This window comes from Oncorhynchus gorbuscha, linkage group LG18 (genome assembly GCF_021184085.1).
Source record: "Oncorhynchus gorbuscha isolate QuinsamMale2020 ecotype Even-year linkage group LG18, OgorEven_v1.0, whole genome shotgun sequence".
In the NCBI taxonomy this organism is placed as follows: Eukaryota; Metazoa; Chordata; class Actinopteri; order Salmoniformes; family Salmonidae; genus Oncorhynchus; species Oncorhynchus gorbuscha.
In genome coordinates this window covers 71,698,126-71,769,577 of record NC_060190.1, presented here as the reverse complement: position 1 = coordinate 71,769,577, position 71,452 = coordinate 71,698,126, and the positions used below count along the sequence as shown (strand labels likewise).

At 43.2% G+C, this 71,452-nt stretch overlaps 5 protein-coding genes across 6 annotated transcripts; 1 reads left to right on the top strand and 4 right to left on the bottom strand.

The window, feature by feature from the left end:
- The first annotated feature begins 15,727 nt into the window (after positions 1-15,727).
- Positions 15,728-21,285, top strand: slc32a1 (solute carrier family 32 member 1). Of its 2 annotated transcripts, XR_006833163.1 has the most exons (3): positions 15,728-16,629; positions 18,052-19,618; positions 19,660-21,285. XR_006833163.1 is itself a non-coding variant. In XM_046310774.1 (2 exons), the coding sequence occupies exons 1-2, from the start codon at positions 16,210-16,212 to the stop codon at positions 19,237-19,239; spliced, it is 1,608 nt and encodes a 535-aa protein (XP_046166730.1). In that variant the 5' UTR covers positions 15,728-16,209; the 3' UTR covers positions 19,240-21,285. The 2 variants fall into 2 exon arrangements, 1 of the variants encoding a protein (XP_046166730.1); XM_046310774.1 differs by having other exon boundaries at positions 18,052-21,285.
- Positions 21,286-24,093: 2,808 nt separating this feature from the next.
- aurka (aurora kinase A) lies at positions 24,094-31,490 on the bottom strand. Its single transcript, XM_046310780.1, has 9 exons — positions 31,176-31,490; positions 30,949-31,017; positions 27,254-27,674; positions 27,131-27,170; positions 26,777-26,968; positions 26,357-26,495; positions 25,492-25,640; positions 25,108-25,282; positions 24,094-24,643 (listed from the first exon to the last, which is right to left on the bottom strand). The coding sequence occupies exons 2-9, from the start codon at positions 31,012-31,014 to the stop codon at positions 24,464-24,466; spliced, it is 1,362 nt and encodes a 453-aa protein (XP_046166736.1). The 5' UTR covers positions 31,015-31,017; positions 31,176-31,490; the 3' UTR covers positions 24,094-24,463.
- Positions 31,491-34,242: 2,752 nt separating this feature from the next.
- LOC124002937 (PRELI domain containing protein 3B-like) lies at positions 34,243-45,884 on the bottom strand. The gene is made up of 6 exons (XM_046310789.1): positions 43,894-45,884; positions 42,899-43,067; positions 39,479-39,568; positions 36,713-36,783; positions 36,429-36,531; positions 34,243-36,148 (listed from the first exon to the last, which is right to left on the bottom strand). The coding sequence occupies exons 1-6, from the start codon at positions 43,923-43,925 to the stop codon at positions 36,029-36,031; spliced, it is 585 nt and encodes a 194-aa protein (XP_046166745.1). The 5' UTR covers positions 43,926-45,884; the 3' UTR covers positions 34,243-36,028.
- Positions 45,885-46,026: 142 nt separating this feature from the next.
- LOC124002930 (tubulin beta-6 chain-like) lies at positions 46,027-50,092 on the bottom strand. The gene is made up of 4 exons (XM_046310778.1): positions 49,895-50,092; positions 48,618-48,726; positions 48,387-48,497; positions 46,027-47,890 (listed from the first exon to the last, which is right to left on the bottom strand). The coding sequence occupies exons 1-4, from the start codon at positions 49,949-49,951 to the stop codon at positions 46,737-46,739; spliced, it is 1,431 nt and encodes a 476-aa protein (XP_046166734.1). The 5' UTR covers positions 49,952-50,092; the 3' UTR covers positions 46,027-46,736.
- Positions 50,093-53,564: 3,472 nt separating this feature from the next.
- Positions 53,565-63,303, bottom strand: LOC124002928 (ATP-dependent RNA helicase DDX19A-like). Its single transcript, XM_046310775.1, has 12 exons — positions 63,047-63,303; positions 62,405-62,444; positions 62,065-62,202; positions 59,727-59,862; positions 59,203-59,295; positions 58,720-58,822; positions 58,094-58,208; positions 57,734-57,911; positions 57,389-57,626; positions 56,920-57,082; positions 56,392-56,583; positions 53,565-56,131 (listed from the first exon to the last, which is right to left on the bottom strand). The coding sequence occupies exons 1-12, from the start codon at positions 63,101-63,103 to the stop codon at positions 56,070-56,072; spliced, it is 1,515 nt and encodes a 504-aa protein (XP_046166731.1). The 5' UTR covers positions 63,104-63,303; the 3' UTR covers positions 53,565-56,069.
- Between the last annotated feature and the right edge of the window lie 8,149 nt (positions 63,304-71,452).

Here is a 71,452-nt window from a genome sequence, read left to right as displayed (position 1 = left end):
GGGGCTGTACTTGTGTTCCATTGCCCCGCCACATGAGAGACCATGCTGTTTAAACAGAACAGGAGTGAGATCAGAAAGCAATCAGTGGTGAGCTACGGTGACACAGGGAGGCCCCGGGGTGAGCAGGGAGAGATGGAGGGAGGGGGCATCTGGTATTTATGAAGAAACGGTAGTAGTAGTCCTGAATTGAGGATTTCTGTCAAATACGAATAGCTTCATAATTATAATTAACCAAGCTAATTCAGTGTTTTGTTGTACGTTGTCCTCTGTAGGTCAGAGGAGAGCATGGTGCTTGCAACGGCAGTATAGTGGGTTCGATTCCCGGGACCACCCATAAGTATAATGTATGACGCGTGAATGTAAGTTGCTTTGGATAAAAGCGTCTGCTAAATGACATACATTGGTAGGCTTCATACAGTAGGATTGGTAGGCTTCATACAGTAGGATCGGTAGGCTTCTTATAGTAGGATTGGTAGGCTTCATACAGTAGGATTGGTAGGCTTCATACAGTAGGATCGGTAGGCTTCATATAGTAGGATTGGTAGGCTTCATACAGTAGGATCGGTAGGATTCATATAGTAGGAATTGTTAGGCTTCATACAGTAGAATTGGTAGGCTTCATACAGTAGGATTAGTATGCTTGATACAGTAGGATTGGTATGCTTCATACAGAAGGATTGGTAGGCTTCATACAGTAGGATTGGTAGGCTTCATACAGTAGGATTGGTAGGCTTCATACAGTAGGATTGGTAGGCTTCATACAGTAGGATTGGTAGGCTTCATACAGTAGGATTGGTAGGCTTCATACAGAAGGATAGGTAGGCTTCATACAGTAGGATTGGTAGGCTTCATACAGTAGGATCGGTAGGCTTCATACAGTAGGATTGGTAGGCTTCATACAGTAGGATCGGTAGGCTTCATACATTAGGATTGGTAGGCTTCATACAGTAGGATTGGTAGGCTTCATACAGTAGGATTGGTAGGCTTCATACAGTAGGATTGGTAGGCTTCATACAGTAGGATTGGTAGGCTTCATACAGTAGGATTGGTAGGCTTCATACAGTAGGATATGTCCAAAGACAAGCAGGAAAGGTGCAGATATTGTTACTGCCACATGACATCATATGTTGTTCCTGGAGAGACAAACCAATCCTTGAATATGTGAGTGAGTGTGTGTGTGTGTGTGTGTGTCTGACACATCAGTCCAGGAATCAATAGTTGTGTCTGTTCTACTGGGGATGTGTGACTGTGGCTATTACAGTGTGTCTGGTGTCTGATGATAAGAGCTTGAGTTTTACTGAGTGTGATTGTGAAGCCCACAATAGACGTTAATGACATCCAGGAGTGGCTGTGGCTGTGGCTAGCTAGCTGGGGGATGGGGGATGACACACTGGCACACCGACAGAGAGAGAGAGACATACACTGGCACACCGACAGAGAGAGAGAGACATACACTGGCACACCGACAGAGAGAGAGAGAGAGAGACACACACTGGCACACCGACAGAGAGAGAGAGAGACACACACTGGCACACCGACAGAGAGAGAGAGACAGGTACACCGACAGAGAGACATACACTGGCACACCGACAGAGAGAGAGAGACATACACTGGCACACCGACAGAGAGAGAGAGAGACACACACTCGCACACCGACAGAGAGAGAGAGAGACACACACTGGTACACCGACAGAGAGAGAGAGACACACACTGGCACACCGACAGAGAGAGAGAGACACACACTGGCACACCGACAGAGAGAGAGAGACACACACTGGCACACCGACAGAGAGAGAGACACACACTGGCACACCGACAGAGAGAGAGAGACACACACTGGCACACCGACAGAGAGAGAGAGAGACACACACTGGCACACCGACAGAGAGAGAGAGACACACACTGGCACACCGACAGAGAGAGAGAGACACACACTGGCACACCGACAGAGAGAGAGAGACACACACTGGCACACCGACAGAGAGAGAGAGAGACACACACTGGCACACCGACAGAGAGAGAGAGAGACACACACTGGCACACCGACAGAGAGAGAGAGAGACACACACTGGCACACCGACAGAGAGAGAGAGACACACACTGGCACACCGACAGAGAGAGAGAGACACACACTGGCACACCGACAGAGAGAGAGAGAGACACACACTGGCACACCGACAGAGAGAGAGAGAGACACACTCGCACACCGACAGAGAGAGAGAGAGAGACACACACTGGCACACCGACAGAGAGAGAGAGACACACACTGGCACACCGACAGAGAGAGAGAGAGAGACACACTGGCACACCGACAGAGAGAGAGAGACACACACTGGCACACCGACAGAGAGAGAGAGACACACACTGGCACACCGACAGAGAGAGAGAGACACACACTCGCACACCGACAGAGAGAGAGAGACACACACTCGCACACCGACAGAGAGAGAGAGACACACACTGGCACACCGACAGAGAGAGAGAGACACACACTGGCACACCGACAGAGAGAGAGAGAGAGACACACTGGCACACCGACAGAGAGAGAGAGACACACACTGGCACACCGACAGAGAGAGAGAGAGACACACACTGGCACACCGACAGAGAGAGAGAGACACACTCTCGCACACCGACAGAGAGAGAGAGACACACTCTCGCACACCGACAGAGAGAGAGAGACACACACTGGCACACCGACAGAGAGAGAGAGACACACACTGGCACACCGACAGAGAGAGAGAGACACACACTGGCACACCGACAGAGAGAGAGAGACACACACTCGCACACCGACAGAGAGAGAGAGAGAGACACTCTCGCACACCGACAGAGAGAGAGAGAGACACACACTGGCACACCGACAGAGAGAGAGAGACACACACTGGCACACATATATACTCGTTCGCTCGCACAAACACACCGTACATAACACACATACACACAGCACACACACACCATACATAACACACATACACACAGCACACACACACCATACATAACACACACACAGCACACACACACACCATACATAACACACATACACACACCATACATAACACACACAGCACACACACACACACCATACATAGCACACACACCATACATGACACACACACGAACAACATACATAACACACACACACACAGCAAACACACACACACCACACATGACACACACACACAGCAAACACACACACACCATACATAACACACACACTGCACACACACACACCATACATAACACACATACACACAGCAAACACACACACACCATACATGACACACACACACAAAATCAAACGTTTTCAAAGTCAAACAGCGTTTTTTACTCATTCAACCTGATCGACTCTTTACTAAGGTAGGCTAAGCTTCAAGCACTCTCCAGTCCAGAGCGTCGCTAGCTTCAATTAAATCGAAGGGTTTCCTGCCTGTATCCATCCAGAGAACATCACAAAGACTGAGCACCGAACAAAAACCTTTTCAGAGTTTCTGAATGTAGTCAATTTGGAGACAAGATGGTGCATTTCAATGAATCATTCATAGTGAGGGTGTCCTAAATGGTATCTATACCCTATATAATGCAGCACTACATATGACCAGAGCCCAATGGGTCCTGGTCTAATGTAGTGCACTATATAGGGAATAGGGTGCTACTTGGAATTGCAGCCAGTGATGAGAGGAAGGTGAGTGTTATGCTAATAAAAACAGAGCTCATGCTAGGTAGATGTAATGCTGATGTAGCGGCTAATATTTGGCACTAAAATAAGGTATTTAATGGGGGGGGGGGCAACACTGTTAGGCTAAAAGGTTTGAGTGAAATAATTGCTAAGTGGTTACAGACAGCAATAGCCTGCGATGGGAAACCATACATGTAACATGTCCTCATCAACTTACTGCATTATTTCACGTCTGTCCTATGTCAGATTTGGACTTTGACAGAAACGTTGAATCACGACTTGGAGCGACTTGCCTCTTCAGAATCATTACAGTCATTTTTCTATTTTTTAAATGTTTTTATTCCACCTTTATATAACCAGGTAGGCTAGTTGAGAACACCTTTATTTAACCAGGTAGGCTAGTTGAGAACACCTTTATTGAACCAGGTAGGCCAGTTGAGAACACCTTTATTTAACCAGGTAGGCTAGTTGAGAACACCTTTATTTAACCAGGTAGGCTAGTTGAGAACACCTTTATTGAACCAGGTAGGCTAGTTGAGAACACCTTTATTTAACCAGGTAGGCTAGTTGAGAACACCTTTATTTAACCAGGTAGGCTAGTTGAGAACACCTTTATTTAACCAGGTAGGCTAGTTGAGAACACCTTTATTTAACCAGGTAGGCTAGTTGAGAACACCTTTATTGAACCAGGTAGGCTAGTTGAGAACACCTTTATTGAACCAGGTAGGCTAGTTGAGAACACCTTTATTTAACCAGGTAGGCTAGTTGAGAACACCTTTATTTAACCAGGTAGGCTAGTTGAGAACACCTTTATTTAACCAGGTAGGCTAGTTGAGAACACATTTATTTAACCAGGTAGGCTAGTTGAGAACACCTTTATTTAACCAGGTAGGCTAGTTGAGAACACCTTTATTTAACCAGGTAGGCTAGTTGAGAACAAGTTCTCATTTACAACTGCGACCTGGCCAAGATAAAGCAAAGCAGTTCGACACATACAACAACACAGAGTTACACATGGAATAAACAAAACATACAGTCAATAATACAGTAGAACAAAAGAAAACAACAAAGTCTATATACAGTGAAATAGATTTAAATATATTGGGTGTGAGCCAGCAGGCAGCTTACACCTCTCCTAGTTATACACACTGGGGCTGTGTTCAGTAGGGCTTACCATAGCATAAATCTGTGTTCTTAGTGGTCAAGTTTCAGGATATACCTCCCCGTTTCACTCTGTTTCAAAACGTTTTCTCTCTACTGAATATGACCCAAGGCAGAAGTGTTTGATATGGCGGCGCTTCTCACACACACATTCAAGTTTAATGAGAACAAAACGGTTGTACATGATCTGCTGTGTCTGTGACTCGCTGCTGTACTCACTACAGGGAGACATTAGCCATGAGTCACACACACACACACACACACACACACACACACACACACACACACACACACACACACACACACACACACACACACACACACACACACACACACACACACACACACACACACACACCAGACACCAGACACACACACCAGACACACACACTAGACACATAAACACCAGACACACACACACTAGACACATAAACACCAGACACACACACACTAGACACATAAACACCAGACACACACACACCAGACACACACACACCAGACACACACACCAGACACACACACCAGACACACACACACACACACACACCAGACACACACACACCAGACACACACACACTAGACACATAAACACCAGACACACACACACTAGACACATAAACACCAGACACACACACACAGACACACACACACACACACACACCAGACACACACACCAGACACACACACACACAGACACACACACACACACACACACACACACACACACACAGACACACACACACCAGACACACACACCAGACACACACACACAGACACACACACACACATACACACACAGACACACACACCAGACACACACACACACACACACACAGACACACACACACCAGACACACACACACACACACACACACACCAGACACACACACACCAGACACACACACCAGACACACACACACCAGACACACACACACACAGACACACACACACCAGACACACACACCAGACACACACACACACACACAGACACACACACACCAGACACACACACCAGACACACACACACCAGACACATAAACACCAGACACACACACACCAGACACACACACACCAGACACACACACACCAGACACACACACACCAGACACACACACACCAGACACACACACCAGACACACACACACCAGACAGATACACACCAGACAGATACACCCCAGACACACACACCAGACACACCCCAGGCTCTAGAGCTCCTAGATGAAGTGATATCCATTGATTATGTCCCATTGCCACTAGCATGACGATCAATTGTTTCATGATCAGTTCACAGACTGACTTTTAGTTCAAGTAATCATTGGAGAAGTCCATACTTCCATACAGGTATAACTATGTTGTGTATTTCAATGATTTGCAGGTTAATTCCTATTATTTACCATTGTAAATGCAAACGATTCAATTCAGAATATGTCTGAACAGTCTATGAAACAGTTTGTGTTGGAGTCAGTCTAGTAGGGCTTCCCAGTTTACCCTCAGTGTTTCCAGTAGCGCCTCAGTAACGGTCACTGTCCACTGCTCTGTGGTGCTGACGTTCAGTTGCCAAACATTGCTGAAGGTTTTTTTAATTTTTTATTTAAAAAAAACATTTTTAACCTTTATTTTACTAGGCAAGTCAGTTAAGAACAAATTATTATTTTCAATGACGACCTAGGAACAGTGGGTTAACTGCCTGTTCAGGGGCATAACGACAGATTTGTACCTTGTCAGCTCGGGGATTTGAACTTGCAACCTTTCGGTTTCTAGTCCAACACTCTAACCACTAGGCTACCCTGCCTTTGTCAAATGTTCGAGATAGAAACGCCACAAATAGAGCCGACATCATTCATTGGTCTACATGTCGGAGAGGCGTGTTTGTTCTACATTACGTATTTATATCTGAACGATTTCAAAACGGAGTGTCCTTCTGAACATGCCCCAGAACTGCGATAAATATCTGCTGTCCGTGGTGCTGAATTGACCATCTCCGCTATTTGGTTCTTTGTTTACAAGACATAAACGGTTACAAGACATAAACGGTTACGGTACCGAGTCAATGTGGAGGCTATATACAGGGTGTTACGGTACAGAGTCAATGTGGAGGCTATATACAGGGTGTTACGGTACAGAGTCAATGTGGAGGCTATATACAGGGTGTTACAGTACAGAGTCAATGTGGAGGCTATATACAGGGTGTTACGGTACAGAGTCAATGTGGAGACTATATACAGGGGGTACTGGTACAGAGTCAATGTGGAGGCTATATACAGGGGGTACTGGTACAGAGTCAATGTGGAGGCTATATACAAGGGGTACCGGTACAGAGTCAATGTGGAGGCTATATACAGGGTGTTACGGTACAGAGTCAATGTGGAGGCTATATACAGGGTGTTACGGTACAGAGTCAATGTGGAGGCTATATACAGGGTGTTACGGTACAGAGTCAATGTGGAGACTATATACAGGGGGTACTGGTACAGAGTCAATGTGGAGGCTATATACAGGGGGTACTGGTACAGAGTCAATGTGGAGGCTATATACAGGGGGTACCGGTACAGAGTCAATGTGGAGACTATATACAGGGTGTACTGGTATAGAGTCAATGTGGAGGCTATATACAGGGTGTTACGGTACAGAGTCAATGTGGAGGCTATATACAGGGTGTTACGGTACAGAGTCAATGTGGAGGCTATATACAGGGTGTTACGGTACCGAGTCAATGTGGAGGCTATATACAGAGTGTTACGGTACCGAGTCAATGTGGAGGCTATATACAGGGTGTTACGGTACCAAGTCAATGTGGAGGCTATATACAGGGTGTTACGGTACCGAGTCAATGTGGAGGCTATATACAGGGGGTACCGGTACAGAGTCAATGTGGAGGCTATATACAGGGTGTTACGGTACCGAGTCAATGTGGAGGCTATATACAGGGTGTTACGGTACCCAGTCAATGTGGAGGCTATATACAGGGTGTTACGGTACCGAGTCAATGTGGAGGCTATATACAGGGTGTTACGGTACCGAGTCAATGTGGAGGCTATATACAGGGTGTTACGGTACCGAGTCAATGTGGAGGCTATATACAGGGTGTTTTACGGTACCGAGTCAATGTGGAGGCTATATACAGGGTGTTACGGTACCGAGTCAATGTGGAGGCTATATACAGGGTGTTACGGTACCGAGTCAATGTGGAGGCTATTTACAGAGTGTTACGGTACCGAGTCAATGTGGAGGCTATATACAGGGGGTACCGGTACAGAGTCAATGTGGAGGCTATATACAGGGTGTTACGGTACCGAGTCAATGTGGAGGCTATATACAGGGTGTTACGGTACCCAGTCAATGTGGAGGCTATATACAGGGTGTTACGGTACCGAGTCAATGTGGAGGCTATATACAGGGTGTTACGGTACCGAGTCAATGTGGAGGCTATTTACAGAGTGTTACGGTACCGAGTCAATGTGGAGGCTATATAGGGGGGGTATCGGTACTGAGTCAATGTGTGGGGGTACAGGTTACTCGAGGTCATTTGAAAAGTGACAATAAACAGCAAGTAGCAGCAGTGTAAAACAAAGGGGGGGGGGGCAATGTAAATAGGCCAGGTAGTCATTTGATTAGTTGTTCAGCAGTCTTATGGCTTGGGGGTAGAAGCTGTTGAGGATCCTTTTGGCCCTAGACTTGGCATTCAGGTACTGCTCACCGTGTGGTAGAAAAGAGACCAGTCTATGACTTGGGTGACTGTTCTCTTTGACAATTTTTTGGGCCTTCCACTGACATGCCTAGTATATAGGTCCTGGATGGCAGGAAGCTTGGCCACAGTGATGTACTGGGCCGTACGCACTACCCTTTGTAGGGCCTTCCACTGACATGCCTAGTATATAGGTCCTGGATGGCAGGAAGCTTGGCCACAGTGATGTACTGGGCCGTACGCACTACCCTCTGTAGGGCCTTCCTCTGACACCACCTGGTATATAGGTCCTGGATGGCAGGAAGCTTGGCCACAGTGATGTACTGGGCCGTACGCACTACCCTTTGTAGGGCCTTCCTCTGACACCGCCTGGTATATAGGTCCTGGATGGCAGGAAGCTTGGCCACAGTGATGTACTGGGCCGTACGCACTACCCTTTGTAGGGCCTTCCTCTGACACCGCCTGGTATATAGGTCCTGGATGGCAGGAAGCTTGGCCACAGTGATGTACTGGGCCGTACGCACTACCCTTTGTAGGGCCTTCCTCTGACACCGCCTGGTATATAGGTCCTGGATGGCAGGAAGCTTGGCCCCATTGATGTACTGGGCCATACGCATTACCTTCTGTCGCGCCTTGTGGTCAGATGCTGAGCAGTTGCCATACCAGGCGGTGAAGCAACCGGTCAGGATGCTCTCGATGGTGCAACTGTTTAACTTTTTGAGGATCTGGGTATCCATGCCAGATCTTTTCAGTCTCCTGAGGGGGAATAGGCGTTGTCGTGCCCTCTTCACGACTGTTTTGGGTGTGTTTGGACCATGATAGTTTGTTGGTGATGTGGACACCAAGGAACTTGAAACTCTTGCACTTCAGTCCTGTCGATGCCACTTCAGTCCAGTCAATGTTAATGGGAGCCTGTTCCACCCTCATTTTTGTATAGTCCACCACTGAAGGTTGCCTTATGATGGTGGTCCTTTCTCGGCAGCTAGTGTGATAAATCAATGGCATAGCTCATTGTGCCAGCCCCGGGCCATAGCAGCTAGTCCCAACGGACCGGCTGAGTTTATTGTGTTCAAAGCGAGGGCTAAAAGGCAATTACAATGTTAATGTGTCACAGCGGGGAGGTGAAAACCTGGCTAGAGTGAAAAGACGAACGTCAAAGGTGATGGAGTGAGCGGAGTCACTCCAGTTTAACAACAAATGGCGCCTAGGGAGCAGGCGGAACCCCAGGAACAACAAAGCCACTTAACCGGGAGGGACAACAACTGGCAAAACGAGACAAGAGACACCACTGACCACACAAGCGCTGACGATGAGAAAATACTGGATGAAAAATGAACAAATTAATAGGCTTAAAATAATATAAATTATGATAATGAAAATGCATTTACAATGATTTACATTGGATTTTTCGAAAATGTTATTTGGTTAAAAACACAGTAGGCTAATTTATCCAAAAAATGTTTTATTTTATTTCACCAGAAATGTTATTCCTCGAGTGGCAAAGAGCACAGCCGCCCAGCAGGGCGAATATAAACCACCTCGCCCGGTAGCCCTCTCAGGGCCTCATAATAAGCCACTAAACAGGCGCACTAAGACCATAATGAAAAGGCTCTTAGCGATTATCACCGCGCCACCTGGATGCATCTCTGGGGAAGGAGGAGGAATAAGAGGCTATGGTTGGTTTTCCTTACAGAGACACATAGCAACATGGAGAAAAGTACACTTTTTTCCTTAAAACATTTGTCCTATTTTTCAATCAGTAGCCTTGTCCTTTTTTTCAGTCTGGTATTCATTTAATCAAGATTATATAGCTAACATGTTATATTATTGCATGGAAATCACAAAACGTTCCAGGATGGTCCGAAAATGGCAGCCATTATGTTCAGGGAGAAATCCAAGCAAATGTAATTGGAAGGAATGGCAGTAGTGACATAGTGGATGCCATTCCTGCTTTTACTTATGCAGAAAAATAAAAGGCATGTGATAAATCATCATTTGTGTAGGCCTAACATAATTATTGTCAACCTAAAATATTGTCATATAATTATAAACACAGTTTACACGGGTTTTATTCAAGGGTTCTGTACAAATAGCCTCAAAACATGTAAACAGACCATAAGTGTATACATTTTAGTTGTCTAGGAAAGCTGTGAATGTTATTATATGATATACTATCAGTACATACTTTAATTTACATCTTGTCAGTTCTATCATCGATTGATTTCATCCAGTATATGGCTGTGGATTGACTGCATTGTTTGAATGGAATATTGGCATATTGGCAGTTAATTAAGAAATATTTATGAATGAATTCCTTTAAAACTGTCTGGCTAGCTAGCTAACACACAAAGCAGATCATCTTTAAATTGAAACAATATCGTATCCCAGTTCTGCCTGACCATGGTCGACCAACTCCCTGACCAAAATAGCTGACCTTTATCCCGTCATAAGAACGTTCATTTACATTCCAGTATTCTAATTCCGAATTCTATGGTTCTAGGAGGAGGTATATGCATTTAATTGAAGTTGGCAATATAATTTGGCTAAATATTGGCTAATCAGGGCGATAATGCAGTGATTGTGATGCTAATGTTAATGGATTCCGGAAAGAGAAAAGCTCTCTGGATAGGCTAATTCTCCTGCTCTGTGCGGGGTCTCTAGAGAGACGGAGTGTCTTTTCAGGTTTCCTTATTAATTGAAGTGTGTTATGTGTTATTTTCTGCCTCACTGAGCAGTCTGTGACGTGACCACGTCAGTCAGTCAGCCAGCCAAGGGTTAAATGAAAGGGGATTGGGCTAAGGTAATGCATTTTCTTTCACAGGCTCTGGTCTAGTGGACTATGTGCGACGTTTTTCTTACAGGATATGAAAATAGGCCTAGCTTTCAATTAAATAACTGGATCATATTTCTACATCTTACTGTTAAACCTAAATTGTGTTATTGTTATGGATGTCAGATCATACAAACGTGATGAGACAGGGATAACCTACATATGTAACATGGGCACAGCTGACATCAAACACAGCCATAGACCTACTGTAACAGTAGCCTATGTTATTAAGTTCGTGTGATTTCTTACATCTGTCACCAATATCAAGTCCCCTGTTCCCTTTAACCAATTGTTTTAGGCAAAGCATGAGCGAGCGCATGTTCCAGACTGTACTGCGCATGATCGAAAAAGTCAGAGTTTGTGTGCTATGACTTTCAGCCTCCCTCAAGCGTACAGCACAGTGCAGTGTTCTGAGTGATCTCTCCCCCCATTACCATCATCACGGCTACAGTGACAGTGAGTGTTCTCAATTCTCTCTCTCTTTAAGACTTCTCCCTACTACACTGAGTAACGTACCCGCGCGCACAGACGCGGGAGGTTCACTTCACACACTCGTTCTTGTAGAATCTCTCTCTCTTTCACTCACACTCTTTCTTTCTCTCTCGCTCTCTCTTTCTCACACACATACACTTGAAATATGTTGTTTATGGGCATTATACGATTGTTATTTTATTTTCACTAAATGATTTGTGGCATTGCTTGCTATCATAGTCTACATGTTTTGGTCTGGTTGAGTAGAATTTCAACCACATCTCAGAATATTTGACAAACATATTTTATCTTCAGTGGCTCATATTGTGCTAATTAATCATTTTGTGGTTGGGGGAGGAGGAGGGGACATGTGCCAGCTCAGCCAAGTGTGTAATAGGGAAAATGACAGCGCAGACTGCTTCAGAGCCGGAGGTGGGAGGGGTCTAGAGGCCCACGGGTGAATTGATGTGAGGAGAGGAGTGGAGAGAAGAGACGGGTGAGTTTTCGATTGACTCCACATCATAGTAAAAAACACACGGCCGGTGAATAAATGTTTCCTCTGCCCCTGTAAGGCCTATCCAATACATGGGTGCCTCAAAAACAATACAGCCACAAACCGGATTGGCTACATGCGATATAAAACAAGCGTTTATTGGCTATCTTCCCTTAATCTGTATTCTCAAGGTGACAAATATTCGTTGAGAATCCTCCTGGGACCCGACATCTTGACCCCTTGTTGCCTTCAATGATAGGTGATAAAGTGAGCATTGACTAGATAAAATCACTATTACCCCCATGCAATTCAATCGCACACAGACCATGAATTTGTTCACTATAGGCTACAACTCTGGTATTCGAATCAAACATAAAATGGTGAGCCAACCACACACACAGACACACACACGGAATCACATTGATTTGCTGATTATATTTATCAAGACGAAACTAGAATGTATGTACTTGAGAGGTTGTTATAGCTGTAAAATAACAGACCATGGCCATATCTAAAGACTGGACGGTAGTGAGGACCATCTATCTGACAGATTATATGCACAGTGGAACGAGTCGAACGACGCCTCTATCAGACTCGCTGAGAATTCCATCAATGTTTTTTTTTAAAGGTTTTGCACCTGCATACGACCTGTCATCACACAACGTCAATAGCACGTTATTAACGTGTTCGTGGAACACAATATCACGCGCACTCGACAAAATATGAATCACGTATGGAAAAGGGAGGGGGTTGTTTGAAAAGACTGACAGCCAGTCAAATAAACTTTTTTGTTGTTGTGTATAATCAATATTTTGTGTTTTTCTTTTAGTGCAGATGTAAACATGTGTGTAAACATGTTTTGTTTTGACCATCTAATTTATGTTCTTCATAAGGAATATTTAAAACGAGTGTCTGTCTAATTAAAAGAAGCGTGCCTACCTTTAATAAACAATGCCGATTATTATCTGTAAGCAAGTCTCGCGGTGGGAAACTACCTTAGATTCTGCACTAACCCCTCCTCTGGTGTCATGGCTGTTCTTTTCATTCTACAACACATTCAATGAGACAGTCCTACACATCAGAGGAGGTCTGGACGAGGCTGATAACGCCGCCTGTGATTAACCCCTTCACTCTCTCTGGGGACCGCTTCTATTGTATTTCTGACTCGGTCTTCTCTCTCAGAAAATACCGTTTATGTTTGGTCGTGCAATGTGTAGGCTAAGCCCCATTTTCTCTGTTATTTTAGGGAACATTTTACTTTACATTTCATTGTGGGAATTGAGATATATGCTAAACATTTTAACAGACTAGATATCATTGCCAATCACTGGTGGGATTTTTTAAATGTGTTTTTCCTAGGTATTTTTCCAGCTAATTCCTGGTGATGTTTTAGTGTCCCCTAATGTTTTAGGAACCTGGCAGATACACGTGCGTGGTGACTGTAGACTAAAATGCAAATCACCTATTTGAAATGTGAACATATGATGCTAAGCTGCTGCATGAAGCCTCCGGTGGTTGGTATTAAACGTGATATAGCCTAGTCCAACAGAACGACAGCAAAAATAGGATAAAACCCATGCTTTTCTTCAGCACTCAAACAAGCCAAGCAGCGACGGCAGGTTGTTTTGTCGCTGTTCTTGTGCACGTGGTGCAGAACCTCAATCAGGAAATAAACAAAGGACCAATTAAGATGATCAATTAATCTCTAATTGATTCATGAATTCCCCATGCCCAGAATAACATGAGTTTAGAAACGTCAAAATATCAAGTCACTCGGTTGAAAATAAAACATGTCTAGTGATTAAAAAAGCAGGCGTATAGCCTCATCCTATGTTCCCACCGCAGAACGCAAAAAGAGCTGTCCAAAGAGAACAATAGAATTCTCCTAAATTGTAAGACATTTTTCGAATCAAATTGTACATTTAATTCAGCACCAAATAGGTTGAATGAAGAATAGTATTAGGCTTAGAAATATAGAACTCATCCGAGGCATTAGTGTCGCGCTCTTACATGAAGTCTTTATTTCAGTGACGTGAGGAAGAAGCAGCTGTTGGGGTGACTTGCTGTAGTAAAAAATGTAAACATCTAGCTCACTCCTATTTCCAGGCTTCTGCTGCGTCCTTTGCACACTGCATGGGTTAGCACGGGCAGAATAACTTATCATTTAAAAGTTTACAAATAATAATCTTCGAATAATGATTATTTATTGCACGTTGATAGCTAATTATACGTTGTTATTATTATTAAGACTAATACAAACTAGGCCTTCCTATTGGTATCTATTATAATTAAATAGTTGTGTTAGGCTATTTGAGAATTAAATTGTTTTAGTAAAACAATAAACACGTTTTGGACTCGTGCTGCATGCAAGAGTAAATATGTGTATTTAATATTTATAGTCGAAAGGAAAGTCCATAACCATAACCACGCATAGCAATAAACCTTTTCTGGAGACGATCCCATATGGGCCGGCAATCACGTCACAATCTTTTCTTAAACTCGCAACTCATATCGATCTCCAAAAATAGTTTGCTATTAAAAGCTATAGTTCTCTCAATCAATGGTTGAATTAAAAACACATTAAGGTGAAAGCTTCATCCAAAATATTATCTTGATAAGGTTCGTTGCAAAACACAATAAAACGTGCTATGTATGGCCAATGCATTTAACCTGAAAATACAGCATTTTTATCCTAATTTCGAATTGAATTATTGGCTGCGTTTTAGAAACAAAACCAATGATATATTATTTTTCTATTTAGATATAAGGTCGGGTTATTAAAAAAGGGTGTTCTTCAAACAAATACGATGTTCTGGTTCATAAAATGCAAGCCTTCGAAATAAAGCGGCCTTTAAATCAGCAGCAATAGACGTTTTTATTTCTCTATTGGCTACATGGAATTAACGTTCACCTTACCATCGACAGACTATTTTGATTGACGACACAAGAAAATAAGCATTTTCTTCAAGAATAAACGGAAAAAAACACATTTTAAATTCGATCCATTTAATTCCAGTAGGCACATCCGACTATCTTTGCCACTGAAGACACGCACGTCCTCTTGTCGTTCAAAATGAAACTCAATGGTCATAACAAAAGGTGGTCATTTTCTAGTCTGAAAGTTACATAACTAGGTCCAAAGAGTTGATGGTTTCTCCCTACAGTTCCCGCCTAGCTCCTTTTATAGGCCGCACGTGAAGTTATTTAGTCGAAGCCCCCAGAATGCCATTGGATGTTAGAATTAAGTTTTGTAGAATATGGGGGTAGGGATGGGTCGGGGTACCGTAAGCACCTCCCCTAGAAATGCAGCAAATAGCTCCCGTTTTCTTCTATGGGGTGGCTGCGCCCGCTGGGGGCTGGAGACGTGTTTCACGAAGCAGAGTCCTTGCATTGGCAGGCTGATGATGACACGTGCCTCCTCTTTACCACCCCCAGGCTCAAGCGTACCGCATTGGCATCGGTAACGAACAAGGAAAACCAACTGTGGAAGCGCTGCTGCAACCGTTATTATCAATAAACCAACTAAATATTAGAAATTGCAAAGCGCAATTTAGAGTAATCCTCTGCGTAATAAATAGTTTTCCTTCAGAAAAATCGTGTATCCAGATCGGACGTTTTCGTCGAGCTAAAGAAGAGAGTGCGTTATTAACAAGACGCAGAGACGGAGCGCCGACCTCTGACGGTGACATGAACCTGGGGATGATCAAGAAGTGGAGATGAACAACTGAACAACCATCAGGGCTTTATCAAACCACTGTTTGTACCATAGCCTCGTTTTATTCATGTACAGAAACACATCTGCAAACTAAAGTTGTTGACTATTTATTGTATTTGAATTAGAAGAAAAAAAACCCGTCACCGACTAGATAAACCAGACAGAGGAAGCAACAATGGCACATTTAATTCGAAGCAAGTTTCAAAATAAACTGTCAAATGCGGCAACTTCCATGTCGAATAAATCCACTGCGAAGGTGAGCGGGATGATGGCCAGGATGGGCTTCCAGGCCGCCACAGACGAGGAGGGACTGGGCTTCGCCGCATGCGATGATTTGGATTACGACCACCGGCAAGGACTGCAGATGGACATCATGAAATCGGATGAAATGGGTGGTGGAGACGCTGGAGAAGGGAGTGGAGAGGGTGGCATGGCTGGAGGAGAAGACGGAATGGCGACTGGGGACAGCCACTACCAGAGAGATGGCACCGGACCCCCGCCCTCCGGTTCTAAAGCCTCAGGTCTGGGCGAAGAAGAAAAATCACCAAAAATCACCGCTTGGGAAGCGGGCTGGAACGTCACCAATGCAATCCAGGTAAACACGCATTCAGATAACCAGATGAAACTTCATGGGTTTTGCTTGTGTCCTCTTCCCCTCATTCACTCCTGCATTCATTTTGTCGTGTTACCTGCCACAGCCAAAAGTGAAGAAATATACATAGCTTTTCCTTCAAACTGATTGCAACCACGAAATTAATTCTTGAAAACGGCACATGGAGATGGGTTACCGCAGTCGATATAGACAACCAATTAGACTACCAATGGTTCCGTGTGAAAAATAAAGAAGAAGAACGAGCGCATCTGACAGGATATTTCGTTTTGATCTAGGATTTAGAGATGAATTGGGCTATTTGAACACATCGATCATTTATGTGATTTGGATAGGTTCATAATGAGCGGGGGAAACGGAATGGCGTGCATGCTGTTAGAATAAGAAGATAACCGCTGGGCGTGAAACGTAATGTTTTGTTGTATTTCATTATATGAAGCCATACACATAGCCTAGAGAATAATGATCAAATATACTGAAATAGTCTAATTCCATGGAGGAGACCCATAGACTTTCATTTGACAAAAGAAAATGACGTACTGACCCATTGATGCAGTTTTACGCACGAGCCCTGGCTCTGTCGATCCGGCGCGCATTCAAGTAGCAGCTCTACTTTTGAAAGGATCTCCCCTTCAGATAACCATCTCATCAAGGTCATTAAGATATAGCCTAATCTATGCGGCTCTGTGCTTTTCTCGATAACCTTTCCGATACGTTATAGCCATTTTATAACGCACTTCACCATTACATTACGCGTGTCCATCACCTACAACCATGTAATATATGGTGACCGTTTAAATGTTAACATTTACTCGACAGTGTATTTCGTAATGATGTGTTGCTTTGTTCCTGTTTGGACCCCATAAAGAGCTTACGGTTGATCCTAATAAATACTTCAATGAGGCAAAAAAGTCCCCAAACCAAGCGCCGTCCCATCATACGTTATTCAGGCCATAGTCATCATCATGGCAGTCACCGTTACGTCTCCTTTAGAACGCCTTAATGACTTTAACACAATTAGCTGGAATGGGCACGCTCACAGCGAAATGGAATCCCCACCAGAACACATTGTATCCCCCATTGAATCATGTTACACATAGGATATATTATAATGCTTATAATACATGACTTTATGATCAACAAATACTACAAAAATATATATTCTAATCTGGAATTGGCCAACCCATGTTGTGTTTATTATGTCCATACCCATACTACAAACCCGTAGCTTTAAGCTATACTTTCATGTATATATAGCATATGTTTAGGCTTTATTAAAACGCATTAGTTATTACCAAGCAAAACCCACATTTTATATAGCCTATTGTATTGAATTTCCTGTGGACTGGTTATGCGTTGTTCCCATAGGCCAATCCATCTCCATGTTGTGTATTTTTGTGTTTTCAGGGGATGTTCGTTCTGGGTTTACCATACGCCATTCTCCACGGGGGCTACCTCGGACTGTTTCTCATTATTTTCGCCGCAGTGGTATGTTGCTACACGGGGAAAATCCTCATCGCCTGCCTGTACGAGGAGGACGAAGACGGTCAACTGGTGCGTGTGAGGGACACATACGTGGACATAGCCAACGCGTGTTGTCAGCCGAGGTTTCCATCTTTAGGTGGTCATATCGTGAATGTAGCCCAGATCATTGAGCTGGTAATGACGTGTATCCTGTACGTTGTTGTGAGCGGTAACCTGATGTACAACAGCTTTCCCACGCTTCCTATCTCTCAGAAGTCCTGGGCCATAGTGGCCACCGCCGCCCTGCTACCCTGCGCCTTCCTCAAGAACCTCAAGTCCGTCTCAAAATTCAGCTTGCTGTGCACTATCGCGCACTTCGTCATCAACATCCTGGTCATTGCCTACTGCCTCTCCAGAGCGCGAGACTGGGCCTGGGACAAAGTCAAATTCTACATCGATGTAAAGAAGTTTCCGATTTCTATTGGAATCATTGTGTTCAGTTACACCTCTCAGATTTTCCTTCCGTCGCTCGAGGGGAACATGCAGAAGCCCAGCGAGTTCCATTGCATGATGAACTGGACCCACATCGCCGCGTGTGTCCTCAAAGGCCTGTTCGCCCTCGTGGCCTACCTGACTTGGGCGGATGCCACCAAGGAGGTCATCACAGACAACCTGCCCTCAACCATCAGGGCTGTCGTAAACCTCTTCTTAGTGTCCAAAGCCTTACTGTCATACCCATTACCATTCTTCGCTGCAGTCGAGGTTTTGGAGAAATCCTTTTTTAATGAACAAGAACGCACGTGGTTCCCAAATTGCTACGGGGGCGATGGACGCCTGAAAGCGTGGGGCCTCACTCTCAGATGCAGCCTTGTGGTGTTCACGTTGCTCATGGCCATTTATGTACCGCATTTTGCCCTTCTCATGGGTCTAACCGGTAGCATGACGGGCGCGGGGCTGTGCTTTCTGCTCCCCAGCCTCTTCCACCTCAAGCTGCTATGGAGAAAGCTGCTATGGCACCACGTATTCTTTGATGTCGCTATATTTGTAATAGGAGGCATATGCGCTATCTCCGGTTTCATCCACTCAATGGAGGGACTCATAGAAGCTTATAAATATGGCATAGAAGATTAGCCAAGCAACAGTCTGCTGGATATAGATGTTACTGCACATCCATCTTAAAGTGAATAACTGAAATCACCACTGAGCGCAGTCAGCCCATGCTTACACAATTCATGCGAAATAAATGCGCGCACAGAATGCAGTGCACGCACACATTTTCGCGTGCTCATTACACCCTTGCATTGACACACACGCGTGCGCGCGCGGAGAGTGAGAGACACAAAAGTCACAAAACATGACACACGATATGGACAATTCAACTTGTAATGTATAGCCTAAATATGACTAAATGAATATCCATATGTTTCAGTGGAGTGAAGGTTTACAATAGTTCAATCGACCTAAACAAAATTGCTAAATGAGCAATGCGTCATTTCATCTCTCTATGGAGGTCTCGTGCCACCTGGAGAGCCATTTCATCTCTCTATGGAGGTCTCGTGCCACCTGGAGAGCCATTTCATCTCTCTATGGAGGTCTCGTGCCACCTGGAGAGCCATTTCATCTCTCTATGGAGGTCTCGTGCCACCTGGAGAGCCATTTCATCTCTCTATGGAGGTCTCGTGCCACCTGGAGAGCCATTTCATTTGACATTCACGTTTACATTCTTAGAAAAAAAAGCTTCTGGAGAGAACCAAAAAGGGTTCTATGCTTGCTTCATGTATGGCACAACTTAAGGTTCTATATAGAACCAACGTTGGTCTAGAACCCTATATGGAACCCAAGGGTTCTATGTTGAAAAACGTTTGGTTCCGTGGAGAAGAACCCCTGGGGGTTCTGATCAAAGAACCCTACAAAATGGTGCTATATAGAACCTTTCGGGGTGCTAAGCAATAAACCCCTTGTTGGTTCTTTCCAGAAGCGTTTATTATAGGGGTGCGTGTGGTTGTGGACTTTGACAATTCGACGGCATAATGTGACTAAATGGCACAAACGAAGCTGTACGTTTTGATATGTTGCCATTGTCTTCTTCTAAATTATTTGCAATATTTGAAATATTGTAATGTGGACCTATCATGATGACAACTAATATAATGGCAATAAAGTATATCACCAAGACAGAATAAATAGAATACTTTTGTTTGATTTATTTAACCTTTATTTAACAAGCAAGTAGGTTAAGAACAAACTATGATTTACAATGACGGCCTACACCTATACATATCATGGATTATGCCCATATAACGTGTTACTGAATATCTCAAATATCTTTACTGAGAAGTCATTATTCTCTCCAAGCGCTATAATGGAAACAGTATGATTATTATGGTGGTCTAATTACATGCACAGCTACTTTAACTATGCATTGAATGTATGATATTGAGACAGATAAGAAAATCATTCTGGAGTTGGAAGTTGGAAAAGAAAACGGTGATAACCAGAGTAAGGAAAGACGTGTTTTTGGATATTTGAATGAATAACCATTAGCCTACAACATATCGTTAGGCTTACACTTACCTGTCGCACATGACATTGTGAGGGGAAAAAACGGCAAATCCCCTTGAAGTCAAAAGCCAAATCGTTAGCGTTCGGAGAACGGCGTTTTAGGACCACAAGTTCCAAAGTTATTTGACCCATATTCGCCCTAGACAGAGGAAAATACTGTCGCGTCAGTAAGAACACCCAACCCACGTGGAATTCTGTCACTCTCAATTCGAAATTATCCCCTGTTTCACATTATGCATTTTAATTGTAAACTATTCATGCGATATTAATGTGAATAATTCGAGGTCCGGAATCAAGTGTCTGAATAACACACATATGAAGACATCATACAAAGAAGAACATGTCCATAAAGACATTTTTCATTCTGTGCAATCCAACGGGTCACGTGGAAATGTTATAAAACCGTATGTGTAGTGTTATTGTGGTTTCAAAAAGATGGAATGTAGCCTATATCTCATAAATCGTTATCATATACCGTGAAAATGAATATTAAAGAATAAAGAAATACGTGAAATTATATTGTATACATGTGTGTGGTTTTATGTGATGAAAACGAACACCGTGAGAAACATGTATTTTTTTTCTCTATAAATAGAATAAAATGTTTTAAAAATGTTGAAGAATACTTAGATTTTTTTTGCATATATACGATTAATAATAAAAAATACATGCATGGTTTTGTTTAATGATTCACGTTTGATGAGTGTTATTCCTGTGTAATAGCCACTCTGAATTACAGGAATTATGCAATTACATTCAAGACCAAAAAGGTAATGTTTCAGTTAATTAAATATGTGTTGTTTTGAAGCGCGCGCGAGTGAGAGCGGGAGAGAGAGGTTCACGTGAGCACTGCCAACAGTGAATGCAGGTGCACAAGTCACGTGTCGTAATTGTTACGGTTTGCTTCGATTAATGGTACATTTTAGCCAGTAATTGTCTATATTGACAGTAGCTTTTGCTATTGCTTGGAATAGCCTAGCCCTATATATCTAAAACGCTATATAGAATAAAGAAAATGGTAGCCTAAAGGATAATAGTTTAAGGTTATGTGCAGCTTGTAGGTCTAGTGCACTTTGGTTCCTCATGCTTGTATAAATTTAGTGGAATGAAGTTATAACAGACGGTATGCTGTTTGCCAGATTTTTTGCTGTGGGGCACAAGCAGATTAGGCCTGCCTGTTCATCGAACATGTGGGTTGCGTGTTTAAATAAAAAAAAGTTGCATCTGGACCGCAGGCCTATTTGGGAGGACCTGCACATCGTGCACAGTCCATCTCCATAAGGTTAACAATCTGTTGATGTAAATGCATATATGGGCATTGACAGAGGTCTACAGTAGCTCTTGACTACCTCAACCCAATCTGCACACTCTACAGCTGAAAGTAGGCTACTAAAAAATGATGAGATTAGAAAAGGGAGATGAGGTGTTGTTGTCTGACTACACTACAACACCAAAAGTATGTGGACACCTGCTCATCGAACGTCTCATTCTAATATCATGGGCATTAATATGGAGTTGGTCCCCCCTTTGCTGCTATAACAGCCTCCACTCTTCTGGGAAGGCTTTCCACTAGATGTTAGAACATTGCTGCTATAACAGCCTCCACTCTTCTGGGAAGGCTTTCCACTAGATGTTAGAACATTGCTGCTGTAACAGCCTTCCGCTCTTCTGGGAAGGCTTTCCACTAGATGTTGGAACATTGCTGTGGGGACTTCCATTCAGCCACAAGAGCATTAGTGAGGTCGGGCCCTGATGTTGGGCGATTAGGCCTGGCTTGCAGTCGGCGTCCCAATTCATCCCAAAGGCGTTAGATGGGGTTCAGGTCAGGGCTCTCTGCAGGCCAGTCAAGTTCTTCACACACCAATCTCGACTAACCATTTATGTATGGACCTCACTTAGTGCTTGGGGACATTGGCACGCAGAAACAGGGAAAGGACCTTCCCCAAACTGTTGCCACAACATTGGAAGCACAAAATTGTCTAGTGTCTCATTGTATGCTGTAGCCTTAAGATTTCCCTTCACTGGAACGAAGGGACCTGAACCACAGCCCTAGACCATTATTCCTCGTCCACCAAACTTAACAGTTGGCACTATGCTTTTGGGCAGGTAGCGTTCTCCTGGCATCAGTCAAACCAAGATTCGTCCATCAAACTGCCAGATGGTGAAGTGTAATGTATCACTCAGAGCGTGTTTCCAGCACTCCAGAGTCCAATGGCAGCGAGCTTTACACAACTCCAGCTGACACTTGGCATTGTGATCTTAGGCGTGTGTGCAAATCCTCAGCCACTTTAACAGCACTGACCAGGGCAGCTCTAGCAGGGCAGAAATCTGACCAATTGACTTGAAAAGGTGGCTTCACATGATGCCATGTTGATAGTTACTGAGCTCTTCAGCAAGGCCATTCTACTGCCAATGTCTATGGAGATTGCAATGGCTGTGTGCACAACTTCTGTGCGGCAGGTAGCCTTGTGGTTAGAGCTTTGGACTAATAACCGAAAAGGTTGCAAGATTGAATCCCCAACCTGACAAGGTAAACATGTCGTTCTGTCACTGAAGGCAGTTAACCCACTGTTCCTAGGCCATCATTGAAAGACTTAAACTTGCCTAGTTAAAAGGTTAAATATTATTTTTTTTAAATGGTCAGCGATGGGTGTAGCTAAAATAGCTGATTCCACTCATTTGAAGGGGTATACACGAATATATGAAAGTATTTGAGCTGAGAATCGAGATTCACAGAAATGACTAAAGGCAATTTTGCTACATTTATTTAGACTTCGGCTTACTTGCTTTTTCAAATTCACATCAGTGGAGGTATGGTTGATCGTCACTAGGTACAAAAAAATATATAAGGCATAACTGATATGAAATACTGGACAAAGGCCAAACACTAAATTCGTGACTCCAACGCTTAACTGGATTGTGTTAAGCGTTGAATGATCAACCATTTTAACGACACTGACACCTGAACGTAGAGGCGGCACAGGGAACGATTGAGTCTATTGCGTCGCTTACCGTCGAGCTATAAGTGGAACGTATAGCCAACCATGGCATAATTAGCCTGTGATTAAATACAAGTTGTGTTGCATAGTAAATAGTGAATGTAACGTACAGCCCAAATAGTCACATGAAAATGTGAAGTTGAAGCAAATTTATTTCTCCGGATCTATATGGCTGCTTCATTAGAATGAGTGGTACGCCATCTAGTGGCAATCAAGGGCTTTGCCATTACCAGTGAAAAGCGGTCTGGCTACTGTACTTGAATGATTTGAACAAAGTAACCTTAAATGTACTGTAGTTGTCCATATAACCTGTGCATTAGATTAGGCTAACTCAAACTAAAAATAACATTGCATAAATGAGCGATGCGTCACAGCAAGTTTGGCATTGTAACTTCCTATCCCTCATGAACAATACTACAACATGTCAAGCCAAAATATTTATTCAAGTAATGACAGTGAATTCCATAATATTCTCATAATTTTACTAACAAAACAGTAAAATATTTACAAATATAAAATGCCATAGAAGAGGCAGAAGTTACAGAAGGGCATCAAGATGCCAGACGACGACACAGTCAGAGCAGAAAGCCAAGTTATCCATAGCAGTGAGCAGTATAGTCAAGGCATTAAGCAAACGGCGTGTTCATTAGACAGCAAACTAAATAACCACTGAAAGCAGTCCAATAACGATGACTTTTGTTATGTGACCTGAATGAACACGACCGTGGCCACAGTACTGTGTAGGTGCTGGGAAACAGCCAACCAGGATTCATGAAAACACCATGCAACGGTCCTCATTTGTTTTGCTCTGGGCTGTGAGACATGGCGGTGGGCGTCTTGGTAGATTTCTCCACCACCCAGGGATGGGCCAAAACACCCTGGATAGGGAGCCTGTGGAGGGGGTTGTGCTTCAGCAGTTTGTCTATTAGGTCTCTGCTGCCGGCACTAACATGGACTGGATAAGTGAACTCCACCTGCAAGAAGCAGAGAAAGTCAGTTATGTTCTAGGTATATAACATAAACATGGTCAGTTTAAACCTAAACACATTTAGTCTGTACATGATCCATGCAGGAAATAAACACCACCTTGATGTTCCCAGTACCACGGCTTAAACTGGGTGAAAGATTCACATTTTGATAAAACTAGGCCAGTTGAATCAGTGTATGCATTAATGGAAAACTCCTGTCAACCAATAGCAAACAGCTAAATAAGAGACCAATTCACAGCCAGCGCTAATCTCTTACCAACTGAGCACCAGATGAAGTCATCTACACCGGTTGTTAACAAAGCATGTGACAAAAATACAATTTGATCTAAACGTAAACCAATAAGAGCAAAGCAGAATCAACGCGTACAACGGCTGGAAAATGTTATTTTCTCCCTAATTGTAAAGCAACACCAAAAGCTCTACATGAAATAACTTCAGTCGGTTCTGACCCGTGAGATCTTGCGATAGGTGTCCTCGTTGTTCTTCGTCTCAAATGGAGGGCGACCCACAAGGAACTCATAGCAGAGCACCCCCAGGCTCCACAGATCCACCTTCTCGTCATGGGTTCTGCCCTCAATCATCTCTGGAGGCAGGTAGTCCAGAGTTCCACACAAAGTTGACCTCCTGGACAGAGGGTGGAAGAAGAACATCAGGGTCTATTCAGTGAGCTGAAACATCAGGAATGAAGCAGATGGAAAACTAACAACGTCCCTATTCCACGTGACAATGCTTCTGGCCGCAAAAAGCAAACTCACTTCACATCAATGTCCTTACACAATCTCAAGATTGCAACTAAACTGTCAACAAGGGAGACTGACGGATGGAGGAGTTACCTTGAGGAGGGTGTATGCACCGACCAGCCAAAGTCTGCTATCTTCAGCTCCCCGTTGGCCCCCAGCAGCAGGTTCTCAGGCTTGATGTCCCGGTGGATGACTTTCTTAGAGTGGCAGTAGTTCAGTGCATCCGCCAGCTCCATGATGTACTGGAGAAACAGAACGGCTTCGATTTAGAAAGGTGTCCAAACGTCTGAGCCGCACAAAGATTTAGGAACAGCAGCCTCAGCACGTGATTTAAAGACGTTTCATATTTTCTCAGCTAACATGCAACTCATTTGATAATATAATCTGAAAAATACTTTTAGGGCATTTAGGACTACAAAGATCTGGCAAATCCAGCAATATATAAATAATAATAAATGCCATTTAGCTGACGCTTTTATCCAAAGCGACTTACAGTCATGTGTGCATACATTCTACGCATAGGTGGTCCCGGGAATCGAACCCACTACCCTGGCGTTACAAGCGCCATGCTCTACCAACTGAGCTACACAAGGACTCATTTGAATTCAAGTGATTGTAGGCTTTGAAGTGATTGAAAAGTGTCACGGTAGTGGAACGCTCAGGAAAGCAAAGATATTCAAGTTCATCTTGATATTTAGATCGCTGCAACTCAGTCCCCCGAGTGTCCTACAGACAAACAGAACAGCTGTGGTTGCAGACCTTAACGGCAGAATCATTGTGCAGGAATCTGCCCATGTCTAGCCTAAACCGTTAGGTCATAGTTCAGTTATGGTATTACTGGTGCCATGTTCATCATTATGCCCATCGCAGGCCACATTTCAAATAATTCCATAAACTAATAGTCACAGGCCAAACTATTCTCAAAGTAAAAAAAATATAAAATACAAATTCCTCTTACCGTGGCACTCCTTTGTTCATCAAAGCTTCCACATCTTTGCAGCTCACTGTACAGTTCCCCTTTAGGAGCAAACTCCAGGATGAGGTAAACACGAGCCGTGTCGTGGAAGTAACCATAAAGCCGCAGGATATTGGGGTGCCTGAGAGAGAATAGCTGAATTAATATCACGTTTTACAATACAGCTGATGTGTTACTCATCCACAGGACAAGCCTGGTGGCCAGAAAATATTTAATCCTATTACCCAACCACTCAGTGCTTTGTGTCTGTAGGACTGATTACTGTAAAGCTCAATTGTTGAAGAGCTTTATTAATTTTTAATGTTCCTTATGCCCCAACAAAAGTTGCCTAAAGCACTAAACAGAGCTGGCAGTGGCAACCACCAGTCAGTCCATCTGATTGTCAGCATTATCAGCACCCACCTGAGGTGTGACTGGATTTCCACTTCCCGCCGTAGCTGGTGCTCCACCCCGGCCTTCTCCAGCTGCTTCTTGAAGAGCACCTTGAGGGCCAGGATGAACATGGTCTGGCGCTCCCTGGCCAGGTACACGTTGCCAAACTTACCCTTCCCTAAGGGACGACCAATGTCAAAGTTCTCCAGGGCCCAGCGCTTCCTACAACAGGAAGATGAGCCGAGGCAGTTACACCATTGAAACCATCACAGTAACGAGGCAGATGTGTATTGCACCCATTCTACGGCAGTCACATTGGAACAGAGTCATAGCATCTGGTCTGCTGAGGTCAGATTCAACGTTCAGTCAACCACCTGCACTTACTTTGAAGAAGCAGTCGAGGATTCACTCTTGGTAGGTTTATCTGAACAAAGAAAACAATTGTAAGAGTGGACCAAGGAATAAGCTACCAAACCAATCTGACCGTTAGAAAATATTTGTTCTTACTTTGCGACTTCTCCTGCTTGGAATGTTCAGTGGCTCTGGCTGGCTCAGAACTTGGAGTCGAAGCGTTGGCGTGGTTCTTTGGCTGGCTCTGGGTTAGGGTCTGAACCTTTGGCTGGCTGGGGGTCTGGACAGGTTTGGGGGTCTGGGTTTGAGGTTGCCCTTTAACAGATTTGAGGCTCTGTATTTGAGACTGCGGTTTAGGCTGGGGTTGAACAGGATTCACATTCTGATAACCAGCTTGCGGTTGCGTGGTCTTGGTGTGTGGGACTGTGGTCTCCGGCTTCTGGGTCATGGATCGCTGGATACGCTGCGGCCCATTTGACGGCCCTAGAACGCGCTGGGCTGGTGTGGCGTAGGCCACAGGTTTGTGACCACTGGACGACTGGGACACGGGAACACGCTTCGGCCCATCACTGGTAAGCTAAACATATGGGGAGGGAAGGCGAGTACTATTAAGGCAGGACAACAGGAAATGACACTGCTTTATGAAACGCAAAGTAGTTTATTGCATGCTAGATATTGCAGTCAATGGTTTGGGTCAAGCCATGACACGTCCTGTTTAGGATGACGACAGTTTCCTGTTTCTTTGGTTACAGCAGTGCTAATGTAGCCTGGCCAATGAGTCCCACAAGGCCAGCCGCAACACATGTAGCAAGTTCAACTGAGCAGTGAACTACATGTTTTATTTAACTAGGCAAGTCAGTTAAGAACAAATTCTTATTTACAATGACGGCCTAAGAAGAGTGGGTTAACTGGTCTAAGAACAGTGGGTTAACTGGTCTAGGAACAGTGGGTTAACTGGTCTAGGAACAGTGGGTTAACTGGTCTAGGAACAGTGGGTTAACTGGTCTAGGAACAGTGGGTTAACTGGTCTAGGAACAGTGGGTTAACTGGTCTAGGAACAGTGGGTTAACTGGTCTAGGAACAGTGGGTTAACTGGTCTAGGAACAGTGGGTTAACTGGTCTAGGAACAGTGGGTTAACTGGTCTAGGAACAGTGGGTTAACTGGTCTAGGAACAGTGGGTTAACTGGTCTAGGAACAGTGGGTTAACTGGTCTAGGAACAGTGGGTTAACTGGTCTAGGAACAGTGGGTTAACTGGTCTAGGAACAGTGGGTTAACTGGTCTAGGAACAGTGGGTTAACTGGTCTAGGAACAGTGGGTTAACTGGTCTAGGAACAGTGGGTTAACTGGTCTAGGAACAGTGGGTTAACTGGTCTAGGAACAGTGGGTTAACTGGTCTAGGAACAGTGGGTTAACTGGTCTAGGAACAGTGGGTTAACTGGTCTAGGAACAGTGGGTTAACTGGTCTAGGAACAGTGGGTTAACTGGTCTAGGAACAGTGGGTTAACTGCCTTGTTCAGGGGGCAGAATGACAGATTTTTTTTACCTTGTCTGCTCAGTGATTCGATCTTGCAACCTTTCCTTTACTCGTCCAACGCTCTAACCACTAGGCTATCTGCAGCTAACATCATTAGCGTGGTGTTATTTGAACTAACTTCAACTCTAGGTAGAGTTTATAGTAGATAAGGGTATACTTATCCTACAGCCCCCTTCAATCATTCATGTGGTTCAATCCATTGATGTTACACAGTTGTGTATATTCCTACCAGAGGCCAATGTCAAAGATATCTATATAGCAACAGCTACTTCCCAGATATTTTCTGTACATTCCCAGACAAGTGATCATAGGTAACGTAAAATGAAGAGACGAATGTTGATATGCACATGCTATACTACATGGGTATTAATTAGCATCTATTGCCTATTGAGGGGCAGCAGGTAACCCTAGTGGTTAGAGCTTTGGGTCAGTAACAGAGGTTGCTGGATTGAATCCCCAGAAATCTGTTCTGCCCCTGAGCAAAGCAGTTAACCCACTGTTCCCCTGGCTCCAAAGACTTGGATGTCAGTTAAGGCAGCCCCTGTTCAGTTGAAGGTAAGTCAGTTGTACAACTGAAACTGTTCTTCCACATTAAAACAACCCCTCTGAATCAGAGGTGAGGGGGCTGTCTTAAGCAACATCAGCACCCAGGGGACAGTGGGTTAATTGCCCCGCTCAGAGGCATACATATTTTTTTTTACCTTGTTGCTGGATCAAATTCCTGAGCTGACCTTTCAGTTACTAGGCCAACACTAACCACTAGGCTACAAGGTACCCCCCTTTTCCCAGAAGTTTAGCTCACATGTCTTAATACTAAATTGGCATATTGTAGTGTAGTGCATGTTTATAACCCAGCACATTAGTTTCCAAATATTTTGAGTAAATGTCACTTTGTACTTTCCTTCCATAAATCAATTGTTGCCCAGCATGTTCCCATTAAGCACGATTTGCATTGAAACGCATTGGGATCGTGTGTTGACATCCCTAACACGCAGTGAACCTAAGCAGTCATGTATTTTCTTTAGATTTAATCTAGGTAAGATGCTCAAGCTACAGTTATGCCCTTAAGATTACAGTTTAGGGATTTCAAGGATAGAACCCCTACAAGTAGAGGACAAATTGGAATCGAGGGACAAGTTGACTATTGGACTACTCATGTGGTTAGGACATTGTCCTTCATTCGGGTGTTTCCCTTTTTTGGTCCAACTACCTTTGCAATACAACATCAGGCTTAAAACAAGTTTTACTAATTAACAGTACTGCAAATGTGAACCCACTTTCAAAATAATTTGTGCATGGCGTCTTAGACAGAGGGATAGTGAGGGTGCAGGGTTTTGAACCAACCAAGCAGTACCACACCTGATTCAACTAGTCAAGTCTACAGATATAAATTAGACACCCCTGTTATGAGTAATGTCACATAACAAACAGATATTTAATCATTTTAGATGTTAAGCTTAGATAAGAAATGAATCTTCAACATTTGGACATTTACATTGATTTATGGACGTGGGCCCTATTTGGAACACCCACAGGCTTTAACAGTAGTCGGTATCCGTTTAGCCCAGCCCTGAGTAGTCATTTCACCAAACATAAAGAGGTTGTAAGTAACTTCACATGAGATTAAGTTAATTATTTCAAATTCAGGCTGTATAAATTAGTAATGTCTAAACTTTGATTGGCTCCAATTCAGAGAGGTTGGGTTAAATGCAGAAGACCCATTTCAGTCATACAATTGACTGTAACCCCCTTTACCTACACTACTTTGGCATATAGCAGTGTTGCTTACTGTAGCTACACTTCAATGTAAAAAAAAAAATGGTGCAGTAGGCAATAAAACCCTTTATATTTCATCACCAAACCTGCATAATTCTCACTTGAAACATTCAGTTTTATACACCTAATTACACTTAAAAATGTGTGAGTCCAAAGTGACCTGTTCCTTCAATTTGTAGTCTGACATTTCAGATTAGAGTAACAATCTCACGAAGTTTGTTTGGATGTGAACTAGCAATTTATACATTTTAGTCAACTAAACAAGTCAGTTAAACACATTCAAAAAGTAACTTTCGTTAGCTAAGTAACATCGATTTCTTTCAATTGTATATTTAGTGCATCTCACTTCACACTGGAATGAGTTACTTGGTACCTTCTTGGTCAATTGTAGTTGGTTATTTTCAAAGAGTGGTTGACACACTGACCATTATTGGTTAGTTGGAATACGAACAACAGGATTGTCTTCATAACTAAAGTCACATCCTGTAGATGTCCATGACAAAGAGCTGGACCAGTGTTAACTACAATGCAGAACTGACCTTGTGTTCAGACACAGGCCTCTGAAGCTTCGAGTCCTTTGCCATCTTGAGTCTAGCGGCATCCATATTCTGTAGAAATATATATATTTTTTAAATGTGGTTAATACATTTAGCCAAGTTAGCCAAAAGAAAAATTAGCAAGCTAGCTAACATTGATAGCTAATGTTAGCAAGTTAGCTTCAGTAACATCCATATTTCATATTCGGTTTATGGGGTCTAAAACTTACCGAAATCTTAACTACGACGGTTAAAAAAAAACCAGCAGTGACTTCTCTCACGTCGTGTATTGACGAATATTGGACACCAAACCCCAATCTAGCAAACCGACTCAGGTCTGCACACTGATGCACCGGTTAGCCAACTCGTTACCGTTAACTAGCAAGTCAGCCAAACCAGATATTTCGACGCCAAGCGAAAGAAACCTCGTATAGTATTTCGATATTTGCTATCAGACCACGAGTTTATTAGCTATAGTAATAATTCATCTGGATAACTACCGTTTTAACCAAAAAAAAAAAATGCACATTGTACTCTAGTCAATCTCTCGCTAACTGCGTCTTGTTTAATTTCAAACATCCCTCTTTTAAATGCCTTTAAAAACTCTGAGGCCTGTGATTGGTTGACGGGCGACACTCTTCCAAATAACCATTGGCTAACACAGGTTTGGTCATAACGTTGTACTCGAAATGCAATCTGGGAATTTCAGTGGCAATGGTAATAATGAGATGGATTTCCACTTGTTACCACTAGGGGTGCACGACTCCAGGATTTTTGGAGTCGTACAGAGTCGACTCTTGCTCGACTCCCAAAACACGCTGAAACGGATGTGCACCCACATACACACCACCTCATTATTGTGGAGTCCTTTTAGGAAGATTACGACTGCGTTCTAGAGGACCGACATGAGCTTGATGTCTATTTATTCACTTACATTTATTTAACCTTTATTTAACTGGACAAGTCAGTTAAGAACAAATTTTTATTTACGATGACTGCCTACCAAACGCAAAAGACACCCTGTGGGGAAGGAGGCTGGGATTAAATATCGTGTAAATACCGGACAAAATACACATCACGACGAGACAACACAACACTACATAAAGAGAGAACTAATACAACAACATAGCATGGTAGCAACACAACGTGGTACGCAACACAGCCTATAAAATGACTATTTTATTGGAATATAGAAAGTGATGTTTTTATTTTATTTTACCTTTATTTAACCAGGCAAGTCAGTTAAGAACACATTCTTATTTTCAATGACGGCCTGGGAACAGTGGGTTAACGGCCTGTTCAGGGGAAGAATGACAGATTTGTACCTTGTCAACTCGGGGGTTTGAAATCGCAACCTTCCGGTTACCAGTCCAACGCTCTAACCACTAGGCTACCCCATGTTTAGAAAATATAAAATTTAATTGATATTTCTGATGTGCGCAGTCTTCACGGATACCATGGGATGATGCGCCGCACTCTAAACTGATAAACCGGTTATTTGCCATGTTCCGTGGCGATTTTAGCATGTAAATCTTGGTGGGGCAACGAAATTAAATAATATGGGATGCATGCCAGCATAGCCACTACACAACACTAAACAACACATTAATTGCACTATAACGGTTAGAGCCTATATAAAGATGTCCCAACAGCAGAGTCCCAACACCTTACCACTGCTACACCTGGCTATCTATCAGAGGAGCCTTGTCTGGCAGCAACAGTTAATTCAGCCTCATTTACTGCCTTTAAAAAAAATGATATGGCTGACAAATATGGTTTCTACTGACAATTGAGATGTACAAACTATGGCATAAGGGGATGACAAGCGAATAAGAGGCAATCAGTAATGTCAATTAAGACATTAATGAGCGAGCTAGGACAGATGTAGTCAATATAACTATTTCTTCAGCACTTTTGAAATGTACAGCGACAGAATTCAGAACATGGGCTGTTCTTACAGTGTTCTCCCTGTACACCAAGTCAGAACCTTAGGATAAATGAAGGGGGCATATAAAAAGACAATGAAAGCTCTTACAAAATGTGTTTTTTACATTTCTCTAAAACAGGTTACAGGCCACATGTGCACCACCAAGTCAGAACAGTAGGCAAAATTAAGAGGTGAAAATAGACCAAATTATTAGGGTGAGGCACATGGGCTGGTAACAGCTTACTACACAACATACACTTAGTGTTACTTTGTTACCTACAGTATAAATATCTCCCTGGCATATTACATCATTTATGCAGCTGCATACAAGACATTTTTAACTCACCTTGTTGTGCTCACTTGAACAGGAAGGTGGCACGGCGGTCCTTCGTGGGCAAATTTTGTCATAAAACTTTCATCAAAGACTGACATTCTCTGGATTTATGCTGCTTTCAAGACAACTGGGAACTCTGGGAGAGAGAGAAGCTTGAATCATGATGACGTAGCTCATTTTCCCCCAAGTTCCCAGTTGTCTTGAACTCACTAATGTCTGATTTTGCAGTTCCGAGTTAAGTTGTTTTGAGCGCGGCACTAATCATGCTTCACTGACATCAATGTTGAATGTTGATCATTATAAACTAGGAAAAGAGACCCTTAATCAAAGACTTGAGACCACAAAGCCACTCCACTGAATAGCAGGCTAATGATTGTTTTGCAATGCTTGCAGTTAGCCACAGACTCCTTCCAAACCACTTGTAGAATTTGCGATTTCCAACTTGTGTAATGTTAATGTCCAATGGCCGATGAGCACCGATACATTTTATCTATAATTTCTCTTGATATGACAAGGATTAAAAATGATTTTCCAGTAGATTGTCAACTTGATTCATGAGGACTGTTAGCTAAGATTTTGAAAGTATGATGTTGACATGATCAGTCCAATCAAACGTCATTTTATCTGTAGCCATTGACCTTGAGCCTTCTTGGAAGGGCACTTCTAGTGTAACTATGGCAGCACCCAAGGGGCTTGAATTTATTCAAGCTCTACCCTTAGACTTGGCGGTTTGCAGCCTTGGAAAGGAAAAGTACATCAATTAACTCAAGGATAGGATTTGGGCATTGGGTAATCTGATCCTAGAGCTGTGGTAGGGCATCTTCTGCCACCATCTCAACCTCTTTTCCCCCCCTAAAAAAAATGCAGGCATATTGGCTGCTCAAAATACACAGCTCTCAGAAAAGTGCAGACAGCTTTGCCATAAAACCCTATTCCACAAATCTTTGTCAAAGTAGAGAATTAAAATGTATGTAGCTACAATCATAGACATTTAAATTGCTTATCTGAGCTCAAACAACAAAATGTAAAAGCAAACATATTTTAGAGGACTTTTATTTATTTCACGTAAACCAACATGCCTGGTCTTCATTTCTGTTTGACCATTTGGAACTTGAGTTTACAGAAGCATTTTAATCCATTATGACTTCAGCACCAACTGAGTTTTATTGTTGTGCAGGTGTAGAGTTAAAGTTCTTTTATTCTAAATATGGGTAAAAAAATAAATATATTTTTTAAAAACACCCACAAAATTCCTCCTTACATGTTAGAACAAGCAACATGTCCCTTTGTTCTAACATCAGGTCATGTCAGAAGTCATTAACAAACCAGGAATATTTGACATTACCACTTTAAAGCATATTAGAACTGACTCTGGCACCATAACACAATTGTATTGAGAATGCAAACTGGCATGGTTTTTAGAATGCAAACTGGCATGGTTTTTAGAATGCAAACTGGCATGGTTTTTAGAATGCAAACTGGCATGGTTTTTGGAATGCACACATCACACGAAACTGACTGTAGCATCTTTCACCATAGACACAAGACAAAACATTCTGGTCAGGTTTGCACAGATTACACCTAGTCCTGGATTAAAAACACAATATATCAATAGTCCAGTGTTAAGCTTGATCTGCGTACAGGAAACCGTCCCTTAAGAGTTGGTAGCAGAGGCATTTGATCTCCTCAGGGTTATGATCTAGAATATATACTGGACATCCCAGGCTGTAAGTACCATTGTTTACAACCAAATTAAAAACACATTCATCTCTCTATATACATCAAATAAATAATATATTCTCTCCATACGTCAAACATAGCAGACATTTCCATAACAGACTGGAGGCTATAGCAGTACAGAACATTTAACCAAAACACTTATTTTATATTTAAATACTTAGTTTCACTCTTGGGAGAGAATGCAGAATATTACTGGAGGGCCTGGAGCATGACCCCTCTCTTCTGTACAGTATGTGCGCTAAAATGTATTCAGTGTTGGGGTCATAACACTCTAAGAACACAGACATTTTGTACTGGCAGAGGGTCAGACTTCTGAGGCACCGAAGAACAATCCATTAGTAATATTTAGTGAGGAATCGTACATTTCTTATCCGTTTCTTCTTCCCAAAGTCACATTTTACTCCTGCCCTTGTCAGTGATTTCACTCAATAAATATATGTCACTGTGAAGTATGAAAAACTCCAACCACGCCTTACCATGCTTAATTTAGATGCAGCTTTACGCAGGGAAGGTGGTATTAAAATGCAGCATGTTGAAACTGTTCTTGTTCTGTCTGTTATAGGTGATTGCATCCCCAGGATTTATTCAATAACCTCTGATCCGGTCTTAGCCTGGTCCCAGATCGGTTTGTGCTCTCTTGCCAACTCTGGCATCAGGCTAGCACAGTCCAACAAGATCGGTGCAGAACCAAGTTGTTACTCGCTGAACCTTCCTCTATATTTGACACGGTCCCTGAGGCTATAGTACTACTGCATGCTGATAACATGACCTGCTCTAGTCTCAAACTTGGGCACAGAGCAACTGAGAATATTTTAATTCTACTCCAACAGACACGGCGTTTGAGATGCTCCTCGCCTATAAAATGTTTAAAAAAATATATATACTAGGATTACCGTTGTTCCCTTAATTTCAGTTAGTACTTAAATAATAACAATAAATACAGTACTTGAATTGTAATCAAACTTGTAGATGTGATTCCTGTCCAGTTGATGAGAATCAGACCAGTCTAAAGGGAGGTGGAGTCTGTTCTGACGCAGGAGAAGAACAATGTCTCCAGGCTGGTCGCTGGGAACTTAGAGGTATCATTTCTCTGAAGTCATAGCAGCAGCCATGGGAGGCCTTATGGTGCCGCGGGCGGCAGCTGCCAGCTCTTCGATCTCTGCATTTAGCTTCCTGATCACCCACTCCATCGCCTCACGACCCTGATGGAGGAAGAGGAGACAAATTAGAAGTTGCATTTTTTATTTTAAAAGATATAAATGATCTCAGATTTCAAAAGGACATAGCCTGGTCCCGGATCTGGTTGTGTTGTATAGCTCTGATGGAAGTTGTCATGCCAAACACGAGCATAGGTGTAGGCTATACAGCACAAAGAGATCTGAGTCCAAGCTATCATGGACATCATTTTCAAACTACATGAAAATACAAGTGTTCCTCTAACCAGCCATCTGAGTAGGTGAGGTGAAGACAGAGATCACGTACCTTCCCTGCGTTTGCAGAGATGGTGCTAGCCATAACTCCCTCCAGGTAGCTACTCAGACTAACCCCTTTGACTGAGATGAGAGCTTCTTGAGTCAATATCGTCCTGCAGACAAGAGTGGAGAATTTGTCCAAAAAAATAATTATATATTCATGTAATGCATTTATCCTTTATTTAACCAGGGAAGTGACATTGGAGATCGAAATCTCCCATTTTAAGTAGCCCCTGATACACTGTAAGCATGGAACAAAGTTAGTAAAGCCTTCCTTGGTTTGACTGTACTTACTTCTCTGCGTCATCAGGATGTGGTCTGTATGTAAGCTTCTCATCCACTGACACCATGTTAGTGAATGTGATCTGCAGAGAGAATCATAGAGGCAGACAGCATTAGACACAGTCGGGGGTTTAATGGAATATACACATTCACTCTAAATTACTGTGAACTACACTGAACAAAAAATATAAACGCAACATGTAAAGTGTTGGTCACATGTTTCATGAGCTGAAATAAAATATCCCAGAAATGTTCCATATGCACAAAAAGCTTATTTCTCTTATTTTTGTGCACAAATTTGTTTACCTCCTTGTTAGAGAGCATTTCTCATTTGCCAAGACAATCCATCCACTTGACAGATGTGGCATATCAAGAAGCTGATTAAAAAGCATGATCACTACACAGGTGCACCTTGTGCTGGGGACAATAAAAGGCCACTCTGAAATGTGCAGTTTTGTCACAACACAATGCCACAGATGTTTTGAGGGAGCATGCAATTGTCATGCTGACTGTCGGAATGTCCACCAGAGCTGTTGCCAGAGAATTGAATGTTAATTTCTCTACCATAAACCGCCTCCAACGTTGTTTTAGAGAATTTGTCAGTACGTCCAACTGGCCTCAACTGCAGACCACGTGTAACCACGCCAGCCCAGGACCTCCGAATCAGTCTTCTTCACCTGCGGGATCGTCAGAACAGCATTTCTGTCTGTAATAAAGCCCTTTTGTGGGGAGAAACTCCTGATTAGCTGGGCCTGGCACCCCAGTGGGTGGGCCACCCCTGCCCAGTCATGTGAAATCCATAGATTAGTCAATTGAAATAAATTCATTAGGCCCTAATTTCCTTATATGAACTGTAACTCCGTAAAATCATAGAAATTGTTGTATGATGCGCTTATATTTTTGTTCAGTGCAGAACAAGGTAGACCTTCCATAAATATCAAACCATTTGGCTCATTACATTCAGGGTTCCTGAGTTCTCAGACACACCCATCTGCTATTGGAAATGAGACCAGGACAGCTTCCAGAGTTTCAGGTTCTTCAACACAGCATGTTATGTAAATGGTTACAGGTCTGGTCTTGTAACACATTAATGCAACTGCCAGGCTATAGGTCTACAACATGCCATCTAAGAAAGATATACACAGAGTGTACAAAACTTTAAGAACACCTTGGTAATATTGTGTTGCACCCCCACCTGGGAATGAGATTGTGAGAAACAGCTTCTATTGAGGCTAAATAAACAGTCACCACTATCCAGCCTCCACCAAGTAGCTTGCCCTGAACCTTAGACTGCTGCCATATGACGGGCCAATAACAAGAAAAGATTAATATGGGCAAAATAACACAGACACTGGACAGAGGAACTCTGCCTAGGCGGCCAGCATCCCGGAGTTGCCTCTTCATTGTTGACGTTGAGACGGGTGTTTTGTGGGTACTATTTAATTAAGCTGCCAGTTGACGACTTGTGAGGCATCTAGTTTGAGAAACAGACAGTCTAATGTACTTGTCCTCTTGCTCAGTTGTGCACCGGGGCCTCCCACTCTTCTTTCTATTCTGCTTAGAGACAGTTTGAGCTGTTCTGTGACGGGAGTAGTACACAGCGTTGTACGAGATCTTCAGTTCCTTGCCAATTTCTCGCATGGAATAGCCTTCATTTCTCAGAACAAGAATAGACTGATGAGTTTCAGAAGAAAGTTCTTTGTTTGTGGCCATTTTGAGCCTGTAATCGAACCCACAAATGCTGATGCTCCAGATACTCAACTAGTCTAAAGAAGGACAGTTGTAATGCTTCTTTAAATTAGAACAATTTTCAGCTGTGCTAACATAATTGCACAAGGGTTTTCTAATGATCAATTAACATTTTAAAATTATAAACTTGGATTAGCTAACAAAATGTGCATTTGAAACAGAGGAGTGATGTTTGCTGATAGGCATACAGAGGCCCACTAAGTAGATATTCCATTAAAAAAATCAGCCGTTTCCAACTACAATAGTCATTTACAACTTTAACAATGTCTACACTGTATTTCTGATCAATTTGATATTTAAAATGGACAAAATGTTTTGCTTTTCTTTCAAACACAAGGACATTTCTCAGTGACCCAAACTTTTGCAAGGTAGTGCACATGAACACTGGTAACTTTAATAATGTTTACATACTGTTTCCCACTTTATATGTATACTGAGTGTACAAAACATTAAGAACACCTTCCTAATATTGAGTTGCACCCCCCCACCCCCTTTGCCTTCAGAACAGCCTCAATTTGTCAGGGCATGGACTCTATAAGGTGTCGAAAGCTTTCCACAGGCATGCTGGCCCATTGTTGACTCCAATGCTTCCCACAGTTGTGTCAAGTTGGCTGAATGTCCTTTGGGTGGTGGACCATTCTTGATACACACGGGAAACTGTTGAGCGTGAAAAACCCAGCAGCGTTGCAGTTCTTGACACAAACCGGTGCGCCTGGCACCTACTACCATACCCTGTTCAAAGGCACTTCAATATTTCGTCTTGCCCATTCACTCTCTGAATGGCACACACAATCCATGTCTAAATTGTCTGAAGGCTTAAAAATCATTATTTAACCAGTCTCCTCCCCTTCATCTACTCTGAAGTGGATTTAACAGTTGACATCAATAAGGGATCATAGCTTATACCTGGTCAGTCTGTCATGGAAATAGCAGGTGTTCCTAATGTTAACTACACTCAGTGTATGTCTCAATGTCAATAAGTATTATATACAACATTATGCTGAAACCATAAAAAGTTTCAGAACTCACGTTTGAAGATTGAAGCTCGAATGTCTTTTCAATGGGGTCCACTACAGAATGCTCCTGGATGTAAGTGCACGTCTGTGTTCTGCCAATGATCTGGAAGGAGAGAGAGAACAGAACCCACATGATCAAAGCTCCAGACCCCGGCCCTGTTTAGTGTCATTCAAATGTCCTGACGGAGAGTCCATCCTGCACTGATCTCAACGGCCTAGCCAGTAGTAACGCATGTATCAGACGGTTTCCTTTGTGCACTAGCTAGGTATATAGGACATGTCTGTGGACAAGTCAGTGCTGGATCTAATAGATTGGTTCATCTGGTTTCTCAGTAATCTACTGTACACTTGGCCTACACTCAACAGTCCACTCATTTATAATATTGTTCTTTTCTAAAGGTCGGTCATATTTTGTCTCAGAGATTCTCCGACGATGTCAATAACCCGTGAGTGATTTTGACTGGTTTATGTGCTAGACTTTAAAAAATATATATATTTAAAGGAGTTAGCAGTGATATTAATAGCAATTTTGTGACCGCCTGCCCCAATCTACACAATTGCTATTAATATCACTGCTACCCAGACTTTTTGTGACCACGTGCCCCAATCTACACAAAGTCTGGGTAGTAGAGTTAATCTAGGATCACTTTTACCTTTCAGATCATAATAAATTAGATGTCCTGCCTGTTTGTCACTGTCTGGGGGTATCATCGGACGGAGCCACAGTCTCTCCCGACCCCTCTTGTCTCAGCCTCCAGTATTTATGCTGCAATAGTTTATGTCAGGGGGCTAGGGTCTGTCTGTTATATCTGGACTATTTATCCTGTCCCCTGTGTAAATTTAAGTACGCTCTCTCTAATTCTCTCTCTCAGAGGACCTGAGCCCCAGGACCATGCCTTAGGACTACCTGGCCTGATGACTCCTTGCTGTCCCCAGTCCACCTGGTCATACTGCTGCTCCAGTTTCAACTGTTCTGCCTGCGGCTATGGAACCCTGACCTGTTCACTGAAAGTGCTACCTTGTTCCAGACCTGCTGTTATCAACTCTAGAGACAGAAGGTGCGGTAGAGATACTCCGAGTGATCGGCTATGAAAAGCCAACTGACATTTACTCTTTTGAGGTGCTGACCTGTTGCACCCTCGACAACCACTGTGATTATTATTATTTGACCCTGCTGGTCATTTATGAACGTTTGAACATCTTGGCCATGTTCTGTTATAATCTCCACCCGGCACAGCCAGAAAGAAGAGGACTGGCCACCCCTCAGAGCCTGGTTCCTCTCTAGGTTTCTTCCTAGGTTCTGGCCTTTCTAGGGAGTTTTTCCTAGCCACCGTGCTTCTACACCTGCATTGCTTGCTGTTTGGGGTTTTAGGTTGGGTTTCTGTACAGCACTTTGTGACATCAGCTGATGTAAGAAGTGCTTTAGAAATACATTTGATTGATTGATTGATGTATATGGACATGGGGAATCTGATCCTAGATCAGCACTCCTACTATGAGAGGCTTTTTGAATTAAAGCCCAGGAGACAGTGTCCTGTCAATGATTTGGCCGGTGGAGGAGCAAGACTGTCAAAGGACTCTGCCGACCTTCCCTCCCAGGATCCTTATCAAAAGGCAGAGTTGAGTAGGCTCTCGTCACAGCACCAGTTTCTGGGGGCTAAGATTAAAGGACCAGGAAAGGGAGGATCACAGTGGTTAATGCTTCCATAGTACTAGACTATGGGTCAGATCAGAGCTCTGGAGATGACCTCATTTCAAAGGAAAAATAATAGGAATATTTGCCCCCCAAAAAACTGAAGAATAAGATGTGTATGAACAGTCATTTTAAAACTGAAGTTAGTCTACCTGGTCAATAAATGAAGATGAAATTAAATCGCCTAATCTTTTACAAATCCTTTGTAGTCATATAATAGTCGTAACTGTAATCTTGTGGCAATTTGCATATGCAGCAAAGAGTAAACTAATTACGGACAGTGTTTAATAGCTACACCAGAAAAGAACATGGTGATGAGACCGGAAACCATTCAAAGCAGCCCTGAGTAGGCCCCTCCTTCCACCTGTTACAGCAGGCCCCTCCTTCCACCTGTTACAGCAGGCCCCTCCTTCCACCTGTTACAGCAGGCCCCTCCTTCCACCTGTTACAGCAGGCCCCTCCTTCCACCTGTTACAGCAGGCCCCTCCTTCCACCTGTTACAGCAGGCCCCTCCTTCCACCTGTTACAGCAGGCCCCTCCTTCCACCTGTTACAGCAGGCCCCTCCTTCCACCTGTTACAGCAGGCCCCTCCTTCCACCTGTTACAGCAGGCCCCTCCTTCCACCTGTTACAGCAGGCCCCTCCTTCCACCTGTTACAGCAGGCCCCTCCTTCCACCTGTTACAGCAGGCCCCTCCTTCCACCTGTTACAGCAGGCCCCTCCTTCCACCTGTTACAGCAGGCCCCTCCTTCCACCTGTTACAGCAGGCCCCTCCTTCCACCTGTTACAGCAGGCCCCTCCTTCCACCTGTTACAGCAGGCCCCTCCTTCCACCTGTTACAGCAGGCCCCTCCTTCCACCTGTTACTGCAGGTCCCTCCTTCCACCTGTTACAGCAGGCCCCTCCTTCAACCTGTTACAGCAGGCCCCTGGCAGCATAGGTCGAGGTCTGCCTGTTGCATCACTGATAAGAGGGTTGTGTTTTAGAGGGACAGTTCTGTACTGAGCAGACAGGATTGTGTTTTATAGGGGTAGCTCTGTACTGAGCAGACAGGATTGTGTTTTATAGGGGTAGCTCTGTACTGCCAGGACAGGATACTAGGAACAGGAATGGTACCAGCCTGTTCAGGACAGCATGTGCCAGACATAGAGCAATGCAGTCTCGTGCTACGGCTAGCGGTGGGCAGCGAGCCTGCTACTCTTAACACCCCCAACCCCCCTACATCCAGGAATAGCACCCTACGGGCTGGGAGTATTGGGGGCCAAGGTCAACTACTGCATAATGGAAGAGGCATTGCCTGGCCTGACCCAGAGTGTGTGAGAATGTGTAACTGAGATATGGCTGTGAAGCTAGGCTATGAACTCGAGGAACACTGAAGCTGGGGGTACTAGGAGCAGTGTACCAGGTAGGAGTGTCAAACCATGACACCCCACAGTTTTTCCCCCTCACACAGCAGTTGAAAGGTTTTAAACAGCAGGTCAAAAGTCAAAAGATACAGTCTTGCTGTACTTTCATTTTATGAAGCTTGACGTATTTGCGCGATAAACATTTTATATTCTATTTCTAGGAATATTGCAGAGAAAATGCTGAACGAAAAGGCTAGTATGACACCCAGACTGCTTACTATTATGTTGCTAAAGTAGAATCTGCTGTGCTAGATCCTGTCTTTCATTCTGATCTATCTAGAGCCTGTATACCTCTACGTGTTTGAATTTCTATAAAAAAATAACAAAAACACTTACCGACTTGACGATGGAAGGCAGACCCCACTCAGCGCTCAGCAGCCGGTTGCTGTGCAGGCGTCCCCGTGTGTCCACACTACGGTCCAACACATCCACCCCAAACACACTGGGGTTCATGGGGTTGGGGTACTTCTGCATCGCAGCCTTGGTGACTGTGTCCCAAGGATGGCTGTGGAGGGGAGAAAGAGTTGATCAGCATTCAATTTATATTACGCACGGTTTTACTGATATCCACATGGCAGTCAGACACTGAAATGCATGGATAATAAGACACACACACACTTTAACATTTAAGTTGAAATCACAAGTGCAATTCATGACAATATGTATATTTATTTAAACACTTGTGGATGAAACAGGTGCCGTTTAGCGCTATGAACATTCGTCTATTTATGTGCCACAGCCTCTACGAGTTGATTATTATTCAACGATGCAGTGAGCAGGACAGGGGATAACATGCTCTGATAACAGGTAGGAAGGAAGTCTAAAACCTCACTGGTTTAATTCAACTCTGTCTACATAGCAGCGGAGTGTCATCCTTTTTAAACTGGTGCTTTGACTTGTAAAATAGCCTAAATGTATCCACGGATTGATTCTTCCTCGATGAAGAATCTAGGTTGCATTGGAGGAGGCAGAAGCCATGTGTTTGCGGTGTGACGCATCTCGGAGGCGCATCAACGACTAGAGGAAAGGTTGCTACTACAACGAGCTAACTGGTTACGCAATTCCGCTGCAATCTGACACTGACCGCTAGAAGCTGCGGAGTTAAAATATTCAGATGCTGTTTAACTGATACAAACTGCCAGGGTCAGGACTCTCACAATCATTGAAATAACTAGCTAGTTAACTTTTGCTGACTAAACCCAAATCCACATGGGATCCAAGTTACAAATCGTGAAGTTGAATTCTTAAGTCAGTTAATTCAAGACAAAATCGGATACTAAAGCGAAACAACACGAACAAATCAATGAATAGATAGAAATCTGGCTACTCACTTGAAAATATGTTCCGATGTCCAGATCTTCATGGTCGGTGAAATGGGGAGCTTAGGAGTGAATCAGCCGGTGATTGCAGTCACACTGTTGGGAAAACCGCCCACCTTCAGAAAAGACCCAGCGAAACCCCCCCCTCCACCACCTACGACGCGCAGTCATGGGACATATGTTTGTGTGGCGCACTTCCGCCGCATTCCCCTGCGTTGATTGACAGCGGTCGACAACGCACAGGCGAAGTGGAAAACAAAACGCACGCGCCTACTAGACAGGATGTTCTTCTGGCAGGCACAAGTTTTGGCATGTTGGCGTGTGCATGTTCTTTATATCAAACGCAAATGTGAATAACGTCCTATGAGGTAGACTTACTGTTGAATCCATTTTTATTCATTGAATAAATAAACACATTAATAGTAATGTTTTTCAATGATGATTTGCTTTCTCTCCTAAATAGGATCTCTATCCTCTAGCTCAGTGGTGTCAAACTCCTTCCATGGAGGATCTAGTGTCTGCAGGTTTTAGTTTTTTTCCTTTCAATTAAGACAGAGACAACCAGTGAATGGAGTTATTTACTCATTAGTGGCCTTAATTCATTGATCAAGTACAAGGGAGCAGCGTAAACACTGCCAACACTCGGCCCACCTTGGGGTGTGTTTGACACGTCCTCTAGACCATTCCACTTTCCACATAGGATCACAGTATAGTAAAAACAACTGGACAATGTTTACATTTATCCCCTTCAGTGAGGTTACATAACTAATCACTCAATGTGTGTCCAACCTGGATCGTGAGTAAACATGGTCTTGGATGTGGATGTGGAGCTACTGCAGAGCTGACTGAATGCTAGGTCATTATCCTCTGGTATGGATTATATCATTTCCTTCTAAGCTACATTCCTATCACATGAGGTTGGTTTGTGGCACCTTAATTGGGGAGAACGGGCTCGTGGTAATGGCTGGAGCGGAATAGTTGGAATGTTAGCAAATACATCAACACCATGGTGTTCATGGTTTCCATGGTGTTCATGGTTTCCATGGTGTTCATGGTGTCCATGGTTTCCATGGTGTTCATGGTTTCCATGGTGTTCATGGTTTCCATGGTGTTCATGGTTTCCATGGTGTTCATGGTTTCCACGGTTTCCATGGTTTCCATGTGTTTGATGCCATTCCGTTTGCTCCATTCCAGCCATTATTATGATCTGTCCTCCCCTCAGCAGCCTCCACTGAGGCTACATGGCCTTTAGTCCATAGATTAGTCTCTGTCTTCAGCTGTCCTCCCCTCAGCAGCCTCCACTGAGGCTACATGGCCTTTAGTCCATAGATTAGTCTCTGTCTTCAGCTGTCCTCCCCTCAGCAGCCTCCACTGAGGCTACATGGCCTTTAGTCCATAGATTAGTCTCTGTCTTCAGCTGTCCTCCCCTCAGCAGCCTCCACTGAGGCTACATGGCCTTTAGTCCATAGATTAGTCTCTGTCTTCAGCTGTCCTCCCCTCAGCAGCCTCCACTGAGGCTACATGGCCTTTAGTCCATAGATTAGTCTCTGTCTTCAGCTGTCCTCCCCTCAGCAGCCTCCACTGAAGCTACATGGCCTTTAGTCCATAGATTAGTCTCTGTCTTCAGCTGTCCTCCCCTCAGCAGCCTCCACTGAGGCTACATGGCCTTTAGTCCATAGATTAGTCTCTGTCTTCAGCTGTCCTCCCCTCAGCAGCCTCCACTGAGGCTACATGGCCTTTAGTCCATAGATTAGTCTCTGTCTTCAGCTGTCCTCCCCTCAGCAGCCTCCACTGAAGCTACATGGCCTTTAGTCCATAGATTAGTCTCTGTCTTCAGGTGCCACAGTTCATGGGTCTTTCAGCCTGATCTGAGCATATTATCACTGTACAAAAAGGGAAATTCCGCTGCCATGTCAAATGGTCTTATCAAGCTGGACAGAGACAGTCACAAGTAATCTCTCTCTGTCAGATGGGAGGAGTGGGAGGGAATTATGTGCCAACTGTCCTCACTGACGACTGAGTTCTAGCTACTGTATGTTGTTGTAGCGTTTATAGGGCTTTAAAACCAGGCCTAGGACGTTGTTCATTGACAATAATGTTTGAACTTGGAAGAACCCCACACAATAAGCACACAGAGAACTATTGTTATATTGGAGAATTTTAATAATATAATACAAATAGTTCACAATATCACACTGAAAACATTGCTAAAATTGCTGAGGCACAAAATAATTAACAAATAGAACATTATACTCCACTTTTAAATACAGCTTTTAAAAATTTGCATATGATCTCAATCAAGTTTGGGAAATCTGGTAGTCTACATTACAACATTGACATAATTTGTTATCTATATTTGTCAGACAGATTCTTTCCTGATCTATTCAGTTTCCTAAAAAACATCAAATAGGCCTACATCAGTATACCAATGTAGACAATTTACACTGAATTACCACCTCTCTATTACCACACTGTACATTTCATTAAACAGGCAATTATCCTGATATCTCCTTTGGACACTATGACTTCTGTAGCTCAGTTGGTAGAGCATGGCGCTTGTAACGCCAGGGTAGTGGGTTCGATTCCCGGGACCACCCATACGTAGAATGTATGCACACATGACTGTAAGTCGCTTTGGATAAAAGCGTCCGCTAAATGGCATATATTATTATTATTATGACTCAAATACTAGAGTAGGGCCAGAAGTTTTCCCTGACTTGACCTGGAAAAACCCTGGGCCCTTGTTATAAACTATCAGGAAAAACTCTTGTTGAAGCTTCCAGACACAGCCTTGTTGCTCAGAACCGAGAAGACAGTGACAATATGATTATTCCACACAACATATGATGCCACATCTACTCAGCTATAGTCTCAATGGTTTCAATAGTCTCTGTCACAGTCTCCATCGTCGTAACTTCCGTACTCTGAACTCTCGTTGCAGCCGGTGAAGCCGACTCTTCCTCAGCCCCCTCCTCGGGCCCCCAACCCTCCTCGTCAGCCTTGGCATCCTGGTACTGCTGGTACTCGGACACCAGGTCATTCAGATTGTTCTCTGCCTCTGTGAACTCCATCTCGTCCATGCCCTCGCCAGTGTACCAGTGCAGGAAGGCCTTGCGCCTGAACATGAGCGAGAACTGGTCTCCTACGCGACGGAAGATCTCCTGAATGGCCGTGTTGTTGCCAATGAAGGTGGAAGCCATTGTGAGCCCCCGAGGTGGGATGTCACATACGGATACTTTACAGTTGTGAGGGATCCAGTCCACAAAATAGTTGCTGTTCCTCTGTTGCATCATCAGCATCTGCTCGTCCACTTCCTTGGTGGACATCTTGCCACGGAACATCCCAGCCACGGTCAGATAGCGCCCTCTTCGGGGATCGCAGGCGGTCATCATATTACGGGCATCAAACATCTGCTGGGTGAGCTCGGGCACGGAGAGGGTGCGGTACTTCTGGCTGCCGCGAGCTGTGAGAGGTGCAAAGCCCGACATGAAGAAGTGGAGGCGAGGAAAGGGTACCATGTTGACAGCTAACTTCCGCAGATCGGCGTTGAGCTGGCCTGGGAACCTCAGGGAGGTCGTGACTCCGCTCATGGTCATGCACACCAGGTGGTTTAGGTCACCGTAGGTCGGGTTGGTGAGCTTCAACGTACGGAAGCAGATGTCATAGAGAGCCTCGTTGTCGATGCAGAAGGTCTCATCCGTGTTCTCTAGGAGCTGGTGGATGGACAGCGTGGCATTGTAGGGCTCCACCACGACGTCTGACACCTTGGGCGAGGGCAGGACACTGAAACTGGTCATGATGCGATCGGGGTACTCCTCACGGATCTTGTTGATGATGAGGGTGCCCATGCCGGACCCTGTCCCGCCACCTAGGGAGTGGACGAACTGGAAGCCCTGAAGGCAGTCGCATCCCTCGCTCTCCTGACGCACCCTGTCAATCACGGTGTCCACAAGCTCTGCCCCCTCTGTATAGTGGCCCTTGGCCCAGTTGTTCCCAGCACCAGAGTTTCCTATTCCATAGAAACCGGCAGAAACCATCATGTTAGTGCAACTAACTTACATTGTAAATAAGGAAGTTCTCCAGCGATTTCTGAACATTTACTGCGATATCCCAAGAAAAGTGATATATCCCAAATATAAATACAGTAAAATATGCACAACTGCAACCTTCAAGGTGTAGTGCATTCAATGAGTTGGTCTGATAGGAATCTGTGATGTCATCGGCCTCCCCCCTTGAGGAACAATAAAGGAACCTACACTGACCCGGACCACCTATTGAGATGTGCCTTTTGTGAAGTAAATCATGTGTTAAATGAGTCGAAAAGGAGACTGGAGTGCCACTTAAAATGTAAAAAAAGTGAAATATCCCTTTAAGATACAGTATGCATATTACAATAGTGTCAAAAGAGTATCATTATTGAGTTTCCATCATCATCAATAACTTTGATTAGATGTACCGTTTCTGTCATCAATAACTTTGATCAGATTACTCTCAGTTACTCTCACCATGTATAAAGTTATCTGGCCTGAAGAGAGCTCCTATGCGGCTACCCCTGACACTGTCCATGGTCCCTGGTTCTAGGTCAAGGAGCAGGCCCCGGGGAACATATTTACCACCTGGAAGAACAAATTAACATGTCATAAATTATTTGCATTTGGCCCACGATAATATATCTTGATAGTCCTGGGGACTGAAGAACGCTCTTCATTTTTCAATAATGTATCCATTTGTCTTACCATTTGCCTCGTTGAAGTAGACGTTGAGCCTCTCCAGCTGAAGAGGATCATCCCCCTCATACATTCCTGTAGCACTGATTCCATGCTCCTCGCTGATCACCTCCCAAAACTGTAAAGACATGATGGATAGATGTGAAGACATTGATACAAAAGTAAAGCTAAAACACAGAACCAGGGACAACTCAGCAGGTCAAAAGGCCAGGAAAACCTCAGGCTCTAATGATAACTCCCCCCGACCCCAACAGATGCCCCATTACACATATTATGAGGACGTGTGAGCCGTCCATAGTGGTGAACTGTAGCTAAAATCTAACACATCATACAGTTGCTCTTGCTTGTCCTCAGCAGCAGCCATGATAAACATGTCCCACCCTTCAATGTACCAGCCTTCTGCGACTTCCTTCTTATCTCTGAGCAGAGAGCCCTTTGGGGAACTCCCTGTCACTCACACTCAACAACCGCCACAGCAGGCAACGTGCCAGCACCCAATAACTTGCTCAATATACACTATTTCAAACATGAAATATATATATATATATATTATACTAAAGAGAATGCCAATTGGTTTACATGTATAGGTATGTTGTACTTTACTACTCTGAATAGTATATGAAAGGCATCAACATTATCATCAAGTAACATACCCTACTGTACCAGTTTCTAAGTCTCATTGCATGTAAATAAAATATATGTATTGTATTTTCAGTGGAAGTATATATACTGTATTTGCAGTGGAAGTATATATATATATATATATATATATATTGTATTTGCAGTAGAAGTATATATATTTTATTTCTAGTGGAAGTATGTATACTGCATTTGCATTTGAAGTATATATATATATATATATATAGTTTTTGCGGTAGTATAAATACTGTGATTGGAATCAAGATAAGCATAGAGCTAAAGCATTATAGTGTTTAAGAAACACATTTAATCCATCTGAATATAAAACAGTTCATTTTTCAACCTTTCAGTGAGTAAAAAAACAATTTAACCCATTTGAATATACAACATTTAATGTATCAACCCTTCTGTGAATAAAAAATACATTTAACACCTTCTTTGAATATAAAACTGTTAATTTATCAACCCTTCCGTAAATAAATAAAAATACTTTTAACCGCTTTGAATATAAAACTGTTAATTTATCAACCCTTCAGTAAATAAATAAAAATACTTTTAACCCCTTTGAATATAAAACTGTTAATTTATCAACCCTTCAGTGAATAAAAACACATTTAACTCATTTGAATAGTAAACAGTACATTTACCTTAGAGCCTATCTGGTTTCCACACTGTCCAATCTGTAGATGTACAATTTCACGCATGATGAGCGAGCTAGAGACTGCTAACACACAAGGGCATCTGACATGACACTGCCTCCTCACCAGGGTTTTATACTGCAGAGGGCATCTGATGACACTGCCTCCTCACCAGGGTTTTATACTGCAGAGGGCATCTGATGACACTGCCTCCTCACCAGGGTTTTATACTGCAGAGGGCATCTGATGACACTGCCTCCTCACCAGGGTTTTATACTGCAGAGGGCATCTGATGACACTGCCTCCTCACCAGACCACCAGGTCACAGCATGCACCCTGTAGTATCTTTTTGACTTTCATTTCATTTGCATTTAACACAGTTTGATTGAATGTTGATGTGCTGAACAAGTATGATGCTTCATCAAGTATAATATATGCAGCGCATTTGACTCTGGGGAAGCTCTCAAGCCTAAACGGTCCCCTAAATGGATATAACTAGTTTTGTACAATCTCATAAATACTTTATAAAAGTTTTAAACCTCTTATTGTTTGGCTGTAGATTGTGCACAGCGCCTTCGCTCCAATAGTTTGCAAAGGAAGGAGGAATCGGATATATATATATATATACATATATATATATATACACATCGTATATATATGGTACCCCAACCACAGTTGAGTGATCAAGGAGGAATGGGATGGTATATATATATATATATATATACACACACACACACACACACACACACACACACACACACACACACACACACACACACACACACACACACACACACACACACACACACACACACACACACACACACACACACACACACACACACACACACTACCGGTCAAAAGTTTTAGAACACCTACTCATTAAAGTGTTTTTCTTTCATTTTTACTATTTTCTACATTGTAGAATAATATTGATGACATCAGAACTATGAATGACACATATGGAATCATGTAGTAACCAAAAAAGTGTTAAACAAATCAAAATATATGTTATATTTGAGATTCTTTAAATAGCCACCCTTTGCCTTAATGACAACTTTGCACACTCTTGGCATTCTCTCAACCAGCTTCATGAGGTAGTCACCTGGAAAGCATTTAAATTATTAGGTGTGCCGCCTTAAAATTTTATTTGTGGTATTTCTTTCTTTCTCAATGCATTTGAGCTAATTAGTTGTGTTGTGACAAGGTAGGGGTGGTATACAGAAGATAGCCCTATTTGGTAAAAGACCAAGTCCATATTATGGCAAGAACAGCTCAAATAAGCAAAGAGAAACGGCATCATTACTTTAAGACATGAAGGTCAGTCAATACGTAAAATTTCAAGAACTTTGAAAGTTTCTTCAAGTGCAGTCGCAAAAACCATGAAGCGCTATGATGAAACTAGCTCTTATGAGGACCGCCACAGGAATGGAAGACCCAGAGTTACCTCTGCTGCAGAGGGTAAGTTCATTAGAGTTACCAGCCTCAGAAATTGCAGCCCAAATAAATGCTTCACAGAGTTCAAGTAACAGACACATCTCAACATCAGTGGAGACTGCAAGACTGCATGAATCATGCCTTCATGGTCAAATTGCTGCAAAGAAACCACTACTAAAGGACACCAATAAGAAGAAGAGACTTGCTTGGGCCAAGAAATACGAGCAATGGACATTAGACTGGTGGACATTTTACATTTACATTTAAGTCTGTCCTTTGGTCTGGAGTCCAAATTGGAGATTAGAACACTTAACCAGCATGGCTACCACAGCATTCTGCAGCGATACGCCATCCCATCTGGTTTGGGCTTAGTGGGACCATCATTTGTTTTTCAATAGGACAATGACCCAACACACCTCCAGGCTGTGTAAGGGCTATTTGATCAAGAAGGAGAGTGATGGAGTGCTGCATCAAGATGACCTGGCCTCCACAATCACCCGACCTCAACCAAATTGAGATGGTTTGGGATGAGTCGGACCGCCGTGTGAAGGAAAAGCAGCCAACAAGTGCTCAGCATATGTGGGAACTGTCTGGTTTGCTTAATACAAGGAACTTGATGTATAGTATTTACTTTTACTCAAGTATGACAATTTAGTATTTTTTTCTACCAATGTACTTAAGTACATTTAAAACCAGATACGTTTCTACTTTTACTCAAGTAGTATTTTATTGGGTGACTTTCTCTTTCACTTTTAGTCATTTTTCTTAATTTTTTCCCCCTAACCACTCCTTCCCTAATTGGAGTAAACAAATGTCACTCGAGTCATTTTCTATTAAAGGTATCTTAACTTTTACTCAAGTATGACAATTGAGCACTTTCTCCACCACTGCATAGGACGCCAACCACACTTGAGTGATAGAGTAAAGGAATGCATACAGTGTGTTATACAGGGCTTTAGGAAACTATTCAGACCCCTTCAATTTTCCACATTTTGTTACTTTACAGCCTTATTTTAAAATGGATTAAATCATTTTTTCCCTCATCAATCTATACACAATACCCGATGACAAAACAGAAACAGGTTTTTAGAAATGTTTGCAAATTTATAAAATATAAAACACGTTAAAGGACACCAATAAGAACAAGAGGCTTTCTTGGGCCAAGAAACGAGCAAAGGACATTAGATCTGTAGAGATCTGTCCTTTGGTCTGATGAGTCCAAATTTGTCATTTGTTGTTCAACCACTGTGTCTTTGTGAGAAGCAGAGTAGGTGAACAGATGATCTCCGCATGTGTATATTTTCCACCGTGAAGCATGGAGGAGGAGGTGTTATGACGTGGGGGTGCTTTGCTGGTGACACTGTCAGTGATTTATTTAGTACTCAAGGTAAACTTAACCAGCATGGCTACCACAACATTCTGCAGCGATACGCCATCCAATCTGGTTTGGGCTTAGTGGGACAATCATTTGTGTGACCCAACACATCTCCAAGCTGTGTAAGGGCTATTTGACCAAGGAGAGTGATGGTGCTGCATCAGATGACCTGGCCTCCACAATCACCCAACCTCAATCCGATTGAGATGAGTCGGACTGGAGAGTGAAGGAAAAGCAGCCAACAAGTGCTCAGCATATGTGGGAACTCTTTCAAAAGTGGTGGAAAAGCATTCCAGGTGAAGCTGGTTGAGAGAATGCTAAGAGGGTGCAAAGCTGTCAAAGCAATGGGTGGATCCTTTTAAGAATCTCAAACATAAAATATATTTTGATTTGTTTAACACTTTTTGGTTACGCCATGTGTTATGTAATAGTTTTGATATTTCCACTATTCTTCTACAATGATGAACATAGTCCAAATAAAGAAAAACCCTTGAATGTGTGTCCAAACTTTTGACTGGTACTGAACATAATCACTCAACTGTGGTTGGGGTCCAAGGAGGAAGTCAAGTTAAGCTGTGAGGCTGCCCGTCCTGTTCTCTCTGCTGCGTCTCAGATAACACCCACATCGGCTGTACTTCTAGCTTGTTGTGTCTATCTACAACAGTCAGACACTAGTCTGATCTGGGCCCACTACAGTAGGATACATATCATCTCTCTGTATGACCAGAAGGGGAAAGAAAAGCTAACAACGCCTTGACACATTTTGATGCCAGAAATGTTTCTGGAAAGTCTCTTCATTCATCCACCCCCCTCCCATGACACACACACCAAAGTGTAGATGAAGACATACTAACATTCAACCCTAACTTTAAATCTTGATTTAACTTTTTATTAATAATTGGGGAAATTGGTAACTTGTTTTTTTTTTAGACCAAAACAACAGTTTGGTAGGAGTGTTGTGTACAGACTGGTAAATAGTGGGCCAAAGCACTCAGAACACTCATAAGTATACATCCAAATGTCCAAATCTAACTGCATATATACACATTTCCCTGACCAAGAGAATAATAACATGTTATTCAATGTAACATCAGTGATTCTCAAAAATTGGCTGCATTTTCCCCATTCAATAACATACACTCAGATATTCACTGTGACTTGCTAAGAGAAGTCCCACAAACAGTTAGCTAACAGAACTGAACAGTTACATGTTAATTAAACTGTTCTGAACAGTAAACAGAACAATAGAAAGTGAGGTTCTGAACAGTAAAGTGAGGTTCTGTAGAGGATAGACTAAAAACAGAACTCCAGCCTCATTCAAAACAAACAGCTGTGTCATTATATCAAGGACACCTCTAAAAGTTCTCCAAATACAGGTCGTTTTGAAAAGTCACCCGTTAAATGTTAATTCACTATAATGCAGAGAAGCTGTAGGTGTTTAAACATTTCAGTTGGTAAGGAATGCTTTTAGGTGACTATAAATCAATCATTCAGCCACACTTTTCATTCAGATTTCTTTGGCCTAATGTAGCAAGTAGTGTAAATATAAGTTTGAGTTTGTATCCGGTTGTCCATGCATCTCAGTACTTAATAAACACACACGGGTGGTTTCTCAGACACAAATAAAGCCTAATACTGGACTACAAAACAAACTCAATGGAGAATCTCAATTGAAAATGCTTTTAAGTACAGGTTTAAGACTGAAACTGTCTCACAGTGAGTCTTATAGGCATGTTTAGTCACATAAGCATTTAGCTTCAAATCACACATTCTACACTCGGGGGGTGAGGTGGTCATATGTCAAATATGACAAGTCATAACTCAGAATATTGAGCCAATAATACCGTTGAAAATAAATATCAATATTTTTTTTTACAGAAAATGCACTTGAGCAAGGCATTGCTGGGTAATTCAATCTCGAGGTTGTTTTTTTCTGTATTTCTTTGCAGCCCCTCACAATCGTAATGAGTTAATGACATTTTACTAAATGTCTATTAAAGCAGCCTCCATTTTGGTATTTGATTCATTAGTGATGTGGTCCTAAAACATTTAGCATGTCAGCAATCAAGTTAAGATGTATAAATATCCAAATACATAAATAGAGCCGGTATGATGACAAATGGTTCATACTGGCTGTATTATTTAAGTACATCTTGAAACCTTCATTGCTGACATATTTTGGGACTACATTATCAATGGACTAATGAAACAACTAGCAAAATATACATTTTTTTGGGGTGGAGTTTTAAAACACAATGTTGTGAGCAGAAAGTGAAACTTCTCCCTCCAGATTCAGAGATGGGGACATCTGTGTGGGTTAATAAACATCAGACCAATAGCTAACATCTTGACAGGTGAGTCTCCAGGTACATGGTCAATCAGATATGAACGATAACATACCTAACAATGACACCAGTTGCACTGTGAGAGGATTTAAGAAACAATGTATTGAGGTCTGTGTCGTTTTCTAATCAATAAAAACAAAACATGGAGGTTGAGATGATGCATGGTTGAATGTCTAAATTACACATTTATATAGTTTAATGTACCTGTACTTTATTGGTCAAAACATGTAGCAAAAGTTACGTTCTCTCCATATCCCCCTTTGAGGGAAAATCCTGAAAACGAACAAATGGGATGTCATGTGACTTGAACACTGCACTACTATAGTGGCACGCAGAAAGGTTGATACAAGTTTGCATGAACCCCTGACCTCTAACCATCACCATCTCAAAGTAACTATGATTTTTAAAAACAAAGACTGCTCAAAACAAATCTATTTCACTCTTTGTACTACTCATCAGAATTGTATTCATTGCAAAACATTCACAAATGATAACTAAAATGTCAAAAGTTTATTTTCCTAATTATGCTATATTCTCTCCTTGAGATTTCATTCAGGGACTGGGTTAAACAAAAATATCTTTATATAAAATGAGAGGGCTCGTTTCCATTCCACCAAAATAACTGCATAAACAAGGAAGATACTGGCAGTAGTAACATTTGATTTGGCATAATTTAAAAAAGGTTTTCCATAAGCCATTGCACTCTAAGCCTGCCACCATGACAGCATTACAATGCATATACAAATGAAAAATGTTAGCTAATATTATAAGCTTTATTCATTAAGTATAAACTTTATTCATTAAGAAGTACAAAGAGTGAGACGGGAATGTTTCAGATAAAAACATATGAGTCATTAAACCACATGTAAACATCGTAGCTGTGTTTGTGGCTTTGCTCTTCTCTCCAACACTACATTTTAAAAATGAAAGACACTATAATAACAGTCCGAGAGGAGGGGTGGGGAGGGTCTGGGAGAAGCAGGAAGAGGGAGGGGGACTAGAGAAGTCATGTGGTTCTGAACTCTTTTCAGCCGGCGATTTTCTCTATCTCATCCAGATCGTCAGTGTCCAGCTTCTCGATCTTCTTATCTGTGTATGATTAGTGAGGATGAGGTCATCGTTAAGACAGTCACACTGCTGGGGACGGTTTTTCGGACATGATTTAGCCTAGTCCTGGACCAAAAAGCAAGCCCAAAGAAGAATCTCCATGGAAAGTGCTTTTGTAGTCCATACTAGGCTTGATCCTTGTCCGGGAAAACGGACCTCAAAGTTTGAAAATCATTTGGCAGGTAACAAATTTGATTTGAAAGGTCAATAAATAGCTGATTTATTCAGAGATCCTGACTTACTGAAGTGATCCTGGATCTTGTTGAGGACGTTCATGCTGAACCTGCTGTCCACCATGTTGATGGCCAATCCCCGCTTCCCAAAACGACCCGTGCGGCCAATCCGATGCAGGTAAGTCTCGTTGTCCGGGTTACCGTCTCTGTCCACCGGCAGGTCAAAGTTTATCACCACGGAAACCTGCTCCACATCAATACCTGGAGGGAGTGTTAAAATGGTCAGATTAGAAGAGGTGGATGGACAGACCAAACATAAAGTGAGTATACAACATATCCAATAATTACCCCGGTGAAGAACACTAAAAATAATTCAATGAAGAATACTGTATTAATATAAATGTCATCAGTCTACATCCATGTGAAGAAGAGTTGAACAGTTACTTTTGCATCACGAGGTAAAAAGGACCCTCTCCTTAACTTAAAACTCCTCAAGGATCAATAGGTATACCATTAACAAACACGATCAAAACCATGTGGAAACACTACACACTGGGCCTTTAAATAAAAGACCAATAGTTTGATTGGTTGAGTTACCTCTGGCACAGACGTTGGTGGTGACCAGGACCTTCTCCTTTCCGTCTCGGAAGCGGTCGATGACAGCAGCTCTCTGCTCCACCTGCATCTCCCCACTGAGCAGCGCCACCTGGTGGCCCTCCCGGGACAGCTCACCTGCCAACCACCCCGCCGTTTTCCTGGTCTGAGCGGGAAAGAGACAAGAAGGATAAAGTACACAGAGAGAAACACCACATCCCCAATCCACCCCCTAGCCACTGGAAACATCTCCCGTAGCTCCTAGTGTAGATCTGAGATGATTAAATAGATATCAGGCAACAACTTCTCATCTTGCCATGCTGTTTACATCCATTAACGTTATCAGATTTAACTCTTGACAGTTGGGAATGAAACATTTCCTCAACACTTATCTGTGGCTAAGTAACACAGTGTGCACTCACCGATATACAAATCCCCTTTACCAAACAACTTATTAAGGGGAATAACTCACATGACAGAAGATCATGGCCTGAGCGATGGTGATGGCTCCGTAGATGTTGCAGAGGGCCATGAACTTCTCCTCTTTGCTGTTACAGAGGACGTAGTACTGCTTAATGGTGTCCAGCGTCTCCTCCTCCCGTTTCAGCTTGATGATGTTGGGGTCTGGGACGATGCGCTGGGCAAAGTTCCACACCGTCTCCTCAAACGTGGCAGAGAACAGCAGCATCTGGCACTGTTTGGGGAGCATCCTGAGAGGGAGAAAAGGGGGTCATTGTTGTGGGTGGGTTTTTATAACTTTTAGTCTTCTCTCTCGCTCTCTGTTTCGGGAAGTTGGCTAAGGGGTCAATGTGTGTACCTCTGAATGCGTATACTCTGGTCCTGATGACCCTGTGTAGCGATCATGACGTCAGCTTCGTCCAGGACAAACACTTTGATCTTCTTGGGGTCGATGAACTTGAACTTCAGACACCAGTCCAGCATGGTGCCTGGCGTCCCTATCACAACCTGCTCCTGGAGCTGGGTACCTCTCTGCACTGGGGAGAGAAGAAGAGAGAACATTCCCCTTTTCACATTGTCCTGTTCACCAGTTACAACAACTGTGGTGGATGATTAACCTGGTCAGCTCATTGTCATAAAACAGTCATACCAGTGTTTCACACTCTGAAATACAGTCAAATCGGTTGAGACTTTAAAAAGGACTCCGTAGTAGACTTACGTTTGTTTCCTCTGATGGCGTAGACTAGTTTGACCTCTGAGTAGTGCTTCCCCATCTGCTCAATGACCTTTCCTGTCTGCAGGGCCAGCTCATAGGTAGGAGACACACAGAGAGCCTGGGAGAGGAGAGAGAGGTGTTATATAGCTCATAGGTAGGAGACACACAGAGAGCCTGGGAGAGGAGAGACGGAGCTTGGGAGAGGAGAGACGGAGCTTGGGAGAGGAGAGACGGAGCTTGGGAGAGGAGAGACGGAGCTTGGGAGAGGAGAGACGGAGCTTGGGAGAGGAGAGACGGAGCCTGGGAGAGGAGAGACGGAGCCTGGGAGAGGAGAGACGGAGCCTGGGAGAGGAGAGACGGAGCCTGGGAGAGGAGAGACGGAGCCTGGGAGAGGAGAGACAGAGAGCCTGGGAGAGGAGAGACAGAGAGCTTGGGAGAGGAGAGACGGAGCCTGGGAGAGGAGAGATGAAGGTGTTACATACCATCTCACCTGCTGATTACCTAAACATGCCATTAGGCACAAAACATGTAAAGGTCCTACCTGGACCCGGTACAAAAAAAACAAGCAAGCAGACAGTGTACCCTAATGAAATTGACCCCGAGAGGTCAAGGGTCAGGGCTCAACTCACCTGTGGGAACTTGTTGTTGGGATCAACATGACTGAGCATGGCCAGGACAAAGGCAGCAGTCTTCCCTGTCCCTGACTGAGACTGGGCTATCAGGTTCTGTGGGCTGGTAGCCACGAGAGCACGGGTCAGATCAACAGAGAGAAGGAGACAAGAAAGACCAAGCTTGATGATCTGGTAAAACTGTTTAATGGCCAATCAGATCAATGGAACAGTTTGATATCAGTTTAAATGGAGAAGAGCAAGACCAGACAGAGAGGATGTTGGGTATTACAGAGAGGTAGACTCTACACAGCATATCTTATGTCTATAAGCCTTCTGTCCAAACAAAACTAATCATCTCTAGTCTGTCAACCAGTTTGGGATTCAGGAAATTAATATTAACTTGATACAAAACGCTGAGAGATGTGTGTGACTGACGAAGAGGTATCAGGCATCTGGAAGTGTCTGAATTGAGCGATTGACTGAAGCGCTCTGTAAACTCACGGTTCAGCGAGCATCATGGGTAATGCGTTCTCTTGGATTTTAGAGGGTCGGTTGAAGCCCATGGCGTACACTCCCTGGAGCAGCTGAGGTTTACTGTGGGGACAGGGAGGGAAACAGGAGTATTAAGGGGACATTTTTTAAATTCAAAACAAAAGAAAGATATGGACACAAAGCCAGGGGCACAGAGCACATTACATGTGCCAACAGCAAAACAGATTCTGTTCAAAACTTGTCATTTTAGTTCAACAACATTCATACCACCTTGGGCACTCTTAAAAATTCATAGACAGCTCATAGACTTTATAGACAGGACATAGACTTTATAGACAGGACATAGACTTTATAGACAGGACATAGACTTTATAGACAGCTCATAGACTTTATAGACAGGACATAGACTTTATAGACAGGACATAGACTTTATAGACAGGACATAGACTTTATAGACAGCTCATAGACTTTATAGACAGGACATAGACTTTATAGACAGGACATAGACTTTATAGACAGGACATAGAACTTACAGCCGTAGTTCCTCGAAGGATTTGACAGAGTAAAGTGGAGAGTTGGGATCCCTCTGTAGAACTTCTACTTGATTGGTTGTGTTCACTAGATTACTGCGTATCAACTTATTCAATAACGACTGTGCCGCCTTGTCATCTGAAAACAGTCACATTTGTATTTATTATGGATCCCCATTCGCCAAAGCAGCAGCTATTCTTCCTGGTGTCAAAATGAAGGCAGTTTATACCATTTTTAAACATTACAATACATTCACAGATTTCACAACACAGTGTGTGCCCCCAGGCCGCTACTCCACCACTACCACATATAGTACTAAATCCATGTGTATGTATAGTGCGTATGTTATCTTGTGTGTGTGTGTGTGTGTGTGTGTGTGTGTGTGTGTGTGCATCTGTGCCAAAGTTTGTGTTGCTTCACAGTCCCGCTGTTCCATAAGGTGTTTTTAAAAAATCGAATTTTACTGCTTGCGTCAGTTAATTGATGTGGAATAGAGTTCCATGTAGTCATGGCTCTATGTAGTACTGTGGAATAGAGTTCCATGTAGTCATGGCTCTATGTAGTACTGTGGAATAGAGTTCCATGTGGTCATGGCTCTATGTAGTACTGTGGAATAGAGTTCCATGTAGTCATGGCTCTATGTAGTACTGTGGAATAGAGTTCTATGTAGTCATGGCTCTATGTAGTACTGTGGAATAGAGTTCTATGTAGTCATGGCTCTATGTAGTATTGTGGAATAGAGTTCCATGTAGTCATGGCTCTATGTAGTACTGTGGAATAGAGTTCCATGTAGTCATGGCTCTATGTAGTACTGTGGAATAGAGTTCCATGTAGTCATGGCTCTATGTAGTACTGTGGAATAGAGTTCCATGTAGTCATGGCTCTATGTAGTACTGTGGAATAGAGTTCCATGTAGTCATGGCTCTATGTAGTACTGTGGAATAGAGTTCCATGTAGTCATGGCTCTATGTAGTACTGTGGAATAGAGTTCCATGTAGTCATGGCTCTATGTAGTACTGTGGAATAGAGTTCCATGTAGTCATGGCTCTATGTAGTACTGTGGAATAGAGTTCCATGTAGTCATGGCTCTATGTAGTACTGTGGAATAGAGTTCTATGTAGTCATGGCTCTATGTAGTACTGTGGAATAGAGTTCCATGTAGTCATGGCTCTATGTAGTACTGTGGAATAGAGTTCCATGTAGTCATGGCTCTATGTAGTACTGTGGAATAGAGTTCCATGTAGTCATGGCTCTATGTAGTACTGTGGAATAGAGTTCCATGTAGTCATGGCTCTATGTAGTACTGTGGAATAGAGTTCCATGTAGTCATGGCTCTATGTAGTACTGTGGAATAGAGTTCCATGTAGTCATGGCTCTATGTAGTACTGTGGAATAGAGTTCCATGTGGTCATGGCTCTATGTAGTACTGTGGAATAGAGTTCCATGTAGTCATGGCTCTATGTAGTACTGTGGAATAGAGTTCCATGTAGTCATGGCTCTATGTAGTACTGTGGAATAGAGTTCTATGTGGTCATGGCTCTATGTAGTACTGTGGAATAGAGTTCCATGTAGTCATGGCTCTATGTAGTACTGTGGAATAGAGTTCCATGTAGTCATGGCTCTATGTAGTACTGTGGAATAGAGTTCTATGTGGTCATGGCTCTATGTAGTACTGTGGAATAGAGTTCCATGTAGTCATGGCTCTATGTAGTACTGTGGAATAGAGTTCCATGTAGTCATGGCTCTATGTAGTACTGTGGAATAGAGTTCCATGTAGTCATGGCTCTATGTAGTACTGTGGAATAGAGTTCTATGTGGTCATGGCTCTATGTAGTACTGTGGAATAGAGTTCTATGTGGTCATGGCTCTATGTAGTACTGTGGAATAGAGTTCTATGTGGTCATGGCTCTATGTAGTACTGTGGAATAGAGTTCTATGTAGTCATGGCTCTATGTAGTACTGTGGAATAGAGTTCTATGTAGTCATGGCTCTATGTAGTACTGTGGAATAGAGTTCTATGTAGTCATGGCTCTATGTAGTACTGTGGAATAGAGTTCTATGTAGTCATGGCTCTATGTAGTACTGTGGAATAGAGTTCTATGTAGTCATGGCTCTATGTAATGCTTAAGTATATTAGATCAATTCAATTTACTTTTGATACTTAAGTATATTTCAAAACCAAATACTTTGACTTTTACTCAAGTAAGTATTTTACTGGGTGACTTTCACTTGAGTCATTTACTATTAAGATGTCTTTACTTTTACTCAAGACAGACAATTTTGTACTGTCTCCACCACTGTGGTCATCCCATGTTGTGTTGTTTGCCTGATAGTAAACACCTTTATCATCCTCCTCCCCTGTTTTGTCTCCCTCTCCTCCTCCGGTCTTTGCAGGCGTTGTAGCGCTGGCGGCTGCTGCGTTTGTCGACGTCGTTGTTGTTGTTGTTGCTGTCGTCGCCAATGCAGCACTGGCAGTACCTGAGGGTACCATATGGTATTTGTTAGCCTGTGGCATCTCAGAACAAGTTGACACTTTTTTTTCAATTAAACATTTTGTTTTCACCCAAACTAGTTAACAAGAACTGATTCACAAATGTAAGTTGTAATCCTTCAGATCATGTGTTATGCTAAACCACACAGCCTGTTTATAAAATAGGCAACATGGGATAACTTCTCTTACCATTTTCCTCGGGCTTGTCTTTGATTTGTAGGCTACCAATCTAGGAAATATAAACAAGCATAATATGGTTTTTAGGATGTCCAGGAATGTTTTTAAACGGGTCATTTCTGGGTAAGGCTGCACAAATTGGAGTGGGTGAACATGTTAGGATCTTCCTCCCTGGACAGATGCCATTTCTTTACCACGTCCAAAGTCGTGACAAGAAATATATTAAATCGGGTTTAAAGCTAACGAGATATAAATTGTATGTAACAGAGAACGTGCATACAATGCAATGAAAACAATGCAATGAAAAATATTAAAATGGTTAGCTGATCTGGCTAGCCAAGTTAGCAAAGTAACGTTAACTAAACGTTTGATTGATAACTTGACTAGTTAATTAGTTAACTAACGTTAGCCAAACTAGCTAGTTACAGTAGTCATTATGATGTGAACGATAATACGGTCGAGGGGGGGTCATGCATGTGCTGTGGATTGATTTCAATATCGGTCAACTATTTAACTAGTTAATTCATGTCATTTGCTATTATTGAACAGAATCGATAGTTAACGTTAACCAGCCGAAGCAAAGGCCCAATATGACCCGACAAAAAAAAAAAACCCACTTCGCCAAAGAGCAGTTCGACTGGCGCTTAACGTTACCGATTCCGCCGCGGCTTCTTGCTCGTCCACAGCCTGGGCCCAGGAGTCGGTTGACATGATGTCCGCAGTTATTAGGTCAGTCTCGTTCTCTTATCACACCACCTGGTTCCCGGTAGCTTCAACACCAACCTGATAACCGAGATAGGAACCCTAACAAAGTGTTTCCGAAGTCTGAAAATAGACTAATATTACAATGGCATGAAGAAATAGGCTACGGAGTTCACCAGTGCGTCCGTAAAAAGGTCCCGGTGTAGAAATTGAGACAAGAGCAAAACAGTTCCTCCCAGATGGCACAACAAAAGTGCATTCAAATATAACGTTGCCGTATTGGATTAGCTAATTCTGTATTAGTGCATTTAATCCAAAAAATAGCCTGCATGGATGAAATTATTGTTGTTCCGCTAGGGTTCGCACATGTTCTCCCTGAGTATTGCAGATGGATAAAATAATGTATTTGTGGTAAAATATCAGTTTATCACAATATGTATTTAGTACTTTACGCAGCCTCTAGATGGAGCCTTACACATTCTGTCTTCATAACTGAAATAGAGGTTGCATTTAAGACATTTTAGGGAACAGTTTGTGACTACTTGCAGTAAAGACTACACCAGTATGAATCCATACCTATACCGAGGTTATACAACCCGATATTTCCAAGGGACTGACAGACTGTCTATTTATTGATCAGATTCAGCGTCCATTAAACCTACAGAGACCCAGAGGTCACCTCTCTGAAGCCTGTCTTCACTGATGCTACTGCTGCTGCTTCATTACATGCCTAATTGATTTCACACCTTTGCTTGGTCTAGTTCCGCTGGGATGGATGGATGGATGGAGAGAGAGAGACAGGGAGAGGGAGAAAGAGAGACAGGGAGAGGGAGAAAGAGAGACAGAGAGAGTGAGAGAGAGACAGAGAGAGGAGAGGGAGAAAGAAAGAGGTGAGGGAGAAAGAGAGAGGAGAGAGAGACAGAGAGGGGGATAAAAAGAGAGGAGAGAGACAGAGAGAGTGAGAGAGGAGAGAGACATAGAGAGGGAGAAAGCGAGAGGAGAGGGAGACAGTAAGAGATTAGAATACTATATTGGTCAGTGTTGATGGTGATCATCAGTGTATGTTGAGTTATAGGAAGAGAGGCAGGGGGTCTGGGTCCTTTAGTTTGGAGATACATTTGGCTTAAAAGGGAGTCTGAGTTTATTGTTGCCAAACTGCGGCTGCGCTAGATGAGGTATCCATGGCAACCAAAAGTGTAAAATTAAGGTTTCAGTTGACCCGAGAATTTTAGGAGGAGGCAAAGAACAAGGGCTACCTGTTATCACACCAATGAGACTCTATGGAACGCATTGAGCACAGATAAGAAGACCGTAGATGTTGTCTGGAATGGATAATGGGAGTAGACTGTGTGTGTGTGTGTGTGTGTGTGTGTGTGTGTGTGTGTGTGTGTGTGCGTGCGTGCGTGCGTGCGTGCGTGCGTGCGTGCGTGCGTGTGTGTGCGTGCGTGTGTGTGTGTGTGTGTACTATACTGAGTATAAAAAACATTAAGACCACCTAAAGTAGTTGGGGCATGGACTCTACAATGTGTCGTAAGTGTTCCACAGGGGTGTTGACTCCAATGCTTTCCACAGTTGTGTCAAGTTGGCTGGATGTCCTTTGGGTGGTGGACCATTCTTGATATACACAGGAAACTGTTGAGCGTGTAAAATCCAGCAGTGTTGCCATTCTTGACACAAACCAATATGCCTGGCCAGTGTTGTAGGTCAATATGCCTGGCCAGTGTTGTAGGTCAATATGCCTGGCCAGTGTTGTAGGTCAATATGCCTGGCCAGTGTTGTAGGTCAATATGCCTGGCCAGTGTTGTAGGTCAATATGCCTGGCCAGTGTTGTAGGTCAATATGCCTGGCCAGTGTTGTAGGTCAATATGCCTGGCCAGTGTTGTAGGTCAATATGCCTGGCCAGTGTTGTAGGTCAATATGCCTGGCCAGTGTTGTAGGTCAATATGCCTGGCCAGTGTTGTAGGTCAATATGCCTGGCCAGTGTTGTAGGTCAATATGCCTGGCCAGTGTTGTAGGTCAAAATGCCTGGCCAGTGTTGTAGGTCAATATGCCTGGCCAGTGTTGTAGGTCAATATGCCTGGCCAGTATTGTAGGTCAATATGCCTGGCCAGTGTTGTAGGTCAATATGCCTGGCCAGTGTTGTAGGTCAATATGCCTGGCCAGTGTTGTAGGTCAATATGCCTGGCCAGTGTTGTAGGTCAATATGCCTGGCCAGTGTTGTAGGTCAATATGCCTGACCAGTGTTGTAGGTCAATATGCCTGGCCAGTATTGAAGGTCAATATGCATGGCCAGTGTTGTAGGTCAATATGCCTGGCAAGTGTTGTAGGTCAATATGCCTGGCCGGTGTTGTAGGTCAATATGCCTGGCCGGTGTTGTAGGTCAATATGCCTGGCCGGTGTTGTAGGTCAATATGCCTGGCCGGTGTTGTAGGTCAATATGCCTGGCCGGTGTTGTAGGTCAATATGCCTGGCCGGTGTTGTAGGTCAATATGCCTGGCCGGTGTTGTAGGTCAATATGCCTGGCCGGTGTTGTAGGTCAATATGCCTGGCCGGTGTTGTAGGTCAATATGCCTGGCCGGTGTTGTAGGTCAATATGCCTGGCCAGTGTTGTAGGTCAATATGCCTGGCCAGTGTTGTAGGTCAATATGCCTGGCCAGTGTTGTAGGTCAATATGCCTGGCCAGTGTTGTAGGTCAATATGCCTGGCCAGTGTTGTAGGTCAATATGCCTGGCCAGTGTTGTAGGTCAATATGCCTGGCCAGTGTTGTAGGTCAATATGCCTGGCCAGTGTTGTAGGTCAATATGCCTGGCCAGTGTTGTAGGTCAATATGCCTGGCCAGTGTTGTAGGTCAATATGCCTGGCCAGTGTTGTAGGTCAATATGCCTGGCCAGTGTTGTAGGTCAATATGCCTGGCCAGTGTTGTAGGTCAATATGCCTGGCCAGTGTTGTAGGTCAATATGCCTGGCCAGTGTTGTAGGTCAATATGCCTGGCCAGTGTTGTAGGTCAATATGCCTGGCCAGTGTTGTAGGTCAATATGCCTGGCCAGTGTTGTAGGTCAATATGCCTGGCCAGTGTTGTAGGTCAATATGCCTGGCCAGTGTTGTAGGTCAATATGCCTGGCCAGTGTTGTAGGTCAATATGCCTGGCCAGTGTTGTAGGTCAATATGCCTGGCCAGTATTGTATCAATATGCCTGGCCAGTGTTGTAGGTCAATATGCCTGGCCAGTGTTGTAGGTCAATATGCCTGGCCAGTGTTGTAGGTCAATATGCCTGGCCAGTGTTGTAGGTCAATATGCCTGGCCAGTGTTGTAGGTCAATATGCCTGGCCAGTGTTGTAGGTCAATATGCCTGGCCAGTGTTGTAGGTCAATATGCCTGGCCAGTGTTGTAGGTCAATATGCCTGGCAAGTGTTGTAGGTCAATATGCCTGGCCAGTGTTGTAGGTCAATATGCCTGGCCAGTGTTGTAGGTCAATATGCCTGGCCAGTGTTGTAGGTCAATATGCCTGGCCGGTGTTGTAGGTCAATATGCCTGGCCGGTGTTGTAGGTCAATATGCCTGGCCGGTGTTGTAGGTCAATATGCCTGGCCAGTGTTGTAGGTCAATATGCCTGGCCGGTGTTGTAGGTCAATATGCCTGGCCGGTGTTGTAGGTCAATATGCCTGGCCGGTGTTGTAGGTCAATATGCCTGGCCGGTGTTGTAGGTCAATATGCCTGGCCAGTGTTGTAGGTCAATATGCCTGGCCAGTGTTGTAGGTCAATATGCCTGGCCAGTGTTGTAGGTCAATATGCCTGGCCAGTGTTGTAGGTCAATATGCCTGGCCAGTGTTGTAGGTCAATATGCCTGGCCAGTGTTGTAGGTCAATATGCCTGGCCAGTGTTGTAGGTCAATATGCCTGGCCAGTGTTGTAGGTCAATATGCCTGGCCAGTGTTGTAGGTCAATATGCCTGGCCAGTGTTGTAGGTCAATATGCCTGGCCAGTGTTGTAGGTCAATATGCCTGGCCAGTGTTGTAGGTCAATATGCCTGGCCAGTGTTGTAGTTCGCGAGACCAGGCTACCTACCTGGGGTGTCAGGAAGCCTGGTGGGTAGGGCCAGTAACCCGAAAGGTTGCTGGATCGAATCCCTGAGCTGACAAGGTAAAAATCTGTCATTCTGCTCCCGAGGAAGTCACCTCTGTTCCCCGTGCGCCGATGACGGGGATGTGGATTAAGGCAGCCCCCTGCACCTCTCTGATTCAGAGGGGTTGGGTTAAATGAGGATTACACATTTCTGTTGAATGCATTCAATTGTACAACTGACTATGTCCCTTTCCTTCACATATTTAGTGTCTCGGTCTTATCTCGGTGTCTGATACATGTGTACTCATTCTTGACTCGTCTCGGACAGTGAGTACTCATAAGTTCTTCCCAAGACCAGCGGAGTAAAAAAAAACTCACAATTATCAGCTTCCATTCAGTCAGCAGCATAAAACTTCTTCTCCAGGCCAAATATAGACACTCCTTTCTGGGAACATTCAGTGATGGAAAAAGTACCGTATTGTCATACTTGAGTAAATGTAAAGATATCTTAATAGAAAATGACCCAAGTAAAATACTACTTCAGTAAAAGTCTAAAAGTATTTGGTTTTAAATATACTTAAGTATCAAAAGTAAAAGTATAAATAAATTAATTTCAAATTCCTTATATTAAAAAAGCCAGACAGCACCATTTTCTTGTTTTTAGAATTTATGGATAGCCAGGGGAATACTCCAACACTCAGACATAATTTACAAATGAAGCATGCATGTTTAGTGAGTCCACCAGATCAGAGGCAGTATGGATGACCAGTGATGTTCTCTTGATAATGGCATGCATATTACTTTTTTTTTGTCCTGCTAAGCATTCAAAATGTACCGAGTACATTTGGGTGTCAGGGAAAATGTATGGAGTAAAAAGTTCAATATTTTGTTTGGGAATGTAGTGAAGTAAAAGTCAAAAATATACATAGTAAAGTGAAGTACTCATAGTAGTAGTACTTTCAAGTAAGCACTTTACACCACTGGTGACAATATCTTAACAGCCTTTATATCTATTATAGACATGTTATTACAGTGGTGAACCTATAGACCTTCAGTGGTGAACCTATAGACCTTCAGTGGTGAACCTATAGACCTTCAGTGGTCAACCTATAGACCTTCAGTTAGTGACAGGTTGATGATGCTGAAAGGACAGCAACCGTAATACCAGAGCACTAATGTAGGATAGAGCACTAATGTAGGATAGAGCACTAATGCAGGATAGAGCACTAATGCAGGATAGAGCACTAATGTAGGTTAGAGCACTAATGTAGGATAGAGCACTAATGTAGGATAGAGCACTAATGTAGGATAGAGCACTAATGTAGGATGGAGCACTTTTTGTAAAACACAAAGGGCCAGTGGCGACACCTGGAGGGGGGTGAAGACAGTCACAAAGACAGGTGAAACAGATCAGTGTGTGACACCTGGAGGGGGGTGAAGACAGTCACAAAGACAGGTGAAACAGATCAGTGTGTGACACCTGGAGGGGGTGAAGACAGTCACAAAGACAGGTGAAACAGATCAGTGTGTGACACCTGGAGGGGGTGAAGACAGTCACAAAGACAGGTGAAACAGATCAGTGTGTGACACCTGGAGGGGGTGAAGACAGTCACAAAGACAGGTGAAACAGATCAGTGTGTGACACCTGGAGGTGGGTGAAGACAGTCACAAAGACAGGTGAAACAGATCAGTGTGTGACAAGGAAATATGTTTCACCTGATGAGATCTAACAGTAAATGCACACAATGGTGTGCAAACCAGGCATTGAAAAAATTTAGTCCGAACTGTTGGTTGGTAGGCTATTTGTGATGTGCAATTGTCAACATGCTCTGTTTGCATCAGGGGCTCAGACATGGATGGGCACAGGCCCACCCTTTCAGGGCCAACCCATTCAGATTGATGTGGTTTAAGCATCTAAAAAATCTATAGGAAAACTCATTAAAATAATATAAGAAAACACAGGATTTTTCACACAGGGTGCCTTTCCTTCACTGGTCGGGCCGTTTGGGAAACTTTCTGGCAAAACTAGAGTATACCCACTTCTCCAGGCATCACTACACCACTGCATAGGGCCGCAGAGAGACACCAGTCTGCAGAGAGACAGCAGTCACACACAACATGATGTTAAAGGACAAACAGTCCATAAAACTCTGACATAATAAGTCAGTAGGTCCCAATCATAAGAATACAAAAACACAACCATGAAGCATTTCCCAATCAAAATCAAAACTATTACTTCCCATTGCAAAAAACACGTTTCACGTTTATAGCACATAAAGATACAGGTGACAAAGTTTAAAGTGGAACTGACTGTGTTTCAACTACTTTGCAGATATGAAACAAACAGACAATCATAATATCGGTCACAAATTCCCAGTTTATGCTACAAACCAACTTTATAAGAGGTTTTAAAAATAGGTTGTATTTGACTCAACGTTCCATGACATACACTAAGGCACTGTTGGCAGAATAGATGGATGCAGTTCAAAACAGGATTAATATAATTCAGTAATACATTTTTTGGTAGTCCAAAACACACTGCTATCAGGTTGTAAATCACAGCTGACCTGGTACAGTGCCTTGCGAAAGTATTCAGCCCCCTTGAACTTTGCAACCTTTTGCCACATTTCAGGCTTCAAACATAAAGATATAAAACTGTATTTTTTTGTGAAGAATCAACAACAAGTGGGACACAATCATGAAGTGGAACGACATTTATTGGATATTTCAAACTTTTTTAACAAAAATTGAACTTTTTGGCAACAATGCAAAATGTTATGTTTGGCGTAAAAGCAACACAGCTCATCACCCTGAACGCACCATCCCCACTGTCAAACATGGTGGTGGCAGCATCATGGTTTGGGCCTGTTTTTCTTCATCAGGGACAAGGAAGATGGTTAAAATTGATGGGAAGATGGATGGAGCCAAATACAGGACCATTCTGGAAGAACCTGATGGAGTCTGTAAAAGACCTGAGACTGGGACGGAGATTTGTCTTCCAACAAGACAATGATCCAAAACATAAAGCAAAATCTACAATGGAATGGTTCAAAAATAAACATATCCAGGTGTTAGAATGGCCAAGTCAAAGTCCAGACCTGAATCCAATCGAGAATCTGTGGAAAGAACTGAAAACTGCTGTTAACAAATGCTCTCCATCCAACCTCACTGAGCTCGAGCTGTTTTGCAAGGAGGAATGGGAAAAAATGTCAGTCTCTCGATGTGCAAAACTGATGGAGACATACCCCAAGTGACATACAGCTGTAATCGCAGCAAAAGGTGGCTCTACAAAGTATTAACTTAAGGGGGCTGAATAATTTTGCACGCCCAATTGTTCAGTTTTTGATTTGTTAAAAAAGTTTGAAATATCCAATAAATGTCGTTCCACTTCATAGCAATGATAAAAACATTCCCAAACCAGAAACTGTGGATTGATGGCAGCATTCACGTGAAACTGTAAGCGCGAACCACTGCTTTTAATCAGGGCAAGGTGTCTGGTAACATGTCCGAATATAAACAATGCAGCTATTCCCTCCGCAAGGCTATTAAACAAGCTTAGCGTCAGTACAGAGACAAAGTGGAATCTCAATTCAATGGCTCAGACACAAGAGGCATGTGGCAGGGTCTACAGTCAATCACGGGCTACAAGAAGAAACCCAGCCCAGTCACGGACCAGGATGTCTTGCTCCCAGGCAGACTAAATAACTTTTTTGCCCGCTTTGAGGACAATACAGTGCCACTGACACGGCCTGCAACGAAAATATGCGGTCTCTCCTTCACTGCAGCTGAGGTGAGTAAGACATTTAAACGTGTTAACCCTCGCAAGGCTGCAGGCCCAGACGGCATCCCCAGCCGCGCCCTCAGAGCATTCGCAGACCAGCTGGCCGGTGTGTTTACGGACATATTCAATCAATCCCTATACCAGTCTGCTGTTCCCACATGCTTCAAGAGGGCCACCATTGTTCCTGTTCCCAAGAAAGCTAAGGTAACTGAGCTAAACGACTACCGCACCGTAGCACTCACTTCCGTCATCATGAAGTGCTTTGAGATACTAGTCAAGGACCATATCACCTCCACCCTACCTGACACCCTAGACCCACTCCAATTTGCTTACCGCCCAAATAGGTCCACAGACGATGCAATCTCAACCACACTGCACACTGCCCTAACCCACCTGGACAAGAGGAATACCTATGTGAGAATGCTGTTCATCGACTACAGCTCGGCATTCAACACCATAGTACCCTCCAAGCTCGTCATCAAGCTCGAGACCCTGGGTCTCGACGCCGCCCTGTGCA

What these genes read in the sequence shown, in the direction of transcription:
- slc32a1 (XM_046310774.1), top strand. Translation starts at nt 16,210, where the DNA reads ATGGCACATTTAATTCGAAGCAAGTTTCAAAATAAACTGTCAAATGCG. An exon ending in ACGTCACCAATGCAATCCAG is followed by an intron (nt 16,630 to 18,051) that starts GTAAACACGCAT and finishes TTGTGTTTTCAG; the next exon opens with GGGATGTTCGTTCTGGGTTT.
- aurka (XM_046310780.1), bottom strand. Translation starts at nt 31,014, where the DNA reads ATGGATGCCGCTAGACTCAAGATGGCAAAGGACTCGAAGCTTCAGAGG. An exon ending in TCCTCGACTGCTTCTTCAAA is followed by an intron (nt 26,969 to 27,130) that starts GTAAGTGCAGGT and finishes TTCCTGTTGTAG; the next exon opens with GAAGCGCTGGGCCCTGGAGA. An exon ending in CCTATCGCAAGATCTCACGG is followed by an intron (nt 24,644 to 25,107) that starts GTCAGAACCGAC and finishes TGCTTCTTGCAG; the next exon opens with GTGGAGTTCACTTATCCAGT.
- LOC124002937 (XM_046310789.1), bottom strand. Translation starts at nt 43,925, where the DNA reads ATGAAGATCTGGACATCGGAACATATTTTCAA. An exon ending in TCGAGCTTCAATCTTCAAAC is followed by an intron (nt 36,784 to 39,478) that starts GTGAGTTCTGAA and finishes TTCTCTCTGCAG; the next exon opens with ATCACATTCACTAACATGGT. An exon ending in TCTCTGCAAACGCAGGGAAG is followed by an intron (nt 36,149 to 36,428) that starts GTACGTGATCTC and finishes TTCCTCCATCAG; the next exon opens with GGTCGTGAGGCGATGGAGTG.
- LOC124002930 (XM_046310778.1), bottom strand. Translation starts at nt 49,951, where the DNA reads ATGCGTGAAATTGTACATCTACAGATTGGACAGTGTGGAAACCAGATA. An exon ending in CTACTTCAACGAGGCAAATG is followed by an intron (nt 48,498 to 48,617) that starts GTAAGACAAATG and finishes TTGTTCTTCCAG; the next exon opens with GTGGTAAATATGTTCCCCGG. An exon ending in GCCAGATAACTTTATACATG is followed by an intron (nt 47,891 to 48,386) that starts GTGAGAGTAACT and finishes TCTATGGAATAG; the next exon opens with GAAACTCTGGTGCTGGGAAC.
- LOC124002928 (XM_046310775.1), bottom strand. Translation starts at nt 63,103, where the DNA reads ATGTCAACCGACTCCTGGGCCCAGGCTGTGGACGAGCAAGAAGCCGCG. An exon ending in AGACAAGCCCGAGGAAAATG is followed by an intron (nt 62,203 to 62,404) that starts GTAAGAGAAGTT and finishes TGGTACCCTCAG; the next exon opens with GTACTGCCAGTGCTGCATTG. An exon ending in CGCCATCAGAGGAAACAAAC is followed by an intron (nt 57,912 to 58,093) that starts GTAAGTCTACTA and finishes TTCTCTCCCCAG; the next exon opens with TGCAGAGAGGTACCCAGCTC.